Consider the following 72,089-nt stretch of genomic DNA (forward strand, 5'->3'; position numbering starts at 1 on the left):
CCGCTTGTTGCGTGTAGTGGACTCCTGACCTATCCAGCGGAACCCGAAACCCCACCACCCTATGGCGCAAGTCGAGGAATCTGCAGCCCACATGGTCGCAGAACCGTCTCAGCCTCTGATTCAGACCCTCCACTCGGCTCTGTACCAAAGGTCCGCAGTCAGTCCTGTCGACGATGCTGCAGATGGTGAGCTCTGCTTTCATCCCGCTAGCGAGACTGGCAGTCTTCACCAAATCAGATAGCCGCCGGAAGCCAGAGAGGATTTCCTCCGATCCATAGCGACACACATCATTGGTGCCGACATGAGCGACCACCTGCAGATGGGTGCACCCTGTACCCTTCATGGCATCCGGAAGGACCCTTTCCACATCTGGAATGACTCCCCCCGGTATGCACACGGAGTGCACTTTGGTTTTCTTCCCCTCCCTTGCTGCCATATCCCTAAGGGGCCCCATTACGCGCCTGACGTTGGAGCTCCCAACTACCAGTAAGCCCACCCTCTGCGACTGCCCGGATCTTGCAGACTGAGGGGCAACCTCTGGAACAGGACAAGCAGCCATGTCAGGCTGAAGATCAGTATCAGCCTGAGACAGAGCCTGAAACCGGTTCGTCAGACAAACTGGAGAGGCCTTCCGTTCAGCCCTCCGGAATGTCTTTCGCCCCCTGCCACGCCTTGAGACGACCTCCCACTCTACCACAGGTGAGGGATCAGCCTCAATGCGGGCAGTATCCCGGGCAACCACAGTCGTAGTCCGATCGGGGGATGCGTGGGACGAGCTGGCCGTCCCCGACAAACCCCCATCCGGACCCCCACAGTGATGCCCATTGGCAACAGCCTCAAGCTGTGTGACCGAAGCCAACACTGCCTGAAGCTGGGAGCGAAGGGATGCCAACTCAGCCTGCATCCGAACACAGCAGTTGCAGTCCGTATCCATGCTAAAAACTGTGCAAAGAACGTCTGAACTAATCTACAGAGAGCGCAAACAAAACGACACAAAATTGAAGCGGTTATTAAAATACAAGATTGCCTAGTAAATGCAGTAATGCTGCCACTTGTGCACTGCTGACACACTGCTCGGCGGCGGAAGGAGACTACGCGATTTAACACTATTCGAGTACTAAAACGTGATGCTACAACTCTCAAATACTATAATACGCCCGAAATTTATGAATTAAACAATGCAAGTACCAAAAACACGCAAAGAAATTAAGAATTAAAGTATGTAACAAATGAATGAGCTAGAAGTATACGACTTGCTGCTGCAGCTGCTTATCCAACGGCGGCAGGGAGCACACTGACTGTGACCAACCGACACTGGCCGTTCAAAACAAAAACAGTTGACAGACGACTACGCGAATTTACACTATTCAGGTACTAAAACGCGATGCTACAACTCAAATACTATAATACGCCCGAAATTTATGAATTAAACAATGCAAGTACCAAAAACACGCAAACAAATTAAGAATTAAACTATGTAACAAATGAGTGAGCTAGGAGTATACGACTTGCTGCTGCAGCTGCTTATCCAACGCCGGCAGGGAGCACACTGACTGTGACCAACCGACACTGGCCGTTCAAAACAAAAACAGTTGACAGACGACTACGCGAATTTACACTATTCAGGTACTAAAACGCGATGCTACAACTCAAATACTATAATACGCCCGAAATTTATGAATTAAACAATGCAAGTACCAAAAACACGCAAAGAAATTAAGAATTAAAGTATGTAACAAATGAATGAGCTAGAAGTATACGACTTGCTGCTGCAGCTGCTTATCCAACGGCGGCTGCTGAAATAATTACTTCTCGAGGCTGAAACTGTTTCTGACCAGCGCTGCCCTGCACTGTCTAACACTGCCATTCAGCAAGACGGCTGCCGCCCTTTTATAGTCCCGCTTGGTTCCTCCGTGAAAAGTTCAACTTGTACATCACGTAACGAGTTTCGCAGTCTCGCCAGCCTAATTTACATCTTTTGATACTTAAATAACACTGCAATTCTGACTACATCATTCTCATCCTCTTCGTGCCATCAAATATTACAACAATTGCAGATACATACGATACTGCACCGCCTGTGCAGTTAAGAAGAGCGGATGTTCCTTCGGAGATGCACGTACGTCCAAAAGAACGTTGCACCGTTCTTCTCGAAAACACAGCCGCTGCAGGATCGCATTCACACGCCAACACCAGGCAGCGACTTTGCATTCAAACGTCCCTCTCCCCTGCTGTATGGAAAACTTACGCAACGTGTCTACCAGCACAGGTTGTGGCGCAGCAACGCCGACGTATGATACGGAAGATCGGGTGTGGCCGTGCGCAGCGCACGGGCGGCCAAAGTGGCGGCGCTGGTGTAAAGCTGCGGACCCGGGTTCGAGTCCCGGCGCGGCAGATATCCTCACTGTCGTCAGTCTATTACACAGCTGACGAGTGTTCCGTACCGGCAGCTACGAGTACACTCCGTGTATCTCATTACGCCTCCGCTGTGGCCGTTCGTTTGCAGTCGCGCGCATCTCCTTGTGTTTCAGGAAGTGAACAAGATAATCGAAGCAGCACCGCGAATTAAAACAGCTTAACGAATACAGCCACATAGTAATCAGCAAAATATAACAAAATCAAAAGTGTAACATTCTGTGCGTTGGCAGGGTCAGTATATGCGGTGCGTATTTGGCATCCTAAACTAAACATGCACAAATATGTCAGAGCAATATCTTAAAACTACGTCGAACAACATATTTACGAATTAAAGGCATAGTAAATAGACTAAATGTCGCGTCTCAGATTGAAGTAGACGTTTGCAGTACTCCACAATTCGTACTCGTTCATCGATTCAGTTGAATTCGACGCACATTTCCACACCACACCACGATATCAAGTGCCACCCCCATCTACGGTGAAATAATCCATAGGATTGATTTCAGTAAAATTTCACATAATAAGCACACGTACGAATAAAACCTTCAACAACTTCTATCCATATACGAACTGGCTACCAGCTTCTCGCCAGTAAGTGATTCTTTCAAACGAATGTGCTTCTTATTTGCGCCATCATTCAATACCTGCAACGCTCGTTACCCTAATCTTCATCCTTCCACAAAGGTAGCAGCGGGCCTTGACTTTTCGTGGTGTTTCTTCAACGGACATAGCATTTCATTTGTATCTAAGGAACCTTAAGGATTCCTTTACACTCCTAGGTTGGCATCTGATTTAGGCTCGTGAGGGTAGACGGAGCTCCAGTAATCCCAAACTCAGAGGTTTTCAGAATTCTCAGTGACACCTGGACGTGGAAAACTGTATGTGATCTGGCCACTGATTCCTGGCTGTGTTCAATATCTGGAAAAAAAATGAGGGCCATCTTCTGGTTCTTCTGGCAATGGAATAATTACTGGCTTCTGGAGAACTGTGTCCACGGCACCTTTGGCGGTATTAAAAAAATTTATTAAGTCCGACTTCTGCGTGTTTCTCGATCCAAAATACATCACTCTACGTTGTTGATAGCAGCAAAACCCACTTCCCATTCTTTGCTAAATAGGATGCAACAACAATAACATTTCGAAATCCAAAAGCAGAGAAACGGACAGCTATGCTTGTTCTTATTCATAGGTCCTTTGAATGTGAGTTTCTTCTTCAGCAAACAATCAGCACTAGAGTAAAAGTTTTCACAAGCCAAATATCTCTTTTTCGTATTACGTTATCGAACTATGCATGTACAGTTTATGGGGGTGTGCCTGGCTTAATGTACTGTCCTGACTGTATACGCAACAACTTCCCACGTTACCTGTGTAAAAGGATTTTGCGTCACAGAAAGCAAACACCTTCAGGGCACACTTGGCGGGCGAGGTCGGCCAGTACTGAACGAACCCACAGTTTTCTCTGAACTTCACTTGGACGATACGATTCTTTGCAGTTATTCACAAATTGCTCTACAACAAGTCGAACTGCTGCGAGTTCGCCAAAACATTTTCTGCCATTTCTCGTTTCCTTTTCATCAACTCTGGTGCGAGTCACAATAAACAGAAGAAATCGTGTAGCTCATACAATATTTCTATTCCAGTGTCATGAGTGGCCCGTAGCTCAACCAAGTGTTGCGTTTTTGCCTGTCTTCAACGCTTGGCTCGTTTAAAGTACAAACAATACGACGCTCTTCGCAGGACTTGCCACGCATCTACCTAGTACACGTCACATCTCTGGAGTGTTTGTACGTGACTTGTATCAGCTCTCTGTGGGAATCAAAACAAGTCCTCGCTAACTTTATCGGGCCATCGATCAAGTATGTCGAGCACCAGGAAGGTGGAATTTTATCTTAAGGGACCTTTGCTCGCGCCACAAGGACAGCAGTACGTGGAAAAGTTTGCCGAAGCTTCTGTGCGCTGTAAACTCTGTAGCTGTGTAGGCGTGTTTGATTGTAAATTTTTTTCGTGTAGCAAATGACGTTGAATGAGTATGAGGCGCGATTTTAAACAAATCAAAATCAAACGAAAAACTAAAATTTTTAAAGTCGTGAATATGCCTCCTACGTGTAACTGGAAGAAACGGGAAAAAGAATAACGAGGTAACAAGTGGCCACAGTGGGATTCAAACCGGGGACCGCTCCCTGAGAAGCGACCGCACCTCACAGCCACTGGCCGTTTGCCGCTTCTGTAACCAGCAGCCGGCAGGTCACTGCCGATAAATGACGGAGGTGGTTTTGTCGGAACCAAAGTCGGGGTCGGAGGTTGCTTAAGAATTCTGATGGAAAGTAGTTTACGTAATTATCACCTATGATTAACGAAGCCCAGTATATGAAATACTCTGGTTATTTATTTAAATAAAAATTTGGTTTTATTCTAAGCTATTTATGTAACTGACGACTGTAAGGTATAATGCAAAACAAAAACGAATGGCATACTGCAAAGTGATAGCATGGCGTCATTAATTTATTAAGCGTTACAAACCGACATCTTTCGCAAAATTAATGGCAGTCAGTTCAGCAATAAGGTAGTCAATATCTTTTGATTTACGTTCATCGTAGACTGCTGTTCGTTTCTTACCGAAAAGTGTAATCAAATTACGAGTTCTTTAGTTTCCCGTAGCGTAGCTGAGCTGGAGGACGGGGAAGCGTGACTTCATGCTTGAGCTGTCTGGTTCTTCATGTCCAGCAGTGTCTACAGATTTTACGTGGCGTGTCAAAGTAGTAGTTGTACTTCCTGTAACTGAATAGATTTTTTGGAGAATTTTACCCTTTTTCAGTATTGCCGTGACCTTCACTCGAGTGTTTCCAAATGGCACTCGCCGTATAGTTGGTCGCTGCGCTCACTTTGCAGCCTGGGCAGCGGCTGCCGAGCCGCAGACAGCCTGACACACAGGGTGCAGCTGAGCGACACGGGGGAGGGAGAGGGGGAGGGGGAGGGGGAGGGGGAGGGGGAGGCTGGCCCCTGCTCTCCTGGCCCACAGCCGCCACCCGCCAGCTCCCAGCTGGGACGCTCACACTTCCCACTCGCCGAACGCTCTTCTCCTTTGCACGCGGTACGCACACACTGGGACGGGTATATACACAGAGTGGTCCATTAATAGCGGGCCAAATATCTCACGAAATAAGCATCAAACGAAAAAACGACAAAGAATGAAACTCCTCTAGCTTGAAGTGGGAAACCAGATGGCGCTATCGTTGGCCCGCTAGATGTCGCTGCCATAGGTCAAACGGATATCAACTGCGTTTTTTTAAATAGGAACCCCCATTTTTATTACATATTCGTGTAGTACGTAAACAAATATGAATGTTTTAGTTGGACCATTTTCTTCAGTTTGTGATAGGTGGCGCTATAATAGTCACAAACATATGGCTCGCAATTTTAGACGAACAGCTGGTAACAGGTAGGCTTTTTAAATTAAAATACCGAACGTAGGTACGTTTGAACATTTTATTTCGGTTGTTCCAATGTGATACATGTACCTTTGTGATCATTTCTGAGAACGCATGATGTTACAGCTTGATTACTTTTAAATACCACATTAATGCAATAGTTTCTCAAAATGATGTCCGTCAACCTCAATACGTGTAACGACATTCCTTCAACAGCGAGTAGTTCGCCTTCCGTAATGTTCGCACATGCATTGACAATGCCCTGACACATGTTGCCAGACGTTTTCGGTGGATCACGATAGCAAATATCCTTCAACTTTCCCCACAGAAAGAACTCCGGGGACGTCAGATCCGGTGAACGTGCGAGCCACGGTATGGTGCTTCGACGATCAATCCACCTGTCATGAAATATACTATTCAGTACCGCTTCAACCGCACGCGAGCTATGTGCCGGACATACATCAAGTTGGAAGTACATCGCCATTCTGTCACACAGTGAAACATCTTGTAGTAACATCGGTAGAACATTACGTAGGAAATCAGCATACGTTGCACCATTTAGATTACGAGCGATAAAAATGTGTGGAAATTATCCTTGCTCCCATAATGCCGCACCATACATTAACCCGCCAAGGTCACTGGTGTTCCACTTGTCGCAGCCATCGTGGATTTTCCGTTGCCCAGTAGTGCATATTATGCCGGTTTACGTTACCCATTTTGGTGAATGACGCATCGTCGCTAAATAGAACGCGTGCAAAAAATCTGTCATCGTCCCGTAACATCTCTTGTGCCCAGTGGCAGAACTGTACACGACGTTCAAAGTCCTCGCCATGCAATTCCTGCTGCACAGAAATATGGTACGGGTGCCATCGACGTTGGTGTAGCATTCTCAACACCAACGTTTTTGAGATTCCCGATTCTCGCGCAATTTGTTTGCTACTGATGTGCGGATTAGCCGCGACAGCAGCTAAAACACCTACTTGGGCATCATCACTTGTTGCAGGTCGTGGTTGACGTTTCACATGTGGCTGAACACATCCTGTTTCCTTAAATAACGTAACTATGCGGCGAACGGTCCGGACACTTGGATGATGTCGTCCAGGATACCGAGCAGCATACATAGCACACGCCTGTTGGGCATTTTGATCACAATAGCTATACATCAACACGATATCGACCTTTTCCGCAATTGGTAAACGGTTCATTTTAACAAGTGTAATGTATGACGAAGCAAATACCGTCCGCACTGGCGGAATGTTACGTGATACCACGTAAAAAATGGGGGTTCCTATTAAAAAAAAACGCAGTTGATTTCCGTTTGACCTACGGCAGCACCAACTAGCGGGCCAACGATAGCACCATCTGGTTTCCCCCTTCAAGCTAGACGAGCTTCCTTCATTGTAGTTTTTCTGTTTGATGCGTATTTCGTGAGATATTTGGCGCGGTCACTATCATTGGACCACCCTGTATACTTACGCGAAATTTCTCGAAATGGTCTAATTTGTAATAAATGTACGGCCCGCTGAGGTACGTTTATATTTGACAGTTCTTGCATGAGATATACAAATGTGTCCTGCCTCGCACGGCTGTTTCGTTCTGCGTGCCGTGTCGAAAGCATCGAAATCCAGACTCGCGGCCTGTGCAGTTACTGTGAAGACGTCAGGAAGGAAGACAAAAACCCTCTGTCTGGGTTTTCGTGACTGGATTTTGAGACGTGAAGACTTCAGTACCCACAGTCAATGTCGCAAATAGGACGCTGGTGCGACCTACACTTGAGTACTGCTGGAGGGTTTGGGATCCGTACCAGATCGGACTGAAAGAAGACAACGAAGCAATTCAGAGGCGGGCTGCTAGGTTTGTTACCGCTAGGTTCGAACTACACATGTTACGGCGATGCTCCGGGGACACAAATGGGAATCCCAGGAGGGAAAGCGACGTTATTTTCGAGAAATACTATTTGGAGGACCAGTATTTGAAGCTGACTGCCTATCGATTCTAGAGCCACCAGTACACACTGCACGTAAGGACCACAAAGATAAATTACGAGAAGTCAGAGCTCACACGGAGGCATACAGGCAGTCGTGTTTTCCTCGCTCTCTGTGCGAGTGGAACTGGAAAGGAAACGACAAGTAGTGGTACACAGTACCCTTCGCCACGCACCGTACGTTGGCTTGCGGAGTATCTGTGTAGATGTAGGTGTATGCTGTGAGCTGCGTAGCGGATAGACACGGGAAAACATAGCACTTTCAAGCATTTTTCATTCCGAATTTTGCCTCTCGATCAGTTCGAGGGGCGAACTTAAAGTTATTAGAGAAAATGGTTCAAATGGCTGTGAGCACCATGGGACTTAACTTCTGAGATCATCAGTCCCCTAGAACTTAGAACTACTTAAACCTAACTAACCTAAGGACATCACACACATCCATGCCCGAGGCAGGATTCGAACCTGCGAGCGTAGCGGTCGCGGGGTTCCAGACTGTGGCGCCTAGAACCGCTCGGCCAGTCCGGCCGGCACGTGTTCAGTCTCGCACCTCCAACATGGGAACGGCCTTCCGACATTTCGCATTCCTAGAAACGAGAGGTGCTCTAGGGCTGCGATACGTGGGTGGGATGACATGCGACAATAAATTGGTAAATACTTAAGATGTCGTATTTAGTGTGAAAACGTTCTACATTGCTTATACGTAAAGAGAGGCGCATTCTTTGCAGGTCGCAGAGACCTTGATCTCAAGCTGATAGGCCGGCACTTATCTGGAAACGTGAGTGGGCACCTGGCAGTCAACACTCCAGACCTGTGATGAGCTGATAAGCGAGTCGCCGTTATCGGATGTCGACACTTGCGCAATGGGGCCGGTAATTTGCGATTCTGCGCCGTTCGGAAATAGTGAGGGACCAACTGGAGAGAAACGGCTCCATTTCGGGCGGTTTGGGAGACGGAGCAGCTGAGAGGTGTGTGCGTGCAGGAGGGCTGCGTGTGGAGCAGCCTGGCATTGGGGGTGCGGGAGGGGGTGGGATACGGGGGGAGGGGAAATGGGGGTGGGGGGGAGGCTCTGCAGGGGGGTCTGCAGTCTGACGTGAAGACCCTCCGACGGGACTAAATCCCTCTCTGAGACATGGCAAACGTTAACAGAGTAACACGTGAGACATCGTCCCCTTGTATCACACACGACGGGTGACTAATAACACATGCAGGTCAATGTGTTCACCTTGTTACACTACAGAAATGTATTAGCTAGGGTAGCTCATTGTAGGTTGTTTATTATCAGAAACTAATACGGCGTATCTTCTCAGGCATGGGCCTGGCTCAGAGAATTTTCGATTTGCTGAACACAGCAGTGTCCACGTGTCCTCCCCAAGAAGGCACAACAGGTCGCTGATATTCTGGACACACTAAACACACTAGCGGAGAACACCGGCTGCATTCTCAGACGATGAAGTGACCTACAGGAAAGGGCAACTTCAGGATGACTGCAAGGAAACCTGGAACAAATCTGACTGTATTTTTTTGCTTCATTTGCAGACAGAAACCTCTCTTTACATAGGTATCAATGCAATAATAATATCTAGTAATTAGATAAAGAGTGTCATGTTCGCCTGTTGCTGAATTCCACGTTTGCATGAGAAGCTATAGTATGTGTAGAGATACATTATAAAACTACGTGTACATCACTAGTTGGCAAGCCACGTGACTCCGTACGCTGGAGAGTATTTCTGGACGCACGAACTGACCCGCCCCTCCCCTCTTCCAGTCGCGGATGCCGCTTGGGAAGAGCGGTCGTGGCTAAGACACGCACTGGCTCTGATTTCCAGAATTTTCGCGCGCGCTGATATCGCGAGATGTACGTGACAGGCAGTGAGGCGTTGTCCGACTCTTCCCAGAAAGTACTCTCTCGACATGTCAGTAGTAAACCTCTGCGAGATAGACAACACCTCTCCTGGAGTCTGCTGTTGATATCTGTAGCTCTCTTGCGCCGACTAAACGATCACGTGACGAAACACACCGATGTTCGTTGCATACTCTCTCTCTCGTCTCTCAGACCTACCTCGTAAGCGCAGCAGACTAACAACACTCAACAATGGGCCAAACAAGCGCCTTATAAGACTGGTTCTTCGTGTATGAGTTACACTTCCTTAAGATTCTTCCTCTCAATCTGCCGTCTGCTGTTCAAAAAATGTTCAAATGTGTGTGAAATCTTATGTGACTTAACTGCTAAAGTCATCAGTCGCTAAGCTTACACTCTACTTAACCTAAATTATCCTAAGGCCAAACACACGCATCCATGCCCGAGGGAGGACTCGAACCTCCGCCGGGGCCTGCTGCACAATCCTTGACTGCAACGCATCAGACCGCTCGGCTAATCCCGCGTGGCTTGGCGTCTGCTTTTCCTGCTATTTGTTTCGTGAGGTCGTTCCACTCAAGATCGTTCCGAATAGTTACGCCTATATGCTGCTTTACAGTAGTGCACTTGTTCTCCTATGTACGCGCAATGTCGTACATTTATTTACGTTCAGGGTCAACTGCCAGAACCTGCACCATTCATCAGTGCTCTGCAGGTCGTTGTGGAAATAGACACTGCGTTGCTACTTTCATACAGACAACTGCACTACCTGCGAACAGTGTAAAAGAGCTTCCGACGCCTTCTACTAGATCATTCATGTACACTGCAAACAGTAACGAAACTAACACTCTTCCTCAGTGTATTGCTTACATTACCTATACATCTCAGGATTCTGTTCCATTGAGAGTGACAACTGGAGCTCCATCTATGAGAAACTCTTGAATTCACTCGCAAATGTAGTCCGATACTCGATAATCCGGTATTTGTTCTACTAGGCTGCAGTGCGGGACAGTGTCAGATGCCTTCCTTAAGTCGAGGAACGCTGCACCAACCTCAGCCCCGTTGCCTACAGTGCTGTGGAGCTGACGGAAGAAAAGGGCGAGCTTGGGAGTAACACTGTGCATTGATTGAAATGGCTCTGAGCACTATGGGACTTAATATCTGAGGTCATCAGTCCCCTAGAACTACTTAAACCTAACTAACCTAAAGACATCACACACATCCGTGCCCAAGGCAGGATTCGAACCTGCGACTGTAGCAGTCGTGCGGTTCAAGACTGTAGCGCCTAGAACCGCTCGGCCACTATGGAGCATTATACTCCGATTTCTTTATCACAGTATATATATATATATATATATATATATATATATATATATATATATATATATATATAGTGTTGTTATTGTTGGAGAATTCTCTTCAGAAATGGAAAACGTTGAGCAAATAACTCGATCAATTATTCTTTGAGTTCTTCTTCTTCTTCCAATACGCATTCATTCTTTCCGAAAAGCCCTGTTTACGCACATCCGATCCCTTTGGTCTGTACTATTTTTCTTTTGGTTTCTCTGATATAACTTCCTATTTGTCTTCTTTGTGTCTGAAAGTGTTTCTTTCTTGAAGTCAACTTATGTTTCCATTATTTAGGTTCTTTCGAATTTCATCTAGCCAAGGTGCGGAATTCTTGTGTGGCTACATAATCTATTATTCTCTTCGTCAATCGATTTTCTGGTATGAAACTTCCTGGCAGATTAAAACTGTGTGCCCGACCGAGACTCGAACTCGGGACCTTTGCCTTTCGCGGGCAAGCGCTCTACCATCTGAGCTACCGAAGCACGACTCACGCCCGGTCTCACAGCCTTACTTCTGCCAGTATCTCGTCTCCTACCTTCCAAACTTTACAGAAGCTCTCCTGGAAGGTAGGAGACGAGATACTGGCAGAAGTAAGGCTGTGAGACCGGGCGTGAGTCGTGCTTCGGTAGCTCAGATGGTAGAGCGCTTGCCCGCGAAAGGCAAAGGTCCAGAGTTCGAGTCTCGGTCGGGCACACAGTTTTAATCTGCCAGGAAGTTTCATATCAGCGCACACTCCGCTGCAGAGTGAAAATCTCATTCTGGAAACATCCCCCAGGCTGTGGCTAAGCCATGTCTCCGCAATATCCTTTCTTTCAGGAGTGCTAGTCCTGCATGGTTCGCAGGAGAGCTTCTGTAAAGTTTGGAAGGTAGGAGACGAGATACTGGCAGAAGTAAGGCTGTGAGACCGGGCGTGAGTCGTGCTTCGGTAGCTCAGATGGTAGAGCGCTTGCCCGCGAAAGGCAAAGGTCCAGAGTTCGAGTCTCGGTCGGGCACACAGTTTTAATCTGCCAGGAAGTTTCATATCAGCGCACACTCCGCTGCAGAGTGAAAATCTCATTCTGGAAACATCCCCCAGGCTGTGGCTAAGCCATGTCTCCGCAATATCCTTTCTTTCAGGAGTGCTAGTCCTGCATGGTTCGCAGGAGAGCTTCTGTAAAGTTTGGAAGGTAGGAGACGAGATACTGGCAGAAGTAAGGCTGTGAGACCGGGCGTGAGTCGTGCTTCGGTAGCTCAGATGGTCAGTCTGCCGCCGGCAGTGCTGCGAGGCGGTCACGCGCCAGAGCGCTGCGGGCGAGGCGCGCACGGTGTGTTTGTGTTTACTTCGGCCGCTGTAAGTGCCGTTTTCCTTCTAGACCACCATGGCGCACAACTATCGGAAGAAGACATTACGTTTCAACTTTTGTTCCGACTTCGCCCGACCCAAGGCCCTGGAGGTAGAACGATTTATACGCGATGAAGTTAAAATACCACCAACGGATCTAATTGGTATCCACTTGTCCATAGTTAGCAGTACCGTCTATGTCAAAATGATCAACGACGCGGCGTGCGACAAGGTACTTCGAGAGGCAAAACGTGGACTGCGCTTCTGTCATTCCGACGGCAACGTCGGACCCGTTACCGTCGATCACGCAGGTCTCGGCACACGGACGATAAGGATCTTCGAACTGCCGTTCGAACTACCTGCAGACGTCGTCATCGAGGCGCTCCGTCCCTATGGCAACGTTCTGGAACATGTTGCCGAACGATGGGTCCAATTTCAGACCTATCCAGTTTTAAACGGTGTTAGACAGGTCCGCATCGAGTTGCAGAAACACGTGCCTTCCTATCTACGTATAGGAGGCTGCCGTGCCATTATAATGTACGACGGCCAACCTCGGACCTGTTCCGGTTGCGGGAAAGAAGGTCACCTACGGTCCGAATGCATTCAACGACGTGTCGCGCAGCTCCCGTTGTCGGAAGCGTCCGTCACACCCACGATGACCGCCCTACCGGTCACTTACGCAGCGGCTCTCGCCACGTCTACAGTTTCGTCCAGTCCGTCGCCCGGTCCTTCCGATCGGCATGTCCCACCGTCCCAGTCACCAACGGACGGTGCAGACGTCCCACCTGACACCCTTGCCGCCGAACAGGCTCCCGCACCGGACGCTGATGAGACCAGTACATCTTCACAACACCTGTTTGACAATTTCATTGTACCCACCGACGCCTTCGAACCAGGTCGACGCTCCTCCTTGCCGTCGTCCGATACTGAGGAACACGTGCGCAAACAACGCTCGCCACGTAGGCGCAAACGCCGTCGCCGTTCACCCACGGGCTCTCAGAGCGTTGCCACCCGCGACGACGAAGACGACACCCAAGCAGCCGACATTTCCACGCAGAGGTCGGCGGACAACTTTCACGATGAAGAAGACGTTTCGCAGGACGGGACCACCATGGAGGTCGCCACGCACAATGTAACGGTCGGTGCGCCGGTTGAGACGCCTGTCTCCCCGCCGACAACTCCAGATCTCTCTCACCACGACGCAATTCCCATGGACATTGGACAGACCCACGGCACAGGAGCATGGGCCGACGACATTGAGGAAGGTACGCCCCCTCCACCGGATGAGTTACCTCCGCCGGACGAGGCTGCTTGTTAACATCAAAAGCGAGGCATTGCAGCTGATGGGACGGGACTTCCGGTCGGTGCCCTCCTCTTACTTCCCTTGGTGATGGTAGATGCGCGTCCACCACCACTGAAACAAACATACCGGTTTGCCACACTGAACATCAACATGATCGGCACTGCACCCAAGCTGCAACTCCTATGTGACATGCTTCGGGCCTCCGACGTCGACGTCGCCCTTCTTCAGGAAGTACGCGTTGCCACACTACCACCAGTCTACGGCTACGACTCATACACGTCCACATGTGATCAATCAGGGCGTGGAGTGGCTTTCTACATACGCGAAGGAATCCCACTCACGGACACGACAATCCTTCCCTGTGGAAGAGGCATGGCTGTTACCATCTTCGACACGCGCGTCATCAATATCTACGCTCCGTCTGGCTCCACGAACCGTCGGCAGCGGTCCACTTTCTTCGGACATGACGTGGCGCCCCTGTTTTCTGGACGCTATGATCGCCTTATCATGGGAGGCGATTTCAACTGTGTCCTCCATCCGCAGGACCAAGTGCCTGGTTATTCGCCATGCCCGGCGCTGCTCACCTTAATCGATGAATTTCATCTAGTGGACGTTTGGGAGAAAATTCATGGCAATACCCCCGGTTTTACCCATTACACAGCACATTCTGCGAGCAGACTGGACCGGTTTTATGTCTCTGCTCACCTCGGCAATGAAGTCGCCCAAGCTGAACGATGGCCCCTTGCATTTTCGGACCATTGCGCCGTCATTTGCTCCCTGGCTCTGCCACCTCAATCAGTGTGGCGCAGCAGAGGTTACTGGAAGCTTAATACCTCCCTCCTTAATGATCCACACTGCCGACAATGTATTGCCACTACATGGGCGTCTTGCGAAAGACGCCTTCCGCAGTACACATCCACGTTCCATTGGTGGCTCAAATGTGCCAAACCTGCGATCAGAAAGGCCTTCATACAATGTGGCAAGGAAGCAGCAGCATGGCATCGAGACACCACAAATTTTCTCTACGCCGTCCTCCGTGAGCTCGATGCGCTCCCTCCAACACTTGACACCCACAGGGAACGACAACGTACTAAAGCTCGTCTCCTCTCTCTTCAGCGTGCACGACTGCATGGTGTCGTGGTACGTTCCCGACGACAAGACCTCCTCCACGACGAAACCCCATCCACAATCCATGCCGCATCCGACCATAGTCGTCGACGTCGGCTTTTCGTCCCCAACATCACGACCTCCGATGGTGTTCACCACACAACACAGGCGGCCGTCGTGTCCGCCTTTGCTGAACATTATCGCCAATTTTATGACGATGAACCGATGGCGACGCCCATTCCTGATGATCTCCGTCCTTCCCCTGCTCGGACCCTCACCGTAGCGGAGTCAACGTCCATGATGTCTGCAATCACCGCAGAAGAGGTGGTAGATGCGATCAACAAAGGGGCCAAGAACAAATCACCCGGACCAGATGGTCTCCCAGTGGAGTTTTACCGGGCGTTCACCACGTTAATGCTTCCTCGCTGGACGGAAATGATTCAGGAACTCTTTACTCCGTCCTTCCCAATTCCGCCTGAATTCGTCACTGGCATTCTTCTACCTGTGCCTAAACCGAAGGGAGGGTCTCATGTCTCTGCATATCGCCCCCTTACACTACTGAATGCAGACTATAAAATCTATGCACGCCTCTTAGCAGCGCGCATACGCACCGTCTTACCTACGGTCCTTTCACCTGAGCAGACTGCACGTGGCTGTGGGGCCACCTTACAAACAGCCCTAGGGGAATGCCGTGACCTCATTGCACTGGCGTCGGTTTGTCGCCTTCGTGCAGCACTGGTATCCGTCGATTTCGCGAGTGCCTTTGATCGCGTTCGACACCCATTCCTCCTCATGGTGGCGACACGTATGGGGTTCCCATTGCTTTTTGTCGATGCCATTCGCCGGTTACTACTTCCCGCGGTCTCGATGGTACAAGTCAATGGGAGGCTTGTAGGACCGATTCCTATACGCCGCTCTGTGCGTCAAGGATGCCCTATGTCTACTTTACTATATGCCATTGCACTTGAGCCCCTCATCACTGGACTTACCTCTAGACTGCAGGGCCTCACTTTGCGTGACCACACCTTTTACTGTAGGGCTTATGCGGACGATCTCCTCTTTCTCACCTGCTCCTCCACGGAACTCAATGACGCCATCCAATGGATCCACCAGTATGGACGTCTTTCTGGTAGCATTCTTAATGTCCGTAAATCGACTATGATGCACATTGGGCGCGGCCTCCCGGCTATGGTGCCGACCCCACTCCCAGTCAGTGCCACCCTTCGTTACTTGGGTATCGAATTTACGAGCTCCACACGCCGCACAGTGGCCCTGGCTTACCGGCGGCTTTTGCAGTCGATTCGGCACCATGTCCGCGGTCAAGTGCACCGTAACTTAAACCAACTCCAACGTGTGTCCTATCTCAACATCTATGTCGCCCCTAAACTGGTACACGTCGCCCAGATCCTCCCAATGCCGTTACTCCTTGGCCGCCGCATCCAATCAGCCTTTGGATATTTCGTGTCAGCAGGGGCACTTTTCAAAGTCCGCTACAACACTCTAACACTGCCTCCTGCAAAAGGTGGCCTCGGACTCATCAACGTGCGGGCACGCTCTTCTGCACTCTTTGTCCACACTCTGTTGCGGCACTGGCAGGGGCCGGTCCCGTCCTTAACACGCAGTCTCTTAGATATCCTCCGACCAGCTTCTCTCGATCCACCGATCAATGTGGCACCTATTTCTCCATTATTGTACTACGTCGCCAATTGTTTCGTAGAACTCAGCTACGTTCGGGCCGATCTTCCAGTCACCCGACCTCCCCGTACAAAAGATTACTATCGTTTGTTTATGCTGTCCAACCCTTGCGACCCCATGGTGCTACAGCATCCTGACATTAACTGGCGCACGGTTTGGGGGTGTGTGCATGCACCCTTTTTACCGTCGTCTGTGTCTGCACTCTGGTATGTTTTAGTCTATGGAAAATTCCCGACTAATAGTCGACTTTATCGCATAGGACTGGCCACCTCCCCACTCTGCCCTGACTGTCAGCTCGAAGACACCGACGAGCACCGTCTTACGTGCCCCCTGAAACAAAACGTATGGCTCCTCATCCAAAGAATCGTGGGCTTTTACCTCCGTGCCCCGCCAACGACGGTAACCCCGGATTTCCTGTTGTTGCCCCAGACATTTCACTACCCTCTTGCTAAGCACCATACCCTAATCTGGTTTCGAGGACAGGCTTTAGAATATCTCTTTCAGAGTGGTCCGCATACAGTCCTTGACTTCTGGTACAAAGTTGTGACCGCGCATAGCACCCTCACCCGACAACCATCTTACCGACAAACTTTTGCCGGTTATCTCCGCAGCGTCTTCCTTGACCCCCCTCAAAGTTGGGGTGTACCATGCCTACCTGTCACATGATGCAACACCCTTATCCACGTTCTCATGCATCGACCAAAAACAAACACAATTAAAAAAAAAAAACTAGGAAGAAGACAGAATATGTTATATTTTGTTGTATTTAATGTTTTTCTTTTTTAATATTTTTTTTGTTTAACTAACAGTCATTTGTATGTTTTTACATGGTACCTTGAAGAACTCTTCCATAGTGAATATATATGTACTTTTATTTTGTTCAATACAAATTTTTAAACAAAAACAAAAAAAAAAAAAACAAAAAAAAAAAAAAGGAAAACAGGATATGTTCTATTTTGTTGTATTTCATGTTATTCTAATAATTTGTTTACCTAACACTCATTTGTATATGTTTAACTGGTACCTTGAAGAACTTTTGCTTTGTGTATATATATATATGTAACCTCCATTTGTCCAAAAAAAAAAAAAAAAAAAAAAAAAAAAAAAAAAAAAAAAAAGATGGTAGAGCGCTTGCCCGCGAAAGGCAAAGGTCCCGAGTTCGAGTCTCGGTCGGGCACACAGTTTTAATCTGCCAGGAAGTTTCATATCAGCGCACACTCCGCTGCAGAGTGAAAATCTCATTCTGGATTTTCTGGTAGTTGGCTGAGATGACCAAAAAATTACATTCGCCTTCTGCTAATATCATTTTCCATGTTTGAAAACTTTTCTGTTGTAGTAATCGATTGTAGCATGTGACCGCCTTTGTTACGTCTTCCTGGTAGAATTTTGCTGATTATCTTTCTCTTTTCTTTTCTGATGTCTTCAAGTTGTTGTTTCCTGTTAAGAGTTAGTGTTTCGCTTGCATAGCGGATTGCTGGTTTTATGACAGTATTGTAGTGTCGAATTTTTGTCCCTCTTGACATTGATTTTTAGTTGCAGAGGTATTGGATTAACCCTAATCCTTTTTTAATTTTGTTGAGGCGATGTTGATGTGAACTGTTTCAACACCTGTCGGTTCAATGAATTCTCTAAGGTATTTAAAATGTCGGGCCCTGTTAATTTTACAGAATTTTGTTTTCATGCTTGCAATTTCTGTTTTTCAACAAAAGAATTCAGTTTTCTCAAATGAAACTTGTAAACTTACTTTTTCCGCACATTTTTTGAGTATTTCCAGCTGTTTCACTGCACTCTGCTTATTCTCTGTTAGTATTGCCAGGTATTCCGCAAATGCGAGATCTGGTATGTAGACATTGTCTTTGGCAACGCCCAGTCGTATTGGCTTCCAAACCCCACATTTCTTGAGTTCTTTCTCGCATTCTTCCATAACTTTGTCCAGAACTAGGTTGAACACCTGTCTGAATGTCGAAGGGTTCTGAGATCTCCCCCATATATGTTACTTTAGATTTCGTGCGAATGAGTGTTTGTTTTATGATTTCTCGTGTTTTGGGATCTAATCGCCTCTCTTGTAAAATCTGCAGTAGTGAGGGCGTGTCTTCTGAATTGTATGCTGTTTGAAATGTACAAATGTGCTTACTACACTTTTTGTCTGAGACCTCGCTTTTTGAGTATGGTTTTGAGGTTGAAAATTTGCTCCAGACATGATCTGTTTGATCTAAATCCTGCTTGATATTCTGCTACTTTGGGTTGTAATTGCTGTTGTGTTCTGTTCAAGAGACAGAGGATCGACACTTGCTCGCAGGGAGTGGCCATTGACCCTCAAGATAAGCAGATGGAATTTATTACGCATAAATAGGCATAATGACTGACTACTGCATGATTGCAGGATTGCAGTACAACCAGTGGAAGCAATTACATCCATAAAATATCTACATGTATGTGTACAGAGCGATCTGAAACTAATGGCAGGTAAAAGCCATACAAGGTAATTGGAAGGACTGTCTGGAAGTGTAGTCCACCCACAAAGGGGGCAGTTCACAAAACACCCGTTCGACCAATACTTGACTACTGCTCGTCAGTCTGGGATCCGTAGCAGGTAGGTTCGATAGAGGAATTAATAGAGATCCAAAGAAGAGCAGCGCGTTCCGTTACGCAAGCATCACGGAGACGCTCAGACAGGTGTGCTGGCAGACGCTGCAAGAGACGCACTCCACAGCACTGTGTGGTTTACTGTCGAAGTCCCTAGAATGTACAAACAGGCATCTCGCAAAAGACTGTGAAGGCAGAATTGGAGAGAGTCGAACACGCATGGAGGCCTACTCACAGCCATTGCTCCTTTGAAGCATTCTCGAGTGGAACAGGAAGAGGGGAATGGTCAGTGTTTGACAATGTATCGCCCACCAGGTACCATAAGGCTGCTGTGAGGCTGGGACGCCACCACCTGGCAGCCACTGCGGCGGCCTCTGGCTCACAGCTGCAGCACCGTGGAGGCAAGTGCTGCACCTGTCGCCTGAGCAGGGTTCAGCTTGCTGGCCAGCCACAGTAGAGCGACTGCTGACGGCAGAGGTGGCAGCTCCGTGTACTGAATGTGGCGCCCTGCACACCCCAAATCACCTACAAACTTTAATCGTATATCCTCGTTATCACGCAGTAGATCAACAAGAAGTGTCCTTAATCGCTATTCTTCCAGCTGCAGAAATTCCATTACCAGGCAGTGCCAAAGTATTCAATCTCGTGTCAAAAAAACTATAATAGATTTCGGGAGTCCGTTTCGTGGCATGATACTCACTGGAATGAGGCAGAGCGGACTGACAATCATTTCTGATACAATCGCGGCCGGCCATTCTACATCTAGTCTCCGGCCGGAATGGCTGAGTGGTTCTAGACGCTACAGTCAGGAACTGCGCGACTCCTCCGGTCGCAGGTTCGAATCCTGCCTCGGGCATGGATGTGTGTGATGTTCTTAGGTTAGTTGGGTTTAAGTAGTTCCAAGTTCTAGGGGACTGATGACCTCAGAAGTTAAGTCCCATACTGCTCAGAGCCATTTGAAACATTTTCTACATCGAGTGCCGAAAGGTTCTGTTTGACGCCGTTCAAACTGAAACAGAAACAAAATTTTCAATCTCGAGGGTGTCGAGTTTAATCCAGTTATCGAGTGTATTGCGACATATCACACCCGGTGGGAATGGAACGCGCCTCTGGGATCCGAAGGGCGGATTGCGCAAGCGCGCTCACGCGGCAGATAAGCCGGCCGGCGTGACGTCACGCGGCAGGTGTATAAGAGCGGCTGCCGCCACGGGCGCTGCCTCGCCTGACGTCGCTCTGCTCCGCTCCGCCTGCTGGGTGAGTAGCGCCGCTGCTGCCGCCTGCCAGCCGGTCGCGTGTCTGCAGAAATGTCCAAATGTGTGTCAAATCTTACGGGAGTTAACGGCTACGGTCGTCAGTCCATAAGCTTACACTCTACTTCACCTAAATTATCCTAAGGACAAACACACACACTCACGCCCGAGGGAGAATTCGAACATCCGCCGGGACCAGCCGCACAGTCCACGACTGCAGCGTCTCAGACCGCTCGGCTAATCCCGCGCGGCGGTGCGCCTGCTGGTGTACGGACGTTTGCCACGGCGGACATTTGCCACGATTTTACCTGCTCCGAAGGTTTTGGTCTCTTGTCTCCCTCTCCTCCTCCTCCCCATCGCTTACTGACCCTTTCCACTGGTTTACTTAACATAGAACCAGAATCTGTCGGCAATTTCCGCCACATTTCTAGAGAGAGTTTCGTTGTGCAAACTATTAAATGCCTCTCGCATTGAAATGGACACCGAATTTCGAGCCTCAGTAAAACTTCGCCAATCTTGTAGATTTTCCGTTCGTCTAAATTATATTTGCCTTTTTCGGTGCTCCTGGAGCAGCATTCTGTCGTGTTTTGTGTATCATGTGGGATCAATTCCGTCTCTTATTAATTTATTTGGTATGAATCTCTCGAGTGCTGTTGATACTATTTTTTTCAACTTCAGCCATATATGGTCTTCACTTACATAGTTTGGAAGGATTGGAGACTGTCTCTAAGAAGTCAACCGAATGTTTAGTGGCTTTTATAAATAGATATATCTCGCGTTTTGTTTTGGTGAATTTCTTTGTTACGGAATTGAGCCTCGCTACGACTGTGTGTTCACTAATTCCTGTATCCGTCGTGATGCTCGGGATTATTTGTAGCTAAGAGTTCAAGTGTGTTTTCGTAACCATTGACAATTTGAATGGCCTCGTGAACTAATTGTTCAAAATAATTTTAAAAAAGCATTTAGAACAGTTACGGAAGTTGTTTTATATCTACAATGTGGTCTGGAAATGTATTTTTGTCAACATACAGAAGGTAGATTGAAGTCACTGCCAACTATAATTGTATGAGTAGCGTACCTGTTTGTGGTGAGACTCAAGTTTTCTTCGAACTCTTCAGCAACTGTTTCATCTGAGACCGGCGGTCAGTAAAAGGAGCCAGTTATTAATTTATTCCGATTGTCGAATATAAGCTCTGTCCATACTAAGTCACAGGAACTACATGCTTCAATGTCACTTGTGAGCTGGAACGCACATTACATTATTTTTCCTTAAGTTGTGCTTCTTGTTTCTGTTGTAGTGGAGATCATTACAATTACGGCTTTTCCCTCCAAAACCTAGGATGCTTTCTCTGTGACCCTGTAAGTACCAGAGCTAAAGAATGTAGAACAACAATGTACGTTACAAGCATAGCGTTCTGTATTACTTCATTTCCTTCAAAAATGGTTCAAATGGCTCTGAGCACTATGGGACTTAACATCTGAGGTCATCAGTCCCCTAGAACTTAGAACTAGTTAAACCTAACCAACCTGAGGCCATCACACACACCCATGCCCGAGGCAGGTTTCGAACCTGCGACCGGAGGAGTCGCGCAGTTCCAGACTGACGCGCCTAGAACTGCTCGGCCACACCGGCCGGGTCATTTCCTTATTTCTAACATTTTAAAAATGTACGTCGGCTTTAGATGACATGTCAATCATAGATGTTCTTATCTCTATTTAGTGAACGTATTTTCAGTCATGTTTTGAACTTTGTCCCCCTACACTTTATTAACTAGTGTTTCACCGCAAGGGATATCGCATTTTAAATTAATGGAGAGTATGTCGTTCTTCTTTTCCCACATTCACATACCCATTTCTTCTTTACTTATTGTCTTTTGGGCATGCAGTTGTAGTAATGAAAGTAGGCACAAATGCAGTGATAAAAAAGAAATGATTAGCATAAATTCGCATTCGCTTTACATCGTTCCTTTCTTGTTGCTCCCCTGCCGATGGACTGTTTCTATCGCGATCAGTAAGAGTGAAAGGAAGCTACCGTACGGGCGAGGGATCTATATTTATACTAGGCACAACTAATTACATACTGGCATAATCGTCGGTATTGCTTTCGTTTCCCAAAAGTTATAAATATTCCGATTTCGTAAAAGAAGCTCTGTATTTGGCCAAGATGTCGAAGAAGAAGGTCCCTTAGGGCCTGGTTGTATCGAGTAAGATGTGGAGACGGCGGTTTGAAAGCGGACAGAAGAAGTGCGAGGAAGGGCGTCCCTTACCTGAGGGATCGCTACCTGGCGAAGGGGCGAGTGCGGCAAATGCCCGGCGTGGCAAATGTCCGGCATTCGCGCCATCCAGCGCCACGCTGGAGCCCTCTACACGGGAGAGTACGGCCAACCTGCCGGCCGCCGCCGTTTTAGGCCTACTGCGCAAGGGCAGCCCTGTCGACGGAACTGTAAAATTCGCCTGAAGACGACAGTGCGTCAAGTGAACAAATACCTATCGTAATTAATCGTTACATCCTTGATAACTCGGCGTCTACTGTCAAAATTAGTGAAAATTTGCTACTCTTTCACTGACAAGGGAACCTCCCCATCGCACCCCCCTCAGATTTAGTTATAAGTTGGCACAGTGGATAGGCCTTGAAAAACTGAACACAGATCAATCGAGAAAACAGGAAGAAGTTGTGTGGAACTATGAAAAAAATAAGCAAAATATACAAACTGAGTAGTCCATTGGCAAGATAGGCAACATCAAGGATATCGTGGGCTCAGGCGCGCAGTGGTCCCGTGGTTAGCGTGAGCAGATGCGGAACGAGAGGTCCTTGGTTCAAGTACTCCCTCGAGTGCAAACTTTAATTTTTTATTTTCAGACAATTATCAGAGTTCAGGCACTCACATATAATGAACTTCGCTCTCCAAAATTCCAGGACATGTTCAGATTTGCTTGGACATATGCGGGATTTGACGGTCTACACACGGGAAAATTTGAAAACGTTAAAATCATATGTTTTGACAGAGCACAGGGAAAACTGTGCGACTGTGAAAGTGTTGCATTCATTTGTTGCAGTTTATGTGACAAACTCTTATGTTTTCATCACTTTTTTGGAGGTGATTATCACATCCACATGAAAACCTAAATCGGCCAAGGTATAAGAATCTTTTTACCCATTCGCCAAGTGTGCAAGTTAGGTGGGTCGACAACATATTCCTGTCATGTGACGCACAAGCCGTCACCAGTGTCGTATAGAATATTTCAGACGTGTTTTCCTGTGGAGGAATCGGTTGACCTATGACCTTGCGATCAAATGTTTTCTGTTCCCATTGGAGAGGCACGTCCTTTCGTCTACTAATCGCACGGTTTTGCGGTGCGGTCGCAAAACACAGACACTAAACTTATTACAGTGAACAGAGACGTCAATGAACGAACGGACAGATCATAACTTTGCGAAAATAAAGAAAGTAAACTTTTCACTCGAGAGAAGACTTGAACTAAGAACCTCTCGTTCCGCAGCTCCTCACGCTAACCACAGGACCACGGCGCTCGTGGGTTCGCATTATCCTTGCTGTTGCCAACCTTGCCCATGGACTACTCAGTTTGTATATTTTGCTTGTTTTTCTCATAGTTCCACACAACTTCTTCCTGTTTTCTCGATTGATCTGTGTTCAGTTTTTCAAGGCCTATCCACTGTGCCAAATTATAACTAAATCTGAGGGGGGTGCTATGGGGAGGTTCCCTTGTGAGATATAGACGCTTATAAATATAGTTAGCAGTAATTTTTTTCTCACGCTGACCTTTGTGAAAAGTATTACATGCTTAAACGATAGAGTCCAGTCAACGTCTTTGAGGTACACACATGACTTACAGTACATATTAAATTACAAATGCATATTTCGATTTGCATATTTCCTTTTTTAATGCTTGTTTGTTACAAATGATGGTAGTTATTTGTAATTAAAAATAAAAAAACACAAAATTACAAATTACCGGTGCATCAATTTAGCTAAAACATGTGAAAGACAATAAATTTCATCCTCTTAAAATACCTTTGCTGCATTTCTCATACCAATACTTCTACTACCGCACTTTGCTGTGGCTTCCTTCTGTACCTGGCAGTTATATTTCCTCAGAAGAACGTAAATTCGAGTCTTCAAAAATTCATCTACAGCTCTGTCCACAACACCGTGAGAAGAAGGAATATTCTGAATGAGTTCCTCGAATGACTTCTGTGCAACTGCCTCCAGTGCTTGGAGGGATAATTTAGCTTTCAGGAACAGTTTTTCATCCACACGAAAGACTTTATCTGTCATCTCAATAATGCGAAATATTTCTTGGGAAATGCATTCCAAGCTGTCTTGAGCTGTATAATTTTTTACTTCAGTGAGTCTTCGTACTGCTTCACATTCAGACTTCTCCTTTGGTGAAAGTGATTCTCGGCACGCTTCACAAAGGAAATACTTCTTCTGCACTTGCTTTGTTGTTCTGCCTGCTAAATAATGTAGAGACTGTGCTTCCTCAGGTGGCAATTCTTCAACATCGCTTACGTCTGAATTCGCACTTGCAAGCAAGCCTGCATCGTCTGTGCCTTCTGCTTCGTCGTACGTCCGTCTGTGTTCCAAGTAGTCGACAAGAAATTCACCATCTTCTGTCTGATAATTTCCACGGCGACTGGGACGAAAGTACTGTGACACAGCAATAAGCCGCAGTATCATCTTGAAACTGAGACAATCTGGAACAGGATTACTGGCTCGAACCATACTGAAAAGGTTTTCCAGAGCATCCTGTGACAGCCTGCGCAACAGAACACACTGGAAACCTTTTTCGTTCAGAAGATAATCCTGGACATTAGTAGCTGTGCACGTTGCTAAAATAACTCCAGATTTTACAGGTTTCCAAAAACCCTGTTTCCAATCTTCAAATTTTCAGACAGCGAGATGACACTCTTAAGGAACTGTACAACATCATTGTGTATGTCCTCAACGGTTCTACTCACGGCAGTTTTCCTGTTCCTTGAGGTCATTAATTTAAACCAACGGAAAATTGTGGCTATGAAAAACGCCGTTGATGTGGCAGAATCTTCAAGTACATGTTCCTCTATTGCATAACGTAACACTGCTGCAACGCTGTCATTTATAAGTGCGTAAGCAGGACCAACCTTAATTTTATCATAATGCCCTGGCCTTATGACATTATTTTTTAAATCCCAAGCAATATTTAATTTCTTTTCCTTGTCAAACTCGTACAGTTTCTTGATAGGCTCTATCGAGACTACCGGTCCCGTCAAATTATTGTCTGCAATTGCTTGCCGTGGTAGGATAATGTGGTCGGAATTAGTTAGGTGTTCCTCACATTCTTCAAGATATGAGCTACGTGAGGCATGAAGTACAGATTCCGCTCTGGAGAAAATGGATGTTGGCAGAAATTCTTTGTTTCATTATGACGGCCAGCAATAATACCACATTCACCCCACAGTGCCTGATTTTGTCCACCCATATCTGATACAATAACTTCTACCATCAGACCAATCACTTCACACTTCACAATTAATTGCCACAGGAAAGATTAAGTTCTTTACCTGAAATTGAGTTCCTGGTGAAATGGTAACCAATTATTTGTTTCCATTGGGTACTTAGACCACCAAGCATAAATACCAAGACGTGACAAGCATGTTTTTCATACGAACCATTAGCTGCTGGAAGTGTTGGATAGCCAATTACGAATTTCGATGAAATGTCGTAATTTAGGCCTGGCGTGAGACTCATCTCATCCATCATTATTGCAACATGTCTTTCAAAAGGATTCGTGGTGTCTACCTTCACTTTAAGAGTGGATACAAAATCGTCCAAAATACCTGGACTGAATGCCAGAGACTCAAGTTTCCTTTGTAGAGTTCGTTCGCTTGGTAATGGTTGTCCCAGTTCTCTTACCGCATTATATCCAACGCTTCCACAAGCTAATCGAATTATGAAAGCCTTCTTAATAGCTTCCGGTGGCCACTTTGTCCCTCGCATAGTTTTTTTCTGCAGTGCCGAGATATGATCGTCGTTTAAAAAAGGTTTCACAGATGCCGCCATTGTATCAATTTTACCATTCGCGCTGTGTAGTTGCTTCTGCAATAAGTGGACTTTCCTTTTCAAACTTTGTACTTCCGTTTCAGTGTCATTCTCAGGAGGTAATCCGACGTCAGAACTGTGAACATCCGGAAAAACTTCTTCAGGAAGTACGCAAACTTGCTCATTGCCTGAAAAGAAATAGTATTAACAATAATAACAAAAAAATGTTTTGTCGAACGACAACGCGAGAAATTTAAGTTTCATAAAAAGTTAGTAGTGAATAAGATAGATAAGTCTGTCTTTAGTTACATATATATATTTAAACAGTACCTGGCTCTCTCTGTGTAGTGTAAGTGCACTCAGGTTCCCTTTGCACACCCCTGTCCTTTGGTGGCTTTCGTCCCTTAATTTGAGGACGATGGCTAAATATAGTGGGTACCGCATTAGGTTTCAGTTTTTAACACCATCCTTACGATTTGCTTCAAACTGATCAGGTGTGAAGTGAAGCTAAAAATGACAATCCAAATTACACTGTTAAGTAAAGTTCAAAACTAATACCTGTAAAGAAGTAAAGATGGCACTATGAATAACTAACAAAATAAACCTTTTCAAATTTCGTATACATGAAGTACATCCGTATTTGAAGATTTGATTTTCAGCTTCTGCCTCTTATTCAATGGTGATCGTAGGCATTATTGTAAAAATGATGTGGGTGTAGCTTTATTAATACTATCAATAACTTTGTTAATGCATTTAGAGCTATTTCTACATAAATACTACTACAAAAATGTATAAAGTGAAAAAAAAGTTTTTTTGGTTTTCAGGTGGAACTGAACCCAGGACCCACATATCATAAATCAAATGCTATACCGACTTTTTCTTATTAAATCTCTTTTTTCTTTTGTTCGTCTTCGTTCGGTGCATCTGTTCGGGGCGGACGTCCTAAAACACCCGTTTATGTTCGTCTTTGATCCATCAACTCAGTTTTTTCTTATTACAGAGGGGAACTAACACTCCGACCGAACACACTGAGTTACCACGCCGGCGGCTGAGGTATACTTGCACTCTTCCATTGTGCTTTGTAATATGTAATTCACATAATTATCTGCTGCAAAGATAAGTTTCCTTATCTCACACAATTTAGCTGTTTCGTATGGAAATGTATCTTTTCTTCCAATACGGTGTAGCCACAGTTCGCGTCTTTTCGCATTCCTTTCGCGCCCTGTGGAATGCGGAAAAGCTTGCTACCTCGGACTGGCTTCGTATAACAATTTACAGCACAGGATTGCGGCATTTTCACTATAGAACAGTGGAAAATGCCACCTTAAGATCTTAATTTAATACACAAAGAGTGTATATATTTCCAACACCTGTAAATACTAAAATATCGGCAAGTTAATTCAGATTTGCCACTTACGCTCACATATTGCTTAGGCTCAAAATGGCTGCCTCCCTCCGCTCGCCTCAGCCGACCAATAGCAGCCGCCGATTGTCGGCAATCCGCACATAAGAGGTTGGTGGCGCTCTCTCGCATACCCAAGGTGGCTTCTACCAACTCCCCCTGCCTGATGATGCCTTCCTCCCCTCCATCTACCCCTCCTACCAACTTTGAAAATCCCCATCCTCCCCCCACCCCCGCACGCCGGGGTGGCCGAGCGGTTCTAGGCGCTTCAGTCCGGAACCCCGATACTGTTACGGTCGCAGGTTCGAATCCTCCGTCGGGCATGGATGTGTGTGATGTCCTTAGGTTAATTAGGTTTAAGTAGTTCTAAGTTCTAGGGGACTGATGGCCTCAGGTGTTAAGTCCCAAAGTGCTCAGAACCCACTCCCCCCCCGTGCTTTTTCCCCAAGGGCACACTCTCTCCCTTCCTCCCTCCCTCCCTCCTCTCCCCCGGGCCACCCCTACCTCCCTACCTTGTTTCCTCCCCCTCCCATCTCCTCTGCCACTGGCATCTACACCCTCCCCTCTCCCTCCTCCCCCGCCTTTTCCCCTTTTTGGCAGCTCCCCAGACCCGTACACGTATAGAGAACTTTCGCAGGCCGGAGATCGTTGCCTAGTGTTTGTGCGTGCTGTCATGTTCGTGTTCCAGTGTTTCATCGTTTGTGTTCCATACTTCGCGTGTGTCATCTCTGTCTTCTCTGTGCGTGTCCAGGTTTCTGAACATTTTTATTTTGAACACTGTGGCCGTCTACGGCTCCGTGTGTTTTAATTTTGTATGCCTACTTTTTTATATCCACCATGTCTGTTCTGCAATTGTCTCCTTTTGTATCATTAGTCATATGTGTGGCCGAAGAGCGGCGTAGTATGCCGCTGCTAGCCTACCTGTATCAGGTGTCAAAATAACAATAAAGGAAAAAAAAACACTCTCATACAGGGCTCTACCCCACGCTCACGAGGGCGGCTCGCCTGCCCGTCGACACCGACTCCCTCCACATGTGTAGTCTGTGCGGCGCTCGGCCGCAAGTGAAAGTGACGTAAATGGGGGCTGCAACACATCAAGCGTTTAGCAAACGTTAGGTTTTATGGCGCGGGTCAGACGATGAGTAAGTCATTTATGTCAGCAAAATTCCCAGAAAGCAATTGGCGCACTAGAAAGAGATCAGAGCGATAATCCGAAGGTCCTGGTGTCGAGTCTCTACTTGCAGTGTTTTTAGTTTTGTTGATTTTGTATGTCACTTACACTGCAAATAGACCGCGATAATACTCCAGACATTGTATTTATTAATACCTTAATGAGATGCATGAAAACGAATGGGAAAGTAAAATTTGAGATTGCGAATATTAATGCTAGCCAATAGGTAATGCTTCTGAATTTTTTTATCTGAAAACTCTTAAAACACTTTAAGTAAATCAAAACTTTATTAACATTCTACATATCTATATGCATGTGTACGTATCTGTTAATCAACACGGCCACCCTGGTGAGGAACACATTTCTCCCAACAAGAGACCAGTTTCTCGATGCCGTCACTGTCGAATGTTTGACTTTCTTGACAAACCCACAAACTCACTTCTCCACGCACTGCCTCACCACTACCAGAGTCCGCAGCTCGTGGTCTAGTGGCTAGCGTTGCTGCCTCTGGATCACGGGGACCCGGGCTCGATTCCCGACCGGGTTGGGAATTTCCTCTGCCTGGGGGCTTTGTGTTCGTGCTGTCCTCGTCACTTCATAATCAACATCATTCGTGACAGTGGCTGAGTAAAGGAATTGGACTGTGTGAAATATTGAGACTTTGCACGGGCGCTGATGACCGAGCAGTTGAGGGCCCAACACAGCCCAACCTCAACACCAGACACCACTATCAGAGCAAACATCTTGACGCCGTTTCTTTAAATTTCGCCAACAGCTGAAAATCGGATGGCGCCAAGTCGGGTCTGTACGGAGTGAACTCGTGGCATAGCTCGTGTGAGGTCTGGCGTCGCCACTCTGAAGGAGAGCTCGCTCCACGTGTGGGCAGACTCTTCTGCAGTCAGACACTGAACCACAGCACACCGCCTCTCACGCACTGACATAGCTAGGTTGCACTGCAAGTCAGAGCCCTCTAGCGCCAGAGGCTTGTAACATTCAGTGATTATAAAGAATCCGCCTCGATTGCAAACAGAAACCGGATTCTATTTGCCATCGAGGCGCATTCTTTATAATCATTATATTATTCACGATTGCTGACGCGCTGCAGTGTTAAAAGTTCGAAAGTTGTCACGTTCCTCAGCGAGGCGGGAAAGTCGACCGAGCAACATCTTTGTCGTGTCATACCTTATCTGACGTTGAGAACAGATGAAAAAATTCGGAGGTGTTGCTGTTCAGCACGGTCTCATAAATTTCCTGGAATTGATTGTAAGGCATGCGCGAGAAATTTGTATATAAAATTACATACCTTTATCGTTTTACAGTTGGCGATTTATACGGGCTGGGGTGATATTAATCAGTGATAGTCTCAGCGTCTTACATATGCTGCAAACACAGAACTTTTTCAATTGCATAATTGTTATAAGGATTCCCGAGAAAAACAAGCTTGATTTAGGTACTGTGCCTTCCACACATTGTCGAAATAAGTCTGGACTGTAGAATGAGTCACACTGTAGAACAGTCGAAAAGTGACACCAAATCGATAAGACGGCTCACAATCACTCTGTCAGTTTACCCACTTGCAAACATTCCAGTGTTCCAGATACATGTGTGGGTTCTCTTGATGTAATCACAATGCTAGATCGAAGCATTAACTGTGCAAGTGTGGAAAAAAAAGAAAATGTCGGACATAAGCAAACCCCTCAGGTAGCATGACTTTGGCTCTGTGAAGGAAGTCACACGAGATGGACAGCAAAGTTATAAACTGGTACAATACCTGCTAGTCATCTCTCAGAACTACTTTCGTTTGTGTATTATGTCTATGTGACACAACTATCTTAATTGGAAATTAGTGCAACATGGCATTAAACGCCAAGGTCCCGTGCTAATAGAGCTAATGGTACCTCCAGTAAACTAAACCACACATTCTAACGTCCAGTCGACGAACTGGGTCCTGCGTTACATCAGTAGTGTTCCTGAACAGGCATAGCCCGTCACTGGAAACTGTGAGATACTGAGTCAGAAAATTATTATCAGTCACAAGTTTGCAAGTTCCTTATGAGTGTCTTGAAGAGCATGTGATCTGACACTGAGACAGAAACAGTTTCCTATGTTTATAATTTTTTTGCTGTTATGTTAATTACCCACATGGAGAACAAGGAGTAAAATTTTGCAAGATGAAAGCAGCGTCCATTTAATATATATATATATATATATATATATATATATATATATATATATATATGTGTGTGTGTGTGTGTGTGTGTGTGTGTGTGTGTGTGTGTGTGTGTGTGTGTGTGTAATGTGCAGTCCAGAGATTGTTTGACAGTTGATCTCCAGTCTCCATGTCTCTCTCATTCCAACCGCTGTGTTTCTCTGGTCCTTTCCCCATGGACAGATTCACCAGTTATGGTTTCCAGGAGCCCTTTATGTCTCAACAGATAACAGAACTAACATTCCTCCTGAGATTCTGTTTTGTCTGCAGCTATAGGAGGTGGTTACCAGGTCGACGTTTTAAACCAAAGGCACAAAGACATGCGGTTGCGTGGTTAAAATTCACACACTTTTCTTTCCAGTGATCGTGTAGTCAAGTTGGCAGAACTACAGACGTAAGGTATTTATCATCATTCCCTGTCAAGTTGACATTTGTTCATCTACCTGAACAAATCTGCAAATTGACAGCCTCATAGCTTCTTGTACCCTGATGACGTGGTGCCTCTGTGAGGCTTTGACGGCAGTCTTCCTGTATTGGTCGCACCTCCTCTGTCTAGTTTTCCGCGTGCGTCGACGTTTAAACAGTCGCGGATGAACACTGTCGGCTGTGTTCAGGACATGGGCGCTTCTGGCGGCCCCTGCTTGTGTACGTGGCGGCTGCTGTTCTCCAGTCTGGAGGTACTCGGCTGTCACTGGTGTGGTGTGTGTGTGTGCGTGTGTGTGGTCCATGTAACAGCCACCAGCCCCGCACTTTTTTATAATTCCAGACTGAGTTTCTTAAAATGTTGCTTGACCTTTTTGAGGAAATAAAGTTACTATTTCCGCTAGACAACTACCTTAAATGTTCAGTACTTTCTCTCTTTTTAAGTCATTCTTCTTTCTGTGGATGAAAATTCAAATGTCTGTTTTAAGATTCGTGGACAGTTTTGCTCGTTCACTTGTACAACACATAAAAGTATACAGCCAATCTTTCACATTCATTGCTCCCACACCGAGAAGATCAGCAGGAACATTGTCGGTACCTGGCTCATGTCGATTCTCCACTTCTACAGAACTATTCTGAATTGCTGTTTTAAAATTGATTCTTCAGCGACTGTTACTAATGAAACAACGTGAATCCAATAAGCTGATAGTGATATCCCATTTTATTCGAAGGTCCAGTCTCGGCATCTAATGCACACAGTCTACACAGTCAATGTAAGGACGAACTGAGAAATTCTTCAGTGAAAATTAGACCTCGTTGTCCAGGAACTGTATCATCGAGTGGTTATCTACTATTATCAGTACCATCTGCAATGTGGAGGTTCAGTGACTTGCTACAAAATGATAGTATACGTGTTAGTTGAAGGGAAAGAATATTCTCTGCAGCTGGCTCTGACATATCGTGCTGGGTGTGGTCGTCAGATGTTGTCCTGTTGGACTATTTGAGAAGTGTTGAGAGTGAGTTGCAGGCTGAGTAGGCCTGCTTCCGATAGGCAATGTTTCCCAGAAGCACCCTCCAGGTTGTAGTAGACCTGTGTGAAACAACTCCTGCAAGGCTACATGCACAATTATTGGTTAAATGACGAATAATATAGATTCCAGCCATAAAATAATGTTGTTTCCTTGAAGGAAAGAAGTGAACAGAATATCTCGTTGAATAAAGTACTGCTATAGTTCTTTACAACCTTCTTAGTATTTTGGTAGATGTCCATTTCTAACGATTGTCGGTTCAAGTAAAATCACTGTGTAGAAAAAATCATGCAAATGAAGCCTCCCCCCCCCCCTTATGGAGCTTGTCGCGCAAATAAAATGTGCTGAAAGAAAGCCATAACTATTTAGAAACGTATTATTAAAGGTTTGTGGCTATTCAGCAATGTAATCAGTCTGACACAGCAAGGATGTGACGATACTGCCACTGGCTGGTGATGGACCACTTTTTATGAACCGTCACTCGAGACCGGTGTGCCTGTCTCTTGCAGAAGTATCGATAGTCACCTGTAAGCTGAAAGGGCTGCCCGGTGATGCAGTGTTTCAGAATCGTCCGCAATGGAAGCAGTTAAGGACATCACGGAGACGGCGGCCGTGGACCTGGGGGACCTGCTGGACGCCGGGGACGGCGCCGTGGTGACGCTGACGGCAGGTGACACTCGGCTGGTGGCGCACAGGGCCGTCCTGGCGGACAGGAGCCCTGTGTTCGCCGCCATGTTCGCCCACGACACCCTCGAGGCCAGCAGCGGCGCGGTGAGCATCCCGGACGTGGGGGGCCCGGTGCTGAGGCAGCTCGTCTCCTACCTGTACACCCTGCGGGCCCCCCAGCTGCCCAGCACGGCCCCCCAGCTGCTGGCTGCAGCGGATAAATACGGGGTGTCGCGGCTGAAGGAGGAGTGCGAGCGGCAGGTGGCCGCTCAGCTGACCGTCGAGACCGCGGCGGCCGCGGCCGTCCTCGCAGTCCGCCACTCCTGCAGTGACCTCAGGCGAGCCGCCATCGAATTTATTAAGAATCGTACCCATGAGGTGATGGCCACTCAGGGGTGGACAGATGCGATGCTTCATCAACCAAAAGACTTGGTCAAAGTGAGCCGGTTGCTGTACGATCCACCACCACAAAGCAGGTAAGGGCGAGACAACCCACTCATACATGTCCCTCAGTTCTGGATGTGTGTGTGAGTGCGTGTGCGTGTGCGTGTGTGTGTGTGTGTGTGTGTGTGTGTGTGTGTTTCCATGACTATAATTTTTGCCGCTGAATTTCCTTAGATGTGTCACCGCTGTAAGATACACAATCATAGATCGTCATTTCCTGCTAGCTCACGATGCTATCATTGTCCTCTTGTAGCAGGTTAGCTGAATCCCTAAGCTGAGTCCACTTCATTAACAGGTATGTTTTCTAGCAAAAATCATCAGACAACCAATTTCTAGACATTTATCTGTCGAACTGCACGTGTAGGAAAAGTGGTTCTTTAGGTTTTCGCATCAAGTGTCAGGAGAATAGGATACATTCACTGTGTGAGCGCAGCATGACGCAGTCTGCTGTGCACACAAAGCTGTACTGCCCAACCCGGCCTCAAACACAGTGATGTGCGTAGTTTGCAGCCGGCAGCCCTAAGGGTCGCTGTAAGGCTGTTCGTATAGAGCAGCGTTTAAAGTTGTTCAGTGCCTCTGTGGCTGATGCCAATGAGACACCTCTGAATAGTGTCACGCTGCATGAAGACGACGACCGAGTACGTCACTTCTGGCCGTCACCTCGAGCGAGGAAGCGTACTGCACAACGGTTCGACGAGGGTGGCAACATATTTACAGTTTTCGACAGCTGATGTTGATCTGCGGAATTTTCTTCGTGTAGAAAAGCAGATTATCAGAGTATTCACTATTCACACCTCAGTACTACAGCTTTGTCTCTGTTACATAGTTTGTCTGTCACCTTTTTCTGTGTGCAAGCCATGCCAGCAAGTATCCCAACATAATTCTTCGTTCTCTCCAAATCCAAACAGTACATAAAGGATTTTAATTGCTTTAAGGGAATGTTGTTGTTGTTGTTGTCGTTGTTGTTGTGGTCTTCAGTCCTGAGAATGATCCGATGCAGCTCTCCATGCTACTCTATCCTATGCAAGCTTCTTCATCTCCCGGTACTTAGTGCAGCCTACATCCTTCTTAATCTGCTTAGTGTATTCATCTCTTGGTCTCCCTCTTCGATTTTTACCCTCCATGCTGCCCTCCAATACTAAATTTGTGATCCCTCGATGCCTCAGAACATGTCCTACCAACCGATCCCCTCTTCTGGTCAAGTTGTGCCACAAGCTCCTCTTCTCCCCAATTCTATTCAATACCTCCTCATTACTTACGTGATCTACCCATCTAATCTTCAGCATTCTTCTGTAGCACCACATTTCCAAAGCTTCTATTCTCTTCTTGTCTAAACTATTTATCGTCCATGTTTCACTTCCATACATTGCTACACTCCATACAAATACTTTCAGAAACGACTTCCTGACATTTAAATCTATACTCGATGTTAACAAATTTTTCTTCTTCAGAAACGCTTTCCTTGCCATTGCCAGTCTACATTTTATATCCTCTCTACTTCGACCATCGTCAGTTATTTTGCTCCCCAAATAGCAAAACTCCTTTACTACTTTAAGTGTCTCCTTTCCTAATCTAATTCCCTCAGCATCACCCGACTTAATTCGACTACACTCCATTATCCTCGTTTTGCTTTTGTTGATGTTCATCTTATACCCTCCTTTCAAGACACTGTCCATTCCCTTCAACTGCTCTTCCAAGTCCTTTGCTGTCATTCATAGGCAGTCATTCATAGACAGTCATTATTGTGATCAGACACTGGGCCCATTTTTATTCTGGAATTATCGTTCTTTCACTGCAATTTCAAAAGTAATTTATTTTTTACCATGAGGTGGTATTAAGCTACAAAGCAGCTTTGTTTATCCAATACAATAGGTTTTTTGAGGAGGTCATTCGTTATTATTCTGTTATTATTCACACCATTGATCTTGGCAAAGACGAGGCATGTCGTCAGTAAATGCAGCACAGGGGATCCCCCTGGATAAATTCCGTGTGGAAAAATTTACCAAAGGCTGTAGGGGATCGGAAAGAGGCCCAAAAAAGTATCACTCAACTGCGTAAGGAAGTGCATACTTTTTCCTCGTGTTGCAGTCAACATTGATGAATATAGCCTGAAAGGGCATTATTAATTGAAACAAGTAGAGTCATGTATAAGGTCGTAGAGATTTTGTTTGATGTGTTGTCATACAGGCTGCTATAAGTACATTTATCAGTCGTCATTCCTTATTTGAAGTTATAAACTGTTTTTGCAGTGATGTATTGAGTGTTGTACATTTAAAGGTTACAAGGATGATTGTTTCAACATTCAAAAACGGTGCATTAAACATTTTGTGAGTGTATGTGGTTTTTGCAGTGATGTATTGAATGTTGTACATTTGAAGGTTACAAGGATGATTGTTTCAACATTAAAAAACGGTGCATTAAACATTTTGTGTGTGTATGTGGTAAGTGCAGCGAAGAATTCACATCAGGAAACAGTTTCCTCATTTCGAATAGTATTCCTCTGATGTGACAGTTTACCAGTACGGTCCAATCGATTACTGGCAAATGTAATGAAATACGACCGCTTAACCTTCGTGCAATACTTGAATTCAATAGGAAATGTTGAGGAAGAAAAAAAGGATTAACTTAGGGTCAAACGTGCCATCGACTGCAAGACCATTAGAGTCAAAGCAGAATCTACAGCTCCCAAATGCGGGGAAGGAAATCTACAGTTCCCTTTCAAAGGAAAGGTCTCAGCATTTGCGTTCATCGATTTAAGGAAATAAAGCAGAACGCAAATCAGGATGGTCAGGTGGACATTTCAACCACTGGGTTTTAACATCATAAAAGGAAATTTTGTGGCCCTGAGAAAAAATGTACAATCAAAGGTTAATCTGTGTCCTCAGAATGTAACATCACGCATATGGTGTGACGAAAGTGTTCTGTAGTAAGAAATCCTTCCAAGCAGTATACCCATAGTAATTAGCATCTTTCGTAATCGTGGCTGGCTGCAAAGACTTTCATCGAGTCATTTCAACTGCTAGTACGTGCACATCAAACTAAAAGAGAAAAGTAATTGTGGTTTTATCGTCTGCGTATCTCTTGTCATCAAAGACGGTTGGTGTTGGTTTCGACTTGACCACATACGAAAGTTTTCAAGGCATCATTTCAGGTTAAAACATGTCACTCCTAGCACCTGTCGGAACAGAATTCGACAATCAACGTCTCCTTGTTTGCAGTAAGCAACGATGCTGCGAGCAGGCTTACATTCGCGCCCCTCACGGAACTTTTCGTCGCGTTATTTCCAGTTCAGACATGTGCACATGTCGCTACAGGTCAACTGAGGAGATGTTTAACATGTGTTTGTGGCTAGAAAACAATGATACGTACTTGATTCAAATCCCAGTAAAGGAACAAAATTATTTGCCTCACCGTTTCAGGTTGTCATCTCGCTAACAACGATAAATTTGGATATATAACGTGTTATTGTGCCTAGTTAACAATCGTATTAAGTGCTGGGTTCAAATTGACATCCAACCCAAAACTAAGTGAAACTTCAAGATTTCAGCGTTTAGATACGTGCACGCTAGCTTACCTGTGACTGAAACGATATCTAAGACCTTTGGTATTTAGTTAACAGAGACAACGGTTGTTCGATTTGAGTCCTGGATGTCAGTGTGAACAAACGTTTTCGTCACGTAATTTCAAGGTGAAAGTTAGTTTCTAAAATGTCATTTATTGCAGTAAACTTGAGTTTACAGGTGCTGAAGACTGTCATCTAATAATAACACTTTTTCTGGTATTGACGTTATTGAGATATTAGTCTGATTGTGGACTGACGGCCTTGCAGATCAGTTTTCTCAAGTGGTCTCTTGCAGTAACCATTTTGAACAGTGAAACGCCCATACCAGAAAAGAGAGCAGAGGGACGGCAAGACAGTAACACTAAGTGGGTGCATACAAATCAGGTGGAGTGGAATTCAGGCCGTTTGGATAATTTGAAGGGTGACAGTACATGAACTGACCTGTCCAGTAATTCTGTATGTATCTTAATCCTGCACTTGATTTTGAACTACCTGTTGTATGGTGTTGTCATCAACTGGTGTAGGGAGCTCAGTCGTGCATCTGAATGTCATTAACTCAACGGCAATTCATCTGTATAAACTGGACCGCTATCGCAGCATTCGGCACCTGCCGTCTGCCAGCTGCCAGTGTGTGCACGGTCCCTCAGCAGGGCTGGCTGTAGTGAGCCACCCCCACATCCTCACATGGATATGCCAGCCAGCTCACACTCTGCTCTCTCTGTATGTGCAGCACACCAGCCGCCACTATCGCCACCACCGCCACTATCGCCACCACCGCCACCACCACCACTGCCAACGCACCCCGCCAGACACCTGCTGCAGCTGCACTTCCCACATCTCCTCCACCTGGAGAAGCCACTGTCTCTCACATGCGGTGAGTTCCCTCACTACACACACATGCACGCACACATTAGCACTACATTGTACAGAAGGTAGAAAAACAGAGAAAGGAAATGTAAAGGATCAGTCTACATTCAGTGAGGGTCAGCAAAATGAAATGGAAAGAAAATCATAACATATGGTCAGATGAATAATGGGGCAGTATCCACAGAATGAGGAAGTTGTATTATGAGAGAAAGGTCAATTAAAAATGGTTTGGTAGGGAAAGCAGTGATCTGTTGTGAACATTTCAGTGATATGTTCCCATCAGAACCAGTAAACCAATCCAACAATAACTCTGGCATGTAAGGCGACGTCACAAACGGAAAATCCAGTCACAGAGAGGGATTATGAGAGCACTTGATGCGTAACACTGTATTTAAAGAGACATAAACATCTAAAAATCATGGTGTATTGGAATTCTGTAGCAGGGGACAAGTAAAGGCAGATTTATTTATGAGACAATTTAGGGTTGTTGGTAGAAACAAAAGGGGAGAAAGGATCCTAGACCCCTGGATTAAACTTGTGCTAGTAACAAGAATTACTCTGTTCAAGAATCAAAACAAAAGCAATAGTTGGCAGAGGTGGTCTCTTAAGCCTAAGCTCCTCAGGGTTTGGACCAACATGATTGTACCATTTTATTTTGCTGTAACAGGTAGTCAAAGTAACAACAGACATGCAAAGCAGAAACTGTCTACTGTAGATCATATTTCTGTCTGTCAACACACTTAGAGGGCTGAGATCCCATCATTTATTTCTGGGAAGAGGGGGTGCAGGGTCGGACTCTTCACCACAGAGCAGCATTTTCATCCAAAGTCTCCAGTTATTTGTTGGATGTAGTACAATCTTTGTCTTTGTCTACAGTTTTTACTCTCTGCTGCTTCCACCAGTACCATGGCAGTTATTCCCTGATGTCTTCAGATATATCCCACTTTCCACAGTTCCTTTCTTATCAATTCACCTAATTCTCAACATCCTTTTATTGCATCCCAATTTGAATGCTCCAAGTCACTTCTCTTCCTGTTATCTCCCATAATCCATTATTCATTTTCATACAATACTGTGCTCCAAATGTACATTTTGAGATATTCTATCACAAAATTGAGGCCTATCTTTGGCAGCAGTAGCGTTGTTTTGCCTGGAATGATCTGTTTTCCTCTGTTACATTACTTCATATAACAATCTCGCTCTGTCCCTCAGTGTACATTGGCTTCCCAGGTAGCAGAATCACCCAAATTAATTTACTTTGTGGTCCCTAATTTTGACGTTAAGTTTGACACTGATGTTATTACTGTTACTCCCCAATATTTCCGTCTTTCTTTAGTTTAAATCATAATTCTGTGCTCATCCAACTGTTTATTGCATTCAACCACTTGGGTACTTCTTTCTCACTTTCAGTGAACATGGTAATAACACTAGTGAATGTTATCAATGAAATGCCTTCACCCTCAATTTTAATTAAATTTCTGGAAGTTTATTAAATTACGCGAACGATTCCTTGATGTTCAAACTGAACCCTTGGCGATACTAATTCGGTCCCTGTTTTGCACCTTTTTAATGACAGTATTTCTTGCTTCAGTTTTTGCTGTTCCGTGTTGATTATTGTACATATCGTAATTTATATAATCTGCTAGTATTCTATATCTCTCTCGTATTTTTTGAGATTTCACACATGTCGCATTACTTTACATTGTCAATCTTTTTAAAGGTGGCCTAATGCAATGAAGGCTGCGTGACTTTCTTTAAACTTTGCTTCCCTTTTGAAGTGTAAGATTAGATCTATCTCTCTGGTGCTTTTACCTTTGTTACATCCAAACTTACTTTCTTGTACTTATTAATCGTGTCAGCAATTACGATTCATAAGCTATTTAGGTCATTGTGCGAAATCGTTCGCATTTAGTGGTCCTTACACGCATGTGGAGTGTGTAGATGATATTTTTCTGTAAATTTGTTGCTATGTCTATAGTCCCATAGATTCTATAGATGAATTTGAATAGTTGAAACTTCCTGGCAGATTAAAACTGCGTGCCCGACCGAGACTCGAACTCGGCACCTTTGCCTTTCGCGTGCAAGTGCTCTACCATCTGAGCTTCCGAAGCACGACTCACGCCCGGTACTCACAGCTTCACTTCTGCCATTCTGGAATTTGAATAGTCGTTTCATTGCAGCCTCCTGCAAGCATCATATAAACTGCAAGGGAATGTTATTTAACCATTCGCTTTGTTTTTGCACAAATCGTCCAGAGCTTTGTTAAACTCTGTGTCTAATGACCAGTCCGCTATGTTTTCCAGCTCGACTTTCAGTTTCCCTTCCATCATGTCATTCAATAGTCCCTCCCTCATGGAGGTGCTCATTGTACTTTTGTCAGCCATCCCTTTCTCTCCCCCCTCCCCCCCTCTCTCTCTCTCTTTCTTTCCTCCCCCCCCCCCGCCCCCTGCACTTAGCAGCAGAATTCTTTTCTAACTCTTACGCCCAACCCTGCAGATGTCAGACACTCAGATCAGTACCAAAAGTTGTAGGTCGATAGCTTATCAACAAAAACTGTGATTTAGTTCGTGCTGTCTGCTGTTGTCCAGCAGAGAGTACATAAACGTTAATTAAAAGTAACACCAGGACTACAGAGCACTTCACAAGCCTAACTGTGAGTATGTAACGTATGTTGCTTTCATGTGGAAGTTGATAGAGCCTAAGATTCCTGTATCAAAGATCATGGGTTCACAACCCAACGACCCTAAATTTTATACCGTATTATGTGTGAAAGTGCTATATGGGACGACGCGCTTTTTTTTTGGGTCATCAGTCTTCTAACTGGTTTGATGCGGTCCATCACTAATTCCTCTCTTGTGCCAACAACCTCTTCATGACAGAGTAGCACTTGCAATCCATGTCCTCAATTATTCGCTGTATGTATCCCAATCTCTGTCTTTCTCTGCAGTCCTTGGCCTCTGTAACTCCCTCTGCTACCATGGAAGTCATTCGCAGATTTCTTAGCAGATGTGCTATCATTCTGCCCCTTCACGTTGTCAGTGTTTTCCATATATTCCTTTCCTCTCCGATTCTACACAGAATGAGTTCATTCCTTACCTCGTCAGTCCACACAATTTTCAACATTCGCCAGTAGCACCACAGCTCAAATGCTTAGATTCTCTATTCCAGTTTTCCCACAGTCCATGTTTCACTACCATACAGTCCTGTACTCCATATGTACATTCTTAGAAATTTCTACCGCAAATTAAGGCCTATGTTTTATATCAATAGAATTCTCTTGGTCAGGGCTAGTCTGCTTTTGATGTCCTCCTTCGTCCATCCGTCTTTGGTTATTTTGCTGCCCAGGTAGCAGAGTTCTTTAACTTCATCTGCTTCATGACCATCAATTCTGATGCTAATTCAGTTTCACTCAGGATAGGAAAGTCAGCAGCATATCATATCCTTGATATCCTTTCATCTTGAATTTTAATTCCACTCCTAATCTTTTCCTTTATTTCATTCCAGCTTCTTTGTACAGATTGAACAGTAGGGTGGAAGACTACATCCCCACCTTACACCCTTTTTAATCCAAGCACTTTGCTCTTGGTCGTTCACTCTTATTATTCCTTCTTGGCTCTTGTACATATTGTATACCACACATCTCTAGCTATAGCTTAGCCCTATTTTTCTCAGAATTTCGAACACTTTGCACCACTTTACATTGTTGAACACTTTGTCCAAGTCATCAAATCCTATGAACGTGTCTTGATTTTTCTTTAGTCTTGCTTCCATTATCAACCAGAATGTCAAAATTTCCTCTCTAGTGCCTCTACCTTTTCTAAAGCCAAACTAATTGTCATCTAGCACATCCTCAATTTTCTTTTCCATTCTTCTGTATACTATTCTTGTCAGGAACTTGGATGCATGAGCTGCTGAGCTGATTGTGCGGTAATTCTCGCACTTGTCAGCTCTAACAGTCTTTGTATTGGGTTGATGGTATTTTTCCGAAGTCCTAAGACACATACATTCTACGCACCGACGTAAATAGTCGTTTTGTTGCCATTTCTCCCAATGATTTTAGAAATTATGATGGAATTTTACCTATATGATCTGCCTTATTGGATCTTAAGCCTTCCAAAGCTCGCTTATATTGTGATTCTAATACTGGACGTGCTCATGACATGTAAAATGGCTGTTTGGAGTTCACAGCAATGTTCTCTTGGTAGTCCACTTTCGGTTCGTTTCACTGAAAGCAGTAAAGCTGTAGAGTGCTTTAGTAGTTTTACAGAATATACAACCAGAACAGAAAAATAAAGAAAGAATTGCATCGCACACGTGGAAATAACAGCAATAACAATAATCAATAATAGACAACATAATAAGATCAATGATAAGTACATGGTGTTCCACTAACGGAGGAAAAGAAGCAGACTGTCAAAAGAACATTGCTACAAACTCCGGAAAGTCTTTGTACATGTCAGGAACATGTTGACCCATGTAACAGCTTCGCGCCAACACGGTTGTCAGTAGTGGTATTTGAACGTTATACCTTCTCATCCACGCGAGATCTAGGATGCAGTTACTCACCGATGCGCTCTTCCCGTGCTTGGCAGCTCGCGTGATACTTTTAACTGCCGTTTACACGTGCCCTGTTTCGGTTCATACTCCATCGACATAACAGCTTTTGGCACCGATCTGAGAGCCTGACATCTGGACGGATGGGTGTTGGTGTTGTCATCCCTGCATTTAATTTCACAGAAGGATCTTTAGGCTTTTCTATGTGCTGAATGTGTGCATCCTACGATCACTTTTTATTTATTTATCCTGAAACTTACTGCTGTCATTCTACTTCGTCGTCCCTCGAAATTAGAGTTACATTTCTTAGCGGCCTGTAATACTTTATTCCTGGCTTTCCCTGACTATTGTAGTATTTCTTTCTTTCATCAATCATTTTATGTATTTTTTCCGTTTGCTAAGATTTCTTTAGAGTTGCCTTCCTTGCTCCAACATTTGTCTGTTCAATTTTCGTGTTTCGCATTGTCAGAGACACCAGCTGCTGTTCACCTGAAATTCCAGCTGAGACATTCATTATCGCGTTATCTACAGTCTCACAGAAGTTGAAGAACCCATTTCATTCGTCAGCTCTTCAGTATCCCATTTATCTGCACATTGATTGCTCCTAACAGTTCTTTTCAGTTTGTTCACCACCATAACTAAGTGACCCTAGGTCTGCTCGTGCGTACCTCTTGCAGTTCATTGGATTCTCTATCTGGGAATGATATAATACATCTGGAATCTTCCAATACTTCCAGGTCTGTCTTATACACCAAATATACACCACCACCTTCCTCCTTAACCTCCTTGATAGCCAGAGACGCTGAGGCGCTGAAGCAGTCATACAAATACCACAGAACAGAGAGTGTAGACTTGCAGTAATTCCGCCACACATAGTAGGGGGTCTCTCAGACAGGGAGCGGTGTGGACAGAACCAGCTTCGAACTGATGAGCAAGTCCCACAGAGGACTGTTCAGTAATGACTGCGCATGGTAAGCCAGATGTCTTGAAATTTTTTCTGGAGCTGCTGTCCTACAAGTCATACATATTTCAAAAGTGGTTGTTAAATAAGGAAATTGAGAAGTAGCTCAAAGTGTTAATCACGATATTTTTCAAATTTTGGAAGTGCCACCTGTCCTTAACATTTGACTGTCTGTTACCATTATAACAGCTACAAAGACAGGCAGACGTACAAATGTCTCTACCTGAAGCACATACTTTGGTCTCTACTGGTCTCAGATGCCAGACTTCAGGGATTGGTACCCAACCAGTCCTACGACGTTTATTATATATAGTAAAACGACAATATCTAAAAGGGTGCACATGAAATGCGAGGTAGTCAAGTTATGTGGGTCACGTACAAAGAGGCACAATCCAGTTCAGATCATTCGGATACTTTTGAGAATGATAGTACCAGAGCTGGCCCGTACAGTGGGTCTGTAATTAAGTTTCGTGTAAGTGTCAGGCACTGTATGTACATTTTCTTCATGCTTGGTTTTGAACTTCCTGTTGTGTGGTATGGTCAGCAACTGCTGTGGGGAACTCAGGTGGTGCAACTGAATGTGATTACCGCACTGGTAATTCATTTGTATTTACTGGACCGCTACTCCTGTTGTCAGCGTGTGTTCCGCGTGAGTGTATGAGTGTGTGCGTGCGCTGCAGTGGGCCATCCCCAGGACCCCACGAGGACACGCCTGCTCACACTGTGCCTCTCTCTCTCTCTGTGTGTGCAGCCCACCAGCCGCTGCACAGCTGAGGCCCGCCACCACTTCCGCCACCACCTCCGCCGCCACCACCACCGCCACCGCCGCCGCCGCTGCCACCACCTCCGCCACCACCACCACCGCCACCGCCGCCGCCGCCGCCACCACTGCCGCCACCACCTCCGCCACCACCACCACCGCCACCGCCGCCGCCGCTGCCACCACCTCCACCACCACCACCACCGCCACCGCCGCCGCCGCCGCCACCACTGCCGCCACCACCTCCGCCACCACCACCACCGCCACCGCCGCTGCCGCCGCCACCACTGCCGGCACAACCCGCCAGACTCCTGCTGCTGCTGCTGCTGCTGCTGCTGCACCGCCCACGACTCCTGCGCCTGATGACGCCACTGTCTCTCGCTTGCGGTGAGTTCTCACCATACACACACACACACACACACACACACACACACACACACACACGACCATTCTGTCGTAGATAAGATTTAAATACCGAAAAGCAAAGTGTAAGTGCAGAGTCTAGAGTTAATGACGGTAAGCAAAGCGAACTGGGAATAAAATCAGAACAATACAGTCACATGAATAATGGGGCTGTATCGAAATGATAGGAGGTTGTATCGTGAGAGAGAGAGAGAGTCATTTAGAATAGGTTGGTAGGGAAAATAGTGAGTTATTGTTAACAGTTCAGTGATTTATTCTCACGCAGCGAATGTCAGCGATAATTCAGGCACATACGCCGACGTCGTACACAGAAAATCTGGTGGCAGGGAGCCACTGTGATTGCACTGAATGTGTGACTCTCTATGTCAAAAGAGGTAAACGTCCAGCACTCTTGGCATATTGGAATGGTCTAGCAGGGGTCAGATAAACACATGTTTGTGAGACCATTTGGGGTGGTTGGCAGCACTGAGACAGGACAAAAAGAAAAACAATTATTTGCCATAAAATTTCCGCTAATAACAACAAATATGCTCGTCAAGCAGCAAAGAGAAGCAAATGTGGGCAGAGCGTCAGCTCATCAGGGTGTGGACGACTTTGGTCGACCCGCCGCAGTGTGGAGTAACAGCCAGTCCCAGTAACAAAACACATGCGAAGCAGAAACTCTGCCTGCTGTTGACCATGTTTCTGTCTGTGTGACCAACGAGTTTAGAGTGCTGTGAGCACCCAGAGTCCACACTTACTTGTGCTGTGCGCTCCTATCTCTGTCCTGCCCTACAGGTTTTACCCTCTACAGCTACCTCTAGCACCATGGCACTTGTTCTCTGATGACTTCACATGCAACCTATTACGCTGACCCTTGTACATGTCACGGTTTTCCACATATTGTTATCCTCACCTATTCTGGAGGGACGTTTCAGGGTTCCTCTGGTATGAGTTCACCTAATTTCAACATCCTTTAATAGCACCGATTTAGGATGCTTCGATTTACTTCTCGTTTTTTCTCGTAATCCATGATTCATTTTCATACAGTACTTTGTTACAAACATACATTCACAGGTTTCTTCCCCAGTTAAGGACTATCTTTTGTACCAGTAGCCTTGTTTTGCTAGGAATGTCCTGTTTTCGTGTGCTAGACAACTTTTTATAACAACCTAGCCTTGTCCCTAAGTGTAAATACGCTTCGCACATAGCAGAATCCCTGCAATTTGTCAGCTTTGTGGTCCTTAATTCTGATGTAAACTTTGCCATCAATGTTATGTCCGCCACTCCCCAATACTTTCCTCTTTCTTTTGTTCATTAATCCTAATTCAGTGATCATTCGACTATTTATTACATTCACCAACTCCAGTGATTCTTTCTCACTTTCAGTGAAAGAAATATCGCCAGGAAATTTTATCAATGAAATGCTATTTACCCTCAGTTTTAATTAAATTCCTGGAAGTTTCTTCAGTTTCACCAACGATTCTTTAGTGTTCAGACTGAATATTTGTGGAGACTACCAGCATCGCTGTCTTTCACCATCTTTAATCAAAGCACCAATCCTTCCTGATTACTGTACATATCCTGTGTTATCTGCTGTTCCCTATGTCTTATACCTATTTTTTTCAAAGTTTCGTACACTTTCACTATTTCACATTGTCAAACGTCATTTACAGATCTACAGATCCAATAAAGATCTGCATTTTTCTTACACATTCCTTCCACTATCAGGTCGAAGGTCTGATAGGCCTCTCTCGATCCTTTACTCCAAATTTAGCGTCCTCGAACAGATCCTCAGTCTTACCTTCGATTCTTCTACGTGTTATAATTATTCTTGTTAGTAATTTGGATTAATCAGCTGTTTAGCTCACTGGGCGAAAGCTGTCGCAATATCGACCCTTGCTCGCCTCTGTAGTGTCTGGATGGGGTGTTTCTGGCAGTCTGTTGTTATGACTCCCGTCTCATGGATCCTACAGACAAAATTGAATTGTCATTTGATTTTCACCTTCCCAAACGCTCATGTAAGTTCCGAGGGAACGTTAACTAACCATTCCACCTTGTTTGTGCGCAAGTTTTCCAGAGCTTTGTGAAATTATGAGTGTAATGGCCAGTCCCACACGTTTTCCAATTCGGCTTCAATCTCTTCTTCTGTCACGTTATCTGTTAGTTCCTCCCACTCAAAGAGGTCTTTAACGTACTATGTTCTGCCACCTGCTCTCTCTTGCGCGTTTAAAACACTCTTTGTGTAGTCATCCTTGCATTTAATTTCACAGAAGGTTGTTCCGACTTTTGCATGTGCTGAATGCGTCCTTCCTATGTTCCTTTTCTTTTCGATTTCTTCTAATTCTTCCTGCAGTCATCCTACTTTTACTTCCCTCAAATTTCCGACTGATTTCATTTCAACACTGTGACCTCAGACTTAGTTCCTGGAGTGGCAGAGAATCGTCCTGACGCATTTACTTGATATTTTCCTGTCGTTACCATTGAACATTCTGAATGGTCGTAACATAAGGGATGGTATAGATTAGAAGATTTATGTTTCCGAGTGCAGAAAGCTCGTTCCAAGCTGAAACTACAGCCACTTTAACCTTTTACACCGAAAATTATCCAACTTGACCCCTACGGGGTCAAGGAGCGAGCTACATGTGATGGTTCTCCGATAGCTCGGGGGTGAAGCATTAACCCTTCAAAGGGCTGACTGTGTTAGATGTAGGCTGAAATCTCGCTGGAAAGAATTTTTTATTTCTTCTGTAGCAAAGTTATCCTCACGCAGACCCACAAGCAGTTAAGAAGTTCTTAGAAAACGTCTCCACATAAGTTTTTTTCCTAAATTGATTCAGTGCACTGTAGGTCTAAAAGTGAAAAAACTTATGGATTTGGAAACGTAGTTGCTGTTGTTTCGTCTTCTCCAGAGAGAATTTCTAGTTTTTTTTTTAAAATGCAGAAACAAGTGTAGTCACTCAATTGGGGCACTGAATAACTTGTTAACTTGAGTTCGTTATGTGTGTGCACCCACTGCTACTTTTCCACACATACTTTCGTGGTAGTCCTGTGACACAACTTCATTGTGACTGTGGGATGAGCATTGTCAAAGCCTCCTTTTGTGCAGGAAGGGCACAATATCTCGCCTACTCACGAATATTTATGGGCATTTGTGCTATGGGAACATTGTTTTACTCTAGAATATTTTTCTTGTAAGGTTAACATGGTAAGTTGCAATACGTTCGCGTTACTACAGCGTACACCTCATTGTTTTCTTTTCTATGTTTACTGAACTCTACAGCTAAATGTAAGAAATAGCATTAGGAATGTAGTCTCCCAAATTATCTAACGTTATCGAACTTGCATAGTATTCATTAGACTGTTTCATTTGCTTAACACATTTTCAATGCTTTTTCTTTGGTCATTGATGAGATTTCCTTGTACTGTGTGTTTTTCTGATTGGAAGCATTCTGTTATTCGCGCCTTATGAAAAATCTTTTGTAATCGGTGTTACACTGTCTTTGGTGATGCCAAGGAACGTATCTATAATGGAGAGCGCTGTAAGTGAATAGTATTAAAAATAAAGTTATTAAGTTATAATGTAAATAGTGTCTACATCTACATCTACATCGATACTCCGCAAGCCACACGACGGTGTGTGGCAGAGGGTACCTAGAGTACCTCTATCGGTTCTCCCTTCTATTCCAGTCTCGTATTGTTCGTGGAAAGAAGGGTTGTCGGTATGCCTCTGTGTGGGCTCTAATCTCTCCGATTTTATCCTCACGGTCTCTTCACGAGATATATGTAGGAGGGAGCAATATACAGCTTCACTCCCTCGGTGAAGGTTATGTTCTCGAAACTCCAACAAAAGCCCGTACCGAGCTACTGAGCGTCTCTCTTGCAGAGTCTTCCACTGGAGTTTACCTGTCATCTCCGTAACGCTTTCGCGATTACTAAATGATCCTGTAATGAAGCGCGCTGCTCTCCGTTGGATCTTCTCTATGTCATGTATCAACCCTATCTGGTACAGATCCCACACTGCTGAGCAGTATTCAAGCAGTGGGCGGACAAATATACTGTCCCCTACTTCCTTTGTTTTCGGACTGCATTTCCTTAGGATTCGTCCAATGAATCTCAGTCTGGCATCTGCTTTAGTGGCGACTAATTTCATATGGTCATTCTATTTTAAATCACTCCTAATGCCTACTCCCAGATAATTTATGGAATTATCTGCTTCCAGTTGCTGACCTGCTATATTGTAGGTAAATAATATGGGATCTTTCTTTCTATGTAGTCGCAGCACATTACACTTGTCTACCTTGAGGTTAAATTGCCATTCCCTGCACCATGCGTCAATTCGTTGTGCTAAAAAAAGCGAATCACTCCTGGTGAATGAGCTGCATCTCTACAGCACAAGTTTTACCCATGCCACGTGAAACAGCAGCAAGATTTCTGTCAGCTACACAGACGGCCCTCACGCCGCACTTACCAGACGAAATTACTCCCACTGTCTCGAATCCACCCACAGATGTACGGCACGTCGCCAATGGCTTTTATCATTTTGAACAATTTTGATTCCAACTCAGTTATACTCAAACCAGAGTTGGCCGTCGAATATGGTAAAAGTCAGGAACATGTACGTGGAATTAATGAGAAGCAAAAGCGGAAACGTGACTGTACAAAAGTAGCCGCACTACGGTTGGAGGGCCATCTGGACAAACATCGGCACCCCTCACCTACCAACGAGTGTGAAAACTACTCGGTAGAGGGCAGTAAACAGGAAAGTAGCAACCAAAGCGAAACTTGAGGCAGTCCACCTGGGTGGTCGGCAGCACGTGAGAGAACTACGACCTGACAGCAGGCGAGGTTCGTACGCGCTCAAGTGAAGGGCATCTGGTGAGTTATCAGACAATTGTTAGCCACAGTAACACGAACTCTACTCCCAATTCCTTGCCTTGCAGTTTTTTTGAATCGTAGCGACGTGCCGTGTGAATGAAGGAATGCTGTAAACTGGCTAAGAGGACAGACAACGCACCACCTGCCAGCAGAGGCATACGAGGCGGGCGGGCGCTGGGTGGGTCGCCGCACGCACGCCGGGCACAAGCGGGCCGCGGGGCAGCGCGTGCGTCGCTGAGGCGGGGAACTGCGAGAGGAACTCCGCAACATGTTTCAGTGCATACAGTTACGTGGAGCAGTGTGCAAAGTGAATAGAAAAAGGCGTGAACGCGAGAACATCATAATGTATCGTCCTTAAGCTCTTTTGTGTTAAACGGTGTTTCTTACTGCCTTATTTATTTTTAAGGAAACAGAAATCTAATTTGAAATACGTAGGTCAGAAGCACTCTATTTTGTGTTGAAGGAAACTCGGAGGAAAAGCTGGTCCTCACGACAGAACACGTGGTACTTTTTAGTAGACTTTATTTCACTTCGTTCCGTATGTCGAAACTCCTTTTAACCATAAGCGACTGCGCTGATTTCTGCTGTTCTGCGTTACACTCATCGTCACCCGCTGTATCAGGAATCGCAGCACGGAGCTTCCGGCGCGTGCAGTACTCAGGCATGGCAGAAGACCAACTTTCCAAACGAGCCTCGGGAACCGAGGCATTGGGCGAGTTACAAGATCTTGCGAAATAAATCGGAAAGCAAACCATCATGAACACAGAGCTTGGAAGGCGTCGCTCTCAGCAGAGTTAGTTTGTGTGCAAACATGGTCTTTCAGATGAAGTGCTAAAAATGAAAAAAAATTAGAAATAAAAAAATAAAAAAATTATGCGCGAAAATAGCGCAGCGACTCGGTGACAGGTATGGGGGAGGCGTCGTGCCAGACCTCGGAATGGTTAAAAAATTAAATGAAAGGAAAGGGGTTAAGGGCGCGAGTTTCTAGTCTGCATGTACTGGATTCGAATACCGCAACTCGCATGAATTTTAATTCGTGGTAATAGTTGCTAGTTAATAAAAAGTTGAAATGATTCTTGCTACATATGATGAAGGTCTGGGTTCGTTTCTCACATCCGGCAATCATTTTTACCAAGCATAAGCAGCATCTGTCCAACCTCCGGTAGCCTGGAGGAGAGTCGCTACAGGTTGGGCCCTGACAGAGGCGGAAGTCACGCCGGGTCGAAACTCTGTCACCAGTCACCTTTCTTAAGCGATACTTTTTTAAATCAATGAGCCAATTGCTGCACAAGGCCGCAGCGCGCTTGACTCTTACTGTATTCGAGCCTGAGACGTGGAAAATATTGACGATGGACTGGAATTCGAACTCAGATCTTCCTTTTCGCCACGTTTGATCACTTTCAGATGATGCATTTCCACTGCTTCATTGTCTCCACTTGTCTGCAAAGTCATAAAGACATTCACAAGAGACACATCCCTGGGTTCGAACCCTGGCATGTCACTTTAAGTTGCAGCATGAGCACAGCAAAATACATGTGAGAAATTATTCTGATTTTACCGATTCTCTGGGCTTTGTTAACAATAATGGTGGTACTGGTTTCGAGTCCCAAGTCAGACGGGCAGCTTTTCGTCCTGTCGTGTCAGTTTCAAACATGCCACTCCCGGCTACTGGTGAAAGAGAATAGTACAGTCGAGGTATCTTTGTATGTAGTCAACAACGATGTGTCCAGGGTTCGATTCCTAGTCAGCAGAAAATTTTCATCATTGAATTTAAAATTATGACATGTCCACATTTCGCTGCTCATGAACTAAATCAATATATCACGTCTACGCGTGACTAGAAGTCAGTGTCGATAGGTGTTGGTTTCTAATGCCCATTACACAAAACACTTTCGTCTCCTGGTTTCAGTTTGTTATCTCATTGTAGGTTAAAAATGACGGTTTATGACGTTTCATTGTGCTTAGTTAACCATCCGATCAAGTGCTGCGTTCGAATATCCGGGAAACACGAAACTTCATGGCAGATCATTTCAAGTTTCAACTTGCACACTGTTTGTTACTTGTGACTGAAACCATACTTGAGATGTTTCTTCTTTATTTGTTAGATTGCATTCCCGGATAGTAGCGCAGTAAGAAAACTTTCATCGTGTCATTTAAAGGAGGATGCTGCTTTCTGAGGTTTCATTTATTACAATAAATTTGAATATGCAAGCGTAATGGCTGTGCAATGTCCAATAACACGATTCCTGGTATTTGCATTATCGAAGTGTCAGTTTGCATGTAAACCGATAATCACACAGAGCAGTTTTCTCTTGTGGGCTCATGGAGTGGACATTTTGTACAGGCAAAGACTTACCGAAAACAGAGCAGAGGAACAATGTTACGAGGACTGATTACAAATCAGGCGAAACACAATTCAGATCGTTCCATAAAGTTTCTGGCGTGCAGCCGCATAAATTCAGCCTCTTCTCCTAATATTTCGGCCGAACACCGTCCCGCCATCTCCAGAGTGAGCTGTGGTGAGTGACGCTGCCGCACTTGGTCCGTCCTTTTAAACCCGAGGACCGAACCACTGAATTTATGCGGCTGCACGCCAGAAACTTCATGGAACAGTCCTTACGCCGCAAAAACATCAAGATGGACGACAACTGAGATCGTTCAGATGATTTTGAGCATGATAGCACATGTTAAATACATGTGTGTATGCTATGAGGCCATAAAGTCTGACACACACACACACACACACACACACACACACACACAGTTTTTTATGGGGTGGTGTTGCCGAGTTGGTGTTTATCTCTCATATGTTTTGAATAAATTGTTGTCTATGTGTCAGAAAGTTTCAGTGTTTGGTGAGGCTGAATGAAGAAAACTGCCGGTAAGTGCAGTGAAATTCTTTTGCCTGCATAGCAGGAAAGTGTCTCTTTGAAGACCAGGAGATGGGATTCTTCTTGTGTGTGACGTCTGGCAGTGAAGCTGCAGACAGAGACCAGTGTCAGCTGCAAGAAGCCTGTTCTGTAGTGGAGGTGAGCGAGTGGTTAGGTGTTGCGTCCCGAGAGCAAAGGAGCTGACTCGCAGGAATGAGTGTGACAAAATGTGGTAATGAAATTCTTTCAGAGGTTGTATAATGCTATTTGTAATGGAAGATGAATGAAGATTTTCTTATGAGGGGGATAGAACAGAAGTACTGAATTTAATTAATGCACACAATTGCGCACTGTTTTGTACTGTGGGAGGGGGGGAATACGGTAGGTTTGTTTCAGGACAGATTTGTATTCGCAACAGTTGTTTCCTCGTGTGGCTGTTTTCCTCATTCTGTGTTTTGTGTGTTTGTAGCAGAGAGTGGCAGTTTGTGTGTTTTGTGCAGGAGCCTCTCTGCAGAGGAGAGGGACAGGAGGCTGGTCCAGGCGGCTGTAGGGGGGGCAGTGGGGGAGCTGACGGCGCTGATCGCCGCAGGGGCCGACGTGGGGGCGAGGGGCGACTGGAGGGAGTTCACCGCTCTGCACTGGGCAGCGTACAGGGGAGACGTCGAGGTGGTGAGGCTGCTGCTGGAGGCGGGGGCGGCGGTGGACGCCAGGGATGGCGGTGGGTCTAGGCCGCTGCACTGGGCGGCACTCAATGGCCGCGCAGAAGTAGCGGCTGCGCTGCTCGTCGCGGGGGCCGACAGGGGAGCCACAACTCGTGGTGGGCGGACAGCACTGGACATCGCCAGGCAGAACAACCAGAGGCGGCTGGTGGAGATGCTGTCATGAGGCAGACAGTCCAGCGAACTCTGTGCAAAAAAACAGAAACTGAAAGAATCTGTAGGAGAGCAATATTCATAATTTTTTAAATAAAGATCCAAAGAACTCAATCCTATTGTGACTCACTAATTTCAGCCCTCCTCGAGTAGCACACAGCACACAAATACTCTAAGGAACGTTGTAGCAAAACCCAGACAACGCCAGATAACAGCAAAATAATTCAGGTAACAACGTACAATCCTTCTCTCAAGAAAAATGTCTCGAGTACACTTCCAGACTAAACTTGGCAAAAGTCAACAGTTCACTGTGAACAAACACAACTGCTCTATAATATCTGATCGCTGAAAAGTATTTCACAGCAGTCTGCAAGGTGCTGCATCAGACTATTCTAATTTGCAACATACCGAGATTAACGCTGTATCACTTCTATCACCAGAATTTTCGCTCCTGATGTCACACTCAATTTACTTATCCACATTCAGCAAACATTCTACTCTACCGTACCTGTTGTGTTTAATAACAATGACATATTAGTAGCAGTATTCACACTACATAATGCGACCATCATCTGCAACCATACAGTCAGTCCACATTTAACTAAACACAATCAGACCACAACATGACACGCATACAAAATGTGAAGGAAATCCTCTGTATCTGGTACTGTTGTCTCTACTTGACGTAAAACGTTGCAACGAGCAAAGTAATTCTAGTTGTATTGGAGACAGAACACCGAGGCCCGAGTTTCAGCACACGAAAGCAGTTTCGCAACGACGCACACGAGTCTCCACACTCATCGGTCACAACGGCACAGCTGAGGCGGTGACGCAAGTCGTGCAACTACAGGTAATAAAATTACACTTACTTTGACTCGTACATCGAGTAAATAACTGTACAACTACAGGTAATAAAATTACACTTACCTTCACTCGTACATCGAGTAAATAAGTGCAGTGGAGAGTGTACGCCTGTCAGCTCAGCTGCTGTCGCCTCACTTCACTCCCTGCGGCCGCAGCTGACGCAGCTCGCCGCTCCCTGCCAGTCCGTGGCTCCTGCCACAACTGTCAGCGGCCTCTCTGCTTGTGAGGCGCCAGCAGGCAAACGGCACAACAGTCCGTGAGGCCGTCACTCAAACTTCACTCACAAAGAGTACTGACAAGGCGCAGAAGAAATGCTCGGACACAACATTGCCTTCACGAATCTTTTCAACAGTAAAATTTCTTCTCCGAGACCGTCGCTATTAACGTCTACACTGTAGCAAGATTCGTCGTTTCCCACAAGCTCTTGGACCGGAGAATCGTGTTCGCTTACGTAGTTCCACGGGAAACGGAATGTGTCCGTGTTGCGTGTGGCTGCACGCGGTACAGTCAAGTTCCCTACAGCTGTGTAATAACGTGGCAAACATTTAGCTGAAAACTGTTCCTCGAGCTATGGTTTAAATCGTCCCCTGCTCCTTCATCAACAAAGCGTTTCCTTCTGCCTTGCCGTTTCTCTCCGTCATCAATCATTACATTCACTTCAGGTGATATTCCAATATTTTCTGCTACTTTGCAACTTCCTGCGTAAATAGTATCCCAACATTTCTCAGCTGATTTAATTCTTCAGCGTGACTCTTATTAATACTACTTGAAACATATGTTTCTGCGGTTTGAAGTACAACTTTACGTATGTTTATTGCAGCCAATAATTTCTAATACTTCTGAATGCTCCTTAGTCCAATGTGTTGCTCCCGCAGTCCAAGTTATTAGCAAGTTCAACCGCCCATTGTAATCCTGGCAAATTCTCGGCAAATGGATGCATGGCACCTCTCGTTGGCGATATTTTCTCTTAAAACTTTCCATAGCTGCCACTTTCATTTTAAATGAGTTTCTTAGAAACAGCAGTTGTACTGGAGACAGAGGAGAAACGTCATGCAGAAATATCGCAGTTAACTCGAGTGCTTCTTTTTGCCGCGTCTTCCCCACATGTGGCACATGTAAGCTGACGTTTCGTTGCTCTGTGTGCAACTATGACTTCCACATCAGACGGAATCTGATATTAAACGCTCTTTGTGGAGGTAACAGAGAGCCATGTTGTGCATCTCGCCGAAAGTTCGGCACGCGCCTGACGCCCTCCACCTGGTGCTGCCTGCTGCTGCGGCTCACTGGAACGGCACAGCACGCTACAGCAGAGGGGAAACAGCCCAGAACTCCGTCCCCTTTCCTCGCATCGTCAAACACGCCGGTATTCACTGCTCATATCGCTCAATAACCGGACGCCAAATAGTCTGAAACGTGTTCCTGTTTAAACTCGTGTATGTAAATGTCTGCTTGGTATCTGAGAAACTGGTAAAATTTATTTTGATATGTAAATGGGTTAATCTCAGAGCAGGGCAGCAGAACTGTTTTAAAATTAAATTTTGATCGGAAGTATGTGAAGCACACGCTACACGATGCGAAATCCAGGCTGACCAGCACCTCAAACAATTCGCCTGCGAGAGAGCATGGCGTCTTCAACGAAACTTACAAGTGCTATTTGATTGCAAACAAATGACTCAGGTTTAAATGTTGGCCCTGAATGTTGTTAATGTTTATCTTCAGCCTCGCAAAGAATCACTGTACCAGCAGTTTTATGGCAATTACAGAGCAAATGAACATAAAATTTTACACATCCGACTTTGTGTTAAAAATCTTTGAAAATTCACAAGGTAACACATTTCTCAAATTATTTAGCCATTTGAAACCTCTGAAATGATGAAATGATGTATTTTCTCAGATATATCCTGACAATTACACTATGTGACACTGGGCATGAACTTTGATGGTAATTAAATTTGCTGGCTTACCTATGCAACCTATTTACTATTTACTATTAAGATAATGATAAAAATGTCGAAAACCAAATTCCATTTATCGTACCTGCTAGCTATATGCAATGCAAGGCGGTATCTTAATCACGTTTCATAATTGCGTTTCTGCAGCACACAACACGCAAGTAAGCAAACACATTCATCAAGCTAAAGAATGAAAAAAGAGGAATTGAACTTAACGACTGATAAATGAGGAAAATGAGTAAGCATAACTATGCTTCACCAAGCCACAGCAGCAACACACCCTTTCATGAATTACTCACAGCTACACATGTCAGCACACTCCCTGGTGCGACGCGCCTACACACTACGAGTAAAATACTTGAAACGACTCACCACGCAGGAACTGGAGAATTTATTGTGACTTCGCGCGCTGCGTTGATGGCTACGGTGCTGTGCTATAATGCAAAACACATTGTCCACCTTGCCTCCATGATTGTTACATCGTTTCATATTTTAAATATTTTGTGTTATGTTATTAGTTTCGGGGTAATTTCTACATTTCGTGTTTTTACTGATACGTCTGTGGTTGACAGCCTCCAGCTGGTCCAGCACAATATGTCTCCAGAACTGAGTCTGAATGCAGTGCTGGACGACCCACACCCTACATGAGAAAATCATTACGAAATATTATCAGCCCTGTATATGTTTACTTACAGCTGCACAGTAAAGGCTGATATTAGGAAAAATACTTTGTCGCTACCTGTAAGAACTGTTCTATAACTGGAGATGCGAGAAAAACAATCTGTAGGAGACTAGAGAACAATCAGGTGAAGAAAGGTTCAACCGTAATTTCGAAAATGTAATTCAAATGACGCAACGGATATCTAATTGTGCAAAAAATGTCTTAGAGCTGAAGTGGAAAAATAAACATAATCGGTGTTGAGCGCACCGCCATCGAAAAAAATGGAAAAATCTACAAAGTAATGGAGCTAAATAACTGCAAATATTCCAAAGTTTAGTTTTAGACCTCTTTCCTTTGGCAGATTCTTAAAATACAACGTTGTATGTATGTCTGTTTTCACCTCTGCAACCGAATGTAGCCCAGTCAACTGGTTGTTGTCCCATAACGAAACTGCGGAAGATCTTTTAATTACGTGTTTTGGCCTACTAAATAATAATTTCGTGGTTGCTGCCTCGTAGCGGACTGGCTTCACAACGAGAGATCCAGAAAGCCTCAAAATTTTCACTCTTTTCTCAGATTTTCGTTCGTTTCACGAAGACTATGCGTTTCTCGGAGTTGAAAACCCTGCACAAAATTACAGCAGCCAAACTCTTCTACAAAACGCACCAATCAGGTCTGATTTTGTGACAGCGAGCGGTGACGGCGCTAGAGCGCGCTGAAGAACGGCGACTGCCGAAAATTCGGAACGCTCCTTTAACAGCCTTCGTCTGTTGTTCTCTGGTATTACGGCGCACTGCAACGGTACGGCACGCTTCAGCAGAGGGGAAACAGCCCAGAACTCCGTCTGCGTTCTTCCCATCACCAAACACAACGGCATTCACCGCATACATCTGCTGACGAAAGTAACGTCATATCTTTTGAAACGTGTTCGTATTAATTTAAACTCGTCGTTTTAAGTATGTGGCTGGTATCTGAGAAATTGTTGAAATTTATTTTGATATCGAAATACGTAAATCTCAATACAGTGCAGCAGAACTGTATAAAAATTATATTTTGAACGGAAGTATGTAAAGGACACGCTACACGATGCGAAATCCAGGCTAGCCAGTACGTGAAACAATTCGCCTGCGAGAGAGCAATCCCTTTTCAATGTAATTTGTATAGCCCACTTGACTACAAAACAAATTACTCAGATTAAAATGTTGGCCCTGAATACTGTCGATCTTTATCTTTACACTTGCAAGCAATGACTGTACCAGATCTGCTCCTGTATTTATAGGGCAAATCAACTTGGAATTTAACGCATCTGACTTTGTCAAAACTGCTTGAAAATTCACAAGATAACATCTTTCTGAAACAATTTACCGATCTGAAACGTCTGAAATGATGATACCTTCACAGATTAATTCTGGTGTATGACGGAGGATACTCTAAGTACGACAGCTCTTTCAGCCCTGTCCTATTCCAGTCGCGAATGTGTTGTAGTCTCATCAAAAAGTTTGAAATCGACTGAAAAACTTTACGCCCACAAGAGTTAACAGCTTTCATAAGTTTTAGCTCAAAGTATCAGTTCCACTTACGATTAGCAGAAGTACCGAGCGCATACTTCACGTACTTCCGTTCAAAATTTAATTTTTATGCAGTTCTGTTGAACTGTATTGAGATTACGAAATTGCATTGTCCTCCTCTTCCAAAAAGCTCCTTCACAACTGTAGTGGACAAGGTTCATTCTCACGCTAGGCTTACTGTAACTCAGGAACCAATCGAGAACGGAGCTGAAATTCTGCCGTTTGTATTGACGACATGCTTCCCATGTATCAATGACTCGGAACGGAGGACTGTAGAATATTTGGTAAGTGAAATGCTGTGGCAGGTTAGTCCTCAGGGGACGGTGCGAGAAATATCTTTGGACTACTCGTCTGTTAAGAGCTCTGTCTGGTTTTTCGTCCTTTGGCGACAGACCGACGTTGGCCGGCCATTGCTCCCAGAATCCACTCAACTCGTGACGTGTTTATTACAACCGATCCAGCGCCGTCACGCATGCAGCACGCCATAATCTGGAGAACTTGGCCTTGAATTGTTCTCACTGTCTCAACGTGGTATTAGTTAACTGCAGGAGCGTCTACGGAAAGTTCTCAGAACTAATCTCGCTTATAAGTGTTTGAAGCAGTGAAAAGTAGGATTACATTAGAGAGATCAGTGGAGATCCCGAATGTAAAATGATTTGTGTCAAGAGAAGTGTTAAAGCTGGATCAAACGTGGTGATCGGACGCTTCTATAGACTCAGCAGCAACAGCGGCGCAACAGTTTGAGGGGAACCTGGAGAATATATCGCGTGAATTTGCTGTCCATGTTACAGTTTTAGGTTTAAATGGCTTCAGGGGGCGACATTTGCGCCGCGGGGAAACTCGTAGGTGGGGGCGCGACGCGGAATGTGGGCAGCGAATTCGGCCGAGGGCCGCGCATGCGCAGAACCAGCGGGCGGGGCAGGAACAGGCGGTAGGGGCGCTGCGAGCAGAGAGAGGGAGAGAGAGAGAGAGAGAGAGAGAGAAGACCGGCCACGCGACGGGGAGGCCGAAACTAAATCGGGATTATCACTTAGCATATAAAATCTGCAACACTGTTTGGCGATTCGAGCTCCAGTTCTAGTCAACAATTCAAAATTCAGCCGTGATCGCAGACACCAGCGTCCGGCTGGCAGTTAATGTCACGATATTACAAAGATATTTTCTTCTGTTCTACCAGTAATTTCGCAGTTGTATCTCAGCAGGTTACATCTACCTAATGGCCGTATACTGTGTACTAACACTAAACACTATTTTGATAACAGTTGTTTCACTTATGAGACAAAACGTTACGTTGCAATATAAAATTTCTGCTGCAAACTTGAGCCATACGCAATGTCATAAAAATAACAAACTACACAGTTACAAGTATGTGAAATACGGACGTGTTTTCATTACCCGACGTATGTCGGTACAAAGTCCCCCTGAGCTAACGCTGTCTCCAGCACACGGCAGGCCAGCTTCCAGCCGAGTACACAGCCAGACCGCCCGACACACACACTGCCTGCCGCTGCCGTGAAAGGAAGCAACACCCGTGCTGTCGGCAACAGACCTACAACGAATATGGTTACAACGATACTATAGAAGTTGAGTGCATTTATCAAATTCACAGGTTCATTCAGATTTATGGCGCAGACTTCTAGGAAACTGGCACAGCAAATAGGACACCCCGTTTCCATGTCTCATTTAAGTGCCGACACGAGATATTTCTGCATTATGGGCATTTTCCAAAAAGCGTGAGAATCCAGTTTAATGGCAGTATCAACTCCTGAATCCAATCGGGGGTGGAACGGAGTGGAGTACAGTAGAAACAGACCAACACTTCACCACCACCTACACACGTACTTTCATTACCGCATCCTACACAATGCAGGAAGGCCATCCTTGCATAAAATATTGCCCGGTTTCGGCCGACAGTTGTGAATTCTGTATGTCTGGAGAGACGCCCACACGGCCGTACCTTTCGAATACACCGATTCTCGTCCGCCGACCCAAGTTAAGCTACTCTGGATGGCGAACACCTGTTGGCGTTAGTCTTGTTCTTTCGCGTCCTCTGCTATTTATACCCAATATTGCGGTAGGAACTGCATTACACATTTCGTACCACGTCGCACGCAACCTTCCACACCGCCGCCGTGGTGCTCGACACCCTGTGTGGAGGCGACACAGCGCACTCCTGTACCCAGCTGCCGGCTGTAGCGAGGTGTGAGAGGTTACGGCAAAACACACACCGTGTCCTCCAGAACTCAAAGTAGTGCCGTTAAGTCGATCTCACACCGTACACAATTCGAGCCACGCCCACTGCTTACACGTTTCGTCATTCATCCACAGCCACAGCTACACAACGCCCAGCAAAGAATAAATCTGTACCATCACCTCATGAGCGTAATTCGTGTTAAAAAAAATTCTTCGCGTTCAGTCTCGCCACCCATGTCGTAGGGAGTGCCGTGAATGTTTCGCAGCTTCGTACGGAGATTTAGGATTGGCGCCAGCTGAATGCATCAAAATGAAACATTCATCAAAGGCAAACACCTGTAAGGACTGTGTGAAGAACAAAATTGTTGTTAACCTCTCAGATGAGCGGTTAATTAGTGCAGCATGTGGTTCGTTGGAACTGAAATGCTCGATAAAACCGACTGCTTGTTCTCCGAAGTGAAGAAATCGTAGGCAGTTACTCTCGTAAAGAAACGGCCAACGATAGTGACGTAGATGACCAGCAAATCTCTCCGAAATAATTTTAAGAGTTACAATTTCCATGCCGCAAGTACGAAAGCGTTGGTGTATGGGATGAAAGAACGTGCTGAGAAGTGGGTCGTAAGGAATGCTTACATGTTGGTAGCCATGATGGAAAGCAATCCGATGAATAGGGACATTGAGAATAACGTGAAATCCGGTCGTTAATAATCGGGTCGTTTAATATACACGCTTTGGACCTATTTCTCTGAAGCAACAGAAAAGCCAATCAGTGACAGAACCACAATCTTGCATGACATGGTTTCCGATATTGCTAACGATATAAGGAGTGAAAGAATTTGTAGCTTCACCAACGTGGACTATCCGCTCCCAAAACATCGCAGAAAATCACGCCTAGAAAGATAATAAAGAAGGTACCGAAAAGAAGGTCTTAAAAGTGTATAATTCATATTTAGGTGTTGGTACATTTTGTCTGATATGTAAAGAATAGGACCGCTGTTCACAGTGAATCTACCGTGAACAATGAAATCAGTCTCTGAATTTGCGATAAAAGGACGCTTTCATTGAGAGGCGTGAAGAGGCGGATTTGCAGTCAGTATCTGCACCCGCATTTCTATACAGGGTAATACACATTATCACTCTGCATGGCTCAGTGTTCATTGTTACCTGTGTCAATCGGCTGGAAAGTGCAGGACTTGTGGAAAGGTCAACGTCACCCACACACAAAGTAGTGACTGACTCATCGACATCTGGAAAAATGGCAACACGAGTGTTGTCACAGTTGTAATGCGTCACGCTTTTCTTCCGCTTTCAGGAAGCAAATTCCTCTTCTTTCTAGATTTGTGTTCAGCTGAACGGAATGAAACTAAAAAGCTACCGCCATTCACAACCAGAATTAACCATCGACGTGTTGCCAGAAAACAGTTCCACTCTTCCGCTGAACAGCTACTTTGTACATTCCGCGTCATACGCTCATAAAAATTGAATCAATTTCAGCCTGTAACGAAAAAAGTACTTTCTATTTCTGGCGACAATTTTTTGGGGCCTTTCGTCTTGCTACGGCTGCTTACGTCCGTCTGACAAGGGAACCTCCCCATCGCACCCCCCTCAGATGTAGTGGATAGGCCTCGAAAAACTGAACACAGATCAATCGAGAAAACAGGAAGAAGTTGTGTAGAACTATGAACAAAATTAGTAAAATATACAAACATAGTAGTCTATGTGAAACACACACGACATCAAGGTGAATGGGATACAAGATACGCCGTGGTCCCGTGGTTAGCGTGAGCAGCTGCTGAACGAGAGGTCCTTGGTTCAAGTCTTCCATCGACTGAAAATCTTACTTTCTTTATTTTCGCAAAGTTATGATCTGTCCGTTCGTTCATTGACGTCTCTGTTCATTGTAATAAGTTTAGTGTCTGTGTTTTGCTACCGCGCCGCAAAACCGTGCCATTAGTAGACGAAAGGACGTGCCTCTCCAATGGGAACCGAAAACATTTGATCGCAAGGTCATAGGTCAACCGATTCCTCCACAGGAAAACACGTCTGATATATTCTATACGACACTGGTGGCGGCATGTGCGTCACATGACAGGAATATGTTGTCGACCCACCTAACTTGTACACTTGGCGAATAGGTAAAAAGATTCTTCTACCTTGCCCCATTTAGGTTTTCTTGTGGATGTGATAATCACTCCCAAAAAGTGATGAAAACATAACAGTTGGTCACATAAACTCAAAATAAAAATTTAAACTTCTCACTGCAGGGCACACTTGAACTTAGGACCTCTCGTTCCGTAGCTGATCTCGCTAACCACGGGACCACGGCCCTCCGTGACTCCCACTGTCCTTAATGTGGCCTATCTTGCGCATGGAATACTCAGTCTGTATATTTTAGTAATTTTTTTCGTACTTCCACACAACTTATTCCTGTTTTCTCGCTTGATCTGTGTTCAGTTTTTCAAGGCCTATCCACTGTGCCAACTTATAACTAAATCTGAGGGGGGTGCGATGGGGAGGTTCCCTTGTGAGCAGCTGCCAGGGAGCGCCAGGAAACAGGAGTCAACTGCGCACGCGCGGCCGCGACTGCGTTGGAAGCCCGAGGTTCCTGTGAGCAGTTGCCAGCGCGTTCGTGCGCATGCGCAGAGCTGAAATCGCGTATGAGCAGTGCCTTCTCCCGCTCCTGGCTACTTGAAACGCGGCTGTTTGCCGTATGAGCAGCAGCAGCAGCGAGTAGCCAGATGCTACCCAGAAAAATTTTCCTGGCGCGCCCAAGCTGCCAGATTCGCGCATGCGCAGAGCAAGCTGAGTTACAGTGCGGGGTCATTCTCCACGTGACCTGTGTGTATGTTTCGTGATATTGCCGGTCTCTCTTCCTTTACAGCTTCCACATCAAATGAAAACAAAACGGATTTCTGTGTCTGGCAGCCATCAAGTGAATTAATATACATTTTCATAATAATGAAAGACCAAAATAAGTTAGTAGTTTCAATTTTCTGATTTTATATTATTTCCACTTTATTAGCAATCAACCATTAATGTCTTAATGAAGCTATTTCTGTCAGTTCTGTGGAGAAATTTGCTTCTATTAATTTTCCGGAAGTCTCGGAACCGAGGTGATGCTTTTAGTATATAGAACGTAATAGTAAAAATGTTAACCAGATGTAATTACTTACCAAGTGAAAGACGGAGGTACTGATTTGTGTGTGTTTAAAAGCGTTCTTTCGGACAGAGCATCTTCATTTTGCAAATGAAACACAATTGTTGACAGAAAAAATAGTGGCAGCCAGAATAAATTCATAAATGTGCTGAAAAACAACAGGAGAACAATGCTATTAGTACAGTTCATAAGGGAATCTGTAGACAGAATTGGAGATAGCAGAATGTAATGTTAAAAATGTAGCCAGATGTAATTACTTACCAGAGTAAAGAAGGACGTAATCATTTCTCTACATTTGAAAGCCAGCTTTGCAAACAAAACGCAGTCGATGGCAGAGTAAGTGGCGGCACGCATAAGATGCTCATTAACCTGCTGATAAAAAGAAGGCGAACAAAGCCATTGCTACATTTCATATAGGAATCTGTAGACAGCATTCGAGGTTCCAGGATGTAATATTAAAATCGTTAATAAGATGTAATCGCTTACCAGATGAAAGACGGAAGTACTTATTTGGCCATATGTCAACACCAGTTTTCCAGTAGCTCATCTTTATTGGGAGTTAAAGCCCAGCAGGTGGCAGAGTAAATGGAGGCAGCCAGAACACACAGCTTAACCTGCCGAGAAAGAGCAGGAGAACAAACCTGTCACTAAACAGGTCTGCTGGGAGTCTGTTATTTGCACTTCTGGATTTTGTACGTACTACGTGTGTCTCAGACGCTAAGAGACACTTCTGAGTCGCTCGCAGTCTTCGCTCAGAGCAACTGTGTCGCTGGAAGGTGAGCTCGTTTTTGTCATCACTGCTGGAATGAAGGAAACATTTTTTTTATTTTGTGATACTGCAGTCGCGTGTAGTTAGATTCATTGTTGAATCAGACAGCCATGTGAAGACAATTGAGATTTTTCATTAAAGATTGTTTGATTTTCACTGTAAGGGTTTTTTCATGTCTGTCAATTATTTTTCTAACAATTGTGAGCGTAAGCATTTGACATAAATGTTGTCCTTTTTCAATGTTAGTGCATGTTGTAACATAAATTTCATAGAATTAACAATGTAACAGATAATGTAAAAAGGCATATTTCACCTAAGAGCATTGTGCACATCCTCGGTCCAAGTCATTTTTGTTTAAAGGAGTCTCTAACTCAGTGGTGTGTACAACACAGTTTACTTGCTGTCTGGAGCATCGGCGGTAAGCTCTCAGCAGCTGCAGTCAGAACTTTGCAACTGGCGTGCGCAGAGCAGCAAGCACTGCATTTCCAAGCAGTTACATTACGAGGTGAGACATTTTCATTTCACGATCTGTTTGCTACGAAAATGATCAGCGCACAGGGACCATTTCATGAACAACATTATTTGGCAGACCATTGAAGCAGAGGGACAACTTTGTTTAATTCAAGAGATTAACAGTAAAGTTCAGGGTTTAATGAATTTGCACATTTTTACAATATGAACACAGTAACAGAGTGTATCATCTCGTTGGCAGACATAAGACACACGCTATTGCAGGACAAAGAAACAGCAACAAATGAATGTGTACCATCCGGTTATAAACATACCAACTGACTCACATAATTTCACCGCAGCAACTGACTACGGCTTTCCAGTTGCACTGTTTTGTGATGCAGCATGTAATAAACGCAATACCAATAATTCTTGCTCTGCGATCCCGTTACAAAAGACTAAAGATAGAGGACACTTAAAATTTACTCTTCATGGCCACACATTTTATGCAGGGTTTTTGATCATCCCACATTTAATAACAGAAGTTATGCTGGGTATGGATTTCTTGATAGAAGATGAAGCCATTTTGGGCTTTAAAGACTGTTCTATTCTACTACGCAACAATAACCAGCAAGTTGCATTAGAGTTTGAGAAGAGCATTTCCATCGAGGAACAGGAAATTAACAGATTGGAGCTTTTTCCACACACAAACAATACACAATGGTATACACAATTTTTCACCGACACGTCTTTTGCTCTCGCCAATACAGGTGAAGAATCAAAGCCAAGGTAGACACTTGTGAAGCAGCAACAGACGAACCAAACAACACACTGAATGGGACAGATATTTCAGCACACTGTTAATAGAATTGCTAATGATTCAACTTTGCTCTCGCCACATTTAGTTTTGAAGAATAAAAATCCGCCAGACAAAATAAAAGAACTTGTTTCTTTCCACAAGTCACAATGTTTACGTCATCGTGAATGGATTGACATTGCAATTACTAATACAAAAAAGGCAGCTGAGAAAAGGAAAATGCTAATAGAGAAGGTAAGTCACAATAGAAAATTCAAAGTTGGACAAAAAGTTTTAGTTCGAGCACACCCTTTGTCTTCTAAAGCAAAGAAGAGGTGTCAAATATTTGTATTCCTGTATAACGGACGATTTCGGAGTCGCCGAATCCCACTTCCGAACGTAGTACATCTTGAAACACTCAGAACGAAAGTTTCCAGAGGTTTCCATCACCTCACCAATACAAAACCTTTCATTGTATAATTATTTGACTTTCTACTCTGCCTTGAGATGACTAAACCATACGAATATACAACACTTATGTTCTGACAACACGTATTTCATTTTCTTATGACGTCAACCGTTTGCGCGTAGTAGTTAAGCTTTTTCTACAGGTTTTCTTTCACTGACATGTATGTGTACATGAAAATAACAATTTTTTCTCATACAGTACTATAAGTACAAGCCACTTTGTATGTTAATTTTCACAGTCATTATTTTTATGTAATAGATACAACAGAACACATATCATGCATGCTCTAACATAACTCACCCCGATCTTTACACTACATCATTTTACAAGCAGAGATTACGTAAAAGAAGGCAGCAATGATTTTTTTCGTCAATGACAAAGGCATCACAGAAGATAAAAGCAACACGAGAAACAATAAATCGAATTTTGCGCGTCGTAAAGCATTTTCTCTTACAAGGTAACGTACAGAAGTATGCAACAACGGATTCCAGACAGTACTGATAAAACAGGTAGAGTATATATTTTTTCACAGGTATAACACGTACTGTCAGTAATCGGAGGAGATATTCAATTTAAGCGTCTTGCACTGAGATACTCAAAGACTGAGATATAACCAGGATTTCTTCATTCACTGTTGGAATTTTATTGTAGGTGTCGTATGTGAAGTGAAGACTTAAGCCTTCATTATAGATGAAGTATGTGTAGCAATGATTTATAGATTTTTATAATGAGAATACGATGAGATAATAGGAAGTGAGAATAGCGAACTTTTTATGATTATTATGCAGACGTTTGTTATTTATGACATGAAGTGGCATATCGATGTTAGGGATTGTCACGGACTACGTGATGATTTCGCCCTTGTTGCATTCCTTGTTGATTGTGTTTTGGTGTGTATCTCTGACGAGTAGTACTTCTAATGGTTTGAGAAAAGGTGTTGCAAAACGATAATAAAAGGCTATGAATTTACAGGAAGATAAACACATCGTTTCTAAAATATGCAATTTTTTTGTGAACAGCAATGAGAAGGGTTGAAGACTCTTATTACGATGCACTTGCTTTGATGAATTTCTGACTTTGCTTGTGCTAGTGTATTTTTTTCTCATTTACAGGATAATACCATTTCTCATTCTTTTTCGCCTCTAGATAATAGACTTAACCGGAAAGAGATAAATTTTAATTGTTTTCGCTCTGCACCTTGACTTTACTTGTTCATAGATATTAAGTACTCTTCGTGATACCACTTAAATTTTTCATTTGGGGCAGTTACTTGTAATTGGCACGTGCATAGGTTTTGTGAACACATTTTCATTTGCTTTATGTTTTGTGACTCAGAGGCAAAAGACAGATGTAATAATTTCTTTTTTGTCTCTACAGCAGTAAAATATTGTTCACATTTCATTCCTTTCCCTCCCTTTAGCCTGTATCCTTATGGGCATCTACTCGAGTATATAAAAACATACACGCTGCAGAAATCAGTATTGTACGCTTGCATAACAACACGAGTGGCAGACGCATGCTCGTGTGAAAAGTAAGAAGACAGACGGCAATGGGTGCCTATTGATATTCTCACAACGCATTGTACATGTAGTGGTTACTATATTTTAACGTTTCTTTTCTCTCACAGCGTGAAATCGATTTTGATTATGATTATTCTGTCTGACATGTCACTGCCAACACAGCAGTGTATATTGTAATTTGAATATTCGTAAGAAATGCTTGTTATTCTTTGTTTTTTAATCTGAGAATTCACCATAATTTATGTAGTTTTAGATAAATGTAAAAGATTTATTTTCTTTCACTGCGTTGTAGCAGGATACACGTACTTTGCGAAAACAGCACATTGATGGACTCGAGTTTAGTTATTCTCTGCACAGTGAGACAGTTGGACGTATTATGGACGTTTTCTTTACGACGGCATGCCAAATGGATTACCGTGATTTTAGATGGCTTCACAGACATTTTGTTAAAGTGACGTGGAAGTACCCTTTGTGAGCGGTCTGGCTCTGGGTTGTCACTGGGTTTATTGTGGACAGGTGCAGCATCCACCGAGTCCGCTCTCAGCCGCCTCCCACACAGTCACGGTACGACGCTCTCACCTGGTCAGATATTACAACGTTGTCAGTGCTGGAAGACACTTCAGCATGATCTGCATAGCGTACTGTGTACACTCGTGCCAGCAGCTTCGTGTACGAAAACCACGAAAAGACATTGCTTCGATACACATTTGCTACGACAAAAATACGAGGTAATCTCAGCCAGTCTCACGAGATTTTGCGCAGAATAACTGCAAAGAAAAATGCCGTGAACCTCATTTTTTCCCGCAGTTAATGACCTTACAACTAGGGCACACAAATCTAGTGGACAATTTTCTTTAACTTGTGCACACTGCTTTCAAACGGAATGTAGCGTATTCTAATTACACCTGAGCACCAATGAAATCAGCATTATATTTGGAGTGCAGCTGAGCAAGAAATGGACGATGATTTTTGCAAATTAATTTATGAGCGACAAAGCACTGCTACTTACAAAACTTCTTTATAGTGCATATACGCACTTAACATGTATACATTGCATATTCTGTTATCTCTATATATTAATTTATAGTATACTATACCACTTCCTAGTTTACTACTATTTTCGTGTAATATTACGTAGACGAAGTTTTCAGTACATTCTTTAGAATGTGTAAAAATCCTCCTGCAAAGTTCTGCCCAGAGAGGCTGTGAGATAGTGAAATAGATCTACTATGAGTTTCTTCTTCTTCTTCTTCTTCTTCTTCTTCTTCCTCTTCTTTAGAATAACCAATTTGGAGGGTATGATGAATCAACTTTGGCTACTCTTCATTGTATTAGATTTCCCTAGTTTTCAAATTTCCTTCCTCCTTTTAGAGTGTTGTTCCCTTTCTTGTTGAGTCCACTCTCGTCTAGTTGTTTTCTTTCCCTCCTGAAATTCTGCGTTTTGTACTGACTTTCTGAAATGTATTCTGTTTCCTGTTGTGTGTATAGTAATTCCAGCGTTTTCCATGTCCTTTCCACTCTCTATGAAACATGCCGGTTTGGACTGGTAGCTACAGAGTAATGTGAATCTACGTTTGGTAAGTCTGTTGTTGTCCATTCCGAATATACCCCCAAAAAACTGTAGTCTTCTCTTCCACATTACATCAGTTAGTTTTTCAGTTTTCAAGTACAGCACTCTGGTCTTAACCTATATTCAGCATTATCGTTTCTTTTAGCTCCCAGTATTTTCCTTAAAACTCTTCTTCCGACCTTCTGTGAGTTTGTCATTTGCATTTCAGTATTTTATACGTACTATGTGTGTCTCATACGCCAAACGACAATCTTGAGTCTCTTATTATTCACGGGCAGTCTTTGGCCAGAGTCTGCCTGGCAGCGAGGAGTGCGGGAGTTGTGACGTCAGAGGGGTAGCGAGGCAGGCGCCGAGGAGGGGGCTCGTGGCAGAGTAGCCGTGGAGGTGGGCGCGTCTGAGTTAAAGTGAACTGTGTCTCGATATTGTGAGACAGGGGAGCAAGATTTGACTAGTGATTTGGAATGAAATTAGAGCAAAAAAAGAGTATGAGGGGGAATGAAGGCAACATTCCTTATTTAGTGACACCACAGTCATGTGTAGTTAGATTCACTGTTGAATGAGACATCCACATCAGGGAACTTCAGGTTTTTCATTAAAGATTCTGTGATTTTCACTGTGAGGTATTTTTCATGTTTATTGATTATCTGTCTAACGTTTGTGAGAGTTTGAGTTTGGTATCTGTGTCGTCCTTTGTCAGCGTTAATAAATGTTGTAATATGAACTGCACACGAGTAATAATATATCAGATAATTAAAAAAAAAGCTGGTTAAAGAGACATTTCATCTACGAGCATTGTCCGCAACCTCGATCCAAGTCATTTTCATTTAAGGACTGCCTCACTCAGTGATGTGTGTGAAATAGTTTACTTGCTGTCTGGAGCATTGCACTGCGATCTCAGCAAATGTAGTCAGAAATTCGCAACTGGCGTGCAGAGAGCACCAAGCAAGCAATTACATTACCAGGTGAGATATTTTCATTTCACGATCTGTTTGCTACGAAAATTATCAGCACACACAGAGACCATTTCATGAACAGGATTATTTGGCAGATCATTAACGCATAGGGACAACTTTACTTCATTAAAAAGATTGATAGTAAAGTTCACATTTTTAGAACGATTATGCAACATGTCACATTCTGGCAGACAATTATAATACGTTTCTCTCTCTGTTGGAAATGCAGCCAAGGCTAAACAACAGGAAACTAGTACGAAATCTCAAATAAAATGAAAGGAATTATTTTAAAGGAAACTTTCAATATTACATTTCACATAGGAATCTGTAGATATTATTTGACGTAGCAGAATGTAATATTAAAATTTTTAACCAGATCTAATTGCTTAACAGCCGATAGAAGGAAGTACTCATTTTTCTACATTTGAAAGCCAGATTTCGTGTAACGCATCTCATCTTCGCAAGAAAAAGGCTGTCGATTGATGAGTAAATATTGGCAGTCAAAAGGAGGTCGTTAACCTGCTGATTCGTACAGGAATCTGTAGATTGCATTAATGCAATTTTATAAATGCTAACCAGACGTTATTACTTACCAAACGAATCAAGGAAGTACTCATTTCCCTACCTCCCAAAGCTATCTTTTGAGTAGGGCATGTTCACTTTCCAAATAAAATGAACTCGATATAATAGTTCTTTTGGAGAAACACTATTGAGAAAATTTAGAAAACAGGCATTTGGCGCTGACAGCCGAACGATTCTAATGCGACCAACATGCATTGTGCGTAACGTCCACGAAGAGAAGATACGAGAAATTAGGGCTCATAAATAGGTATATGGAGAGTCGTTTTTGCCTCGCTCTGTTTGCAAGTGGAACAGGAGAGGAACTGACAAGTAGTGGTACAGGGTACCCTCTCCCACGCACCATACGGTGGCTTCAGGGGTACCTATGCAGATGTACTACATTTCTTATAGGAATCTGTAGATATCTTTTTTATCAAATGAAAGAAAGAAGTACTCATTTCTCTACCTCTCGAAGCCAGCTTTCGAGTATCGCATGTTCTGTTTGCAGACAAAAAGCAGCCGATGGGAGAGTAAATGGCGGCAGCCAGAAGACGCTTGGTAACCTGCTGTGGTAAATCACTGGAGGACAACTGTGTTACTACATTCATGTATGAATCAGTAGAGAGCATTTTAGATAGCAGAATATAATGCACCCAACAGCCAGAGAAACTGGTACACCTGCCTAAAGTCGTGTAGGGCCCCCACGAGCACGCAGAAGTGCCGCAACACGACGTGGCATGGCCTTGACTAATGACTGGAGTAGTACTGGAGGGATCCTCCAGGGCTGTCCATAAACCCGTTAGAGTACGAGGTGGTGGAGATCTCTTCTGAACAGAACGTTGGAAGGCATCCCAGATATGCTCACTAAGGGGCGTTTGTTGGCCAGCGGAAGTGTTTAGACTCACAAGTGTGTTCCTGCAACCGCTCTGTAGCGATATTGGACGTGAGGGGTGTCGCACTGTCCTGCTGGAATTGGCCAAGTCCGTCGAAATGCACAATGGAGATGAATGGATGCATGTTATCAGACACCTGTCAGAGTCGTATATAGAAGTATCAGGGGTTCCATGTTACTCCAACTGCACACGCCGCACACCAATGCAGAGCCTCCACCAGCTTGAATGTTCCACTGCTGACACGCAGCGTCCACACCTGCACACGTCAATCCGCTCGATCAATTTGAGAGAGACTCGTCGGACCAGG

The 72,089-nt window shown here is 44.6% G+C and overlaps 1 protein-coding gene across 1 annotated transcript; it reads left to right on the forward strand.

The window, feature by feature from the left end:
* The first annotated feature begins 20,281 nt into the window (after positions 1-20,281).
* On the forward strand, positions 20,282-53,419 carry LOC126108254 (ice-structuring glycoprotein-like). The gene is made up of 5 exons (XM_049913483.1): positions 20,282-20,300; positions 33,128-33,712; positions 37,973-38,116; positions 44,376-44,771; positions 53,035-53,419. Exons 2-5 carry the CDS (start codon positions 33,147-33,149, stop codon positions 53,417-53,419), a joined length of 1,491 nt encoding a protein of 496 aa, XP_049769440.1. The 5' UTR covers positions 20,282-20,300; positions 33,128-33,146.
* Positions 53,420-72,089: the final 18,670 nt, after the last annotated feature.

This window comes from Schistocerca cancellata, chromosome 11 (genome assembly GCF_023864275.1).
Source record: "Schistocerca cancellata isolate TAMUIC-IGC-003103 chromosome 11, iqSchCanc2.1, whole genome shotgun sequence".
Taxonomy (NCBI): Eukaryota; Metazoa; Arthropoda; class Insecta; order Orthoptera; family Acrididae; genus Schistocerca; species Schistocerca cancellata.

Excerpts from the sequence above, each read along its gene's own strand:
- LOC126108254 (XM_049913483.1), top strand. The coding sequence starts at position 33,147 with ATGGAAGCAGTTAAGGACATCACGGAGACGGCGGCCGTGGACCTGGGG. Across the intron at positions 33,713-37,972 it reads GATCCACCACCACAAAGCAG|CACACCAGCCGCCACTATCG; the intron begins GTAAGGGCGAGA and ends CTGTATGTGCAG. Across the intron at positions 38,117-44,375 it reads GCCACTGTCTCTCACATGCG|CCCACCAGCCGCTGCACAGC; the intron begins GTGAGTTCCCTC and ends CTGTGTGTGCAG.